Source organism: Lactuca virosa, chromosome 5 (assembly GCF_052849685.1).
Source record: "Lactuca virosa cultivar CGN04683 chromosome 5, Lactuca_virosa_CGN04683_v6, whole genome shotgun sequence".
NCBI lineage: Eukaryota > Viridiplantae > Streptophyta > Magnoliopsida > Asterales > Asteraceae > Lactuca > Lactuca virosa.
Genome location: NC_136430.1, coordinates 130,897,374 through 130,969,462, shown reverse-complemented (window position 1 = coordinate 130,969,462; position 72,089 = coordinate 130,897,374). Strand labels below are relative to the sequence as shown.

The 72,089-nt window shown below is 35.7% G+C and overlaps 3 protein-coding genes across 3 annotated transcripts; 2 read left to right on the top strand and 1 right to left on the bottom strand.

The window, feature by feature from the left end:
- The first annotated feature begins 15,427 nt into the window (after positions 1-15,427).
- On the top strand, positions 15,428-15,967 carry LOC145111755 (secreted RxLR effector protein 161-like). Its single transcript, XM_079048004.1, has one exon. It carries the CDS (start codon positions 15,428-15,430, stop codon positions 15,965-15,967), a length of 540 nt encoding a protein of 179 aa, XP_078904130.1.
- Positions 15,968-17,827: 1,860 nt separating this feature from the next.
- LOC145115519 (transcription factor MYB90-like) lies at positions 17,828-19,029 on the top strand. The gene is made up of 3 exons (XM_079051813.1): positions 17,828-17,982; positions 18,064-18,193; positions 18,472-19,029. Exons 1-3 carry the CDS (start codon positions 17,853-17,855, stop codon positions 18,977-18,979), a joined length of 768 nt encoding a protein of 255 aa, XP_078907939.1. The 5' UTR covers positions 17,828-17,852; the 3' UTR covers positions 18,980-19,029.
- A 30,431-nt stretch (positions 19,030-49,460) lies between these two features.
- Positions 49,461-50,257, bottom strand: LOC145111754 (protein FAR1-RELATED SEQUENCE 5-like). Its single transcript, XM_079048003.1, has 2 exons — positions 50,065-50,257; positions 49,461-49,870 (listed from the first exon to the last, which is right to left on the bottom strand). Exons 1-2 carry the CDS (start codon positions 50,255-50,257, stop codon positions 49,461-49,463), a joined length of 603 nt encoding a protein of 200 aa, XP_078904129.1.
- Positions 50,258-72,089: the final 21,832 nt, after the last annotated feature.

The following is a 72,089-nucleotide window of genomic DNA, read 5'->3' as shown; positions in this document are numbered from 1 at the left end:
TTTATATTATATAAATCAGTTTCAAACATAAATAAAATTTCAAAGTATAACAAAAACACAATCACAATTTACAAATGTGAATAAATTGATCAAATAACATAAAAAATATTTAATTTCAATGGGATTTTGGAGAGTGACTAGTATTTTTCGGGATGAGAAAAAAGATGGGAATTAAAATTACATTTTTTAAAAACACTAATAATAATACAACATTTTAATTTATAAATTAATATTTCGATTATTACATGATAATATTCAAATAAATATTAAATTAAGCATATATTAAAGTTAAATGGGTTGGTGGGTTGAAAATGGGTTGACAATTTTTACCCAACCCAACTATTTAATTAAATAGGTTAGACGGGTTGCCCCATTTAAGTTAAATGGGTTGAAAATCTCAACCCAACCCGCTAATTTTGGGTTGGGTTTGGGTTGGGTTGGCGGGTTGGGTCGATTTTTGCCAGCTCTATTGTAGGGAGAGCGTGACACTTGTGTATAGATCTATACGGGGATTGACAACCCCGCACCTAAATTGTTAACTACAATTAGACCGACAGGTCTGGGGTGACAAATGTCGTAACAGTTCCAACATCCGAAGCAACGTCGTTCAAGCAACTAGTCGCATTAGCATGGTTATAATAACTCACATAGGGTATCGACAACACATTTGATTTACAGGGTTAACATACACTTAAGTAGTTTTATATATAGATAAAACTTCATAACACTATTTCTCAGTACAATGTTACTTACATTTGAGTCTTGTGATTTAAGACTTACAGTTCATTTATAAAGAAAATATCGGATTTTCTGGAAGTATACCTAACATTTTACACGAAAAAGTTACAAATCTTTCTCATACAAAAACGCTTATAAACTCACCAACTTAATTGTTAAACTTTTCAAAACCACTTGTATTCTCAGGAAACCAGTAAACAGGTAACCACAAGAGTTTTTGGTGGATGGGACGTCGTCGCAACACGTTATTCATTTTTGTCACATGTATTTGATATCATCTAAACAATGTTTTGAGAATAATGTAAACTTATTAAATATTCAATACAATGGTTGTAATGCTTTGATTCTCTATTATTCAACTTTCATGATAATGTACATGAAGTCATATGCCCCCAGATGTTTCCGTCGTTCTGGATTTGGGGGTGTGACAAAAATTAGTAGGGAAATGGCATTATTTAAAAGGGAAAAAAGGATATCAATTGAAATGTCCCTGCACTTTTGATAGGAACCATTTCAGATATATAAGATGATATAACTGACTTATTTGCTATAGTGATAACCACAATCCATAGACTTTGGTAGTTTTAATCAAGCATATTTTTCACCCCTACTATATAATTAAAGAATACTATCAGTTATATATAATATATAAGATAAGATACAAAAGAGTTTAGTCCTACAAATGCAACCAAAAGACTAAAGTGACCAAATACCAATAAGAGAGTGACCAATCTAGTTAATTTACAACAGAAAGAGTCAAGTTAAACTTTTCTGTCAAGAGGGAACAATGCAACAAAAAGATAACCAAATCAAATAATTAAAATGTCTTTGATGTGAAGAGTTCGTTCTTTAAGCAATTCTATCGAACACCATATATGCATTCCAACATACAAAAGTCTTCGAATAATAGACTTACATCAACATGGACCAATGATTTACTCAACTGATTTATGAAATATGCTCAACAGATTTACAAATATTGCATGTATAACACACAATAACAATCAATAAAATCTATACTAATTCATGAAATCAATTTGCTAACCTTGTGTAGATGGTGGTGCAGTCGATTATGTTTTTGTAGAGTACGTTGGTTTTAAAGAACAACAAAATAATTTCGGCTACAAAGAATAACATTACAATAATTAGGAAATCATATATATACATCATTTTGAATGAAATTTTGGAAAGGATAACACTATAGAAGTAGCATTATTGATATCCCGGTATATTGAATTCCTGTCATTCAAAATTGTATAAATTTGGAATTGTTATAGAAGATTAGATGTTATATCAGGTAGTTTAAAAGGAATGAAATAGATGTTTGTATATCATTTAATGTGAGATTTTAATACAATCATATAAATGCCAAATACATACTTGATATCAGGGAGTAATATATGAATGATATACCAATTACCTATCCATAACGTATTTGATTCAAATATGTTTCCTATATTATATCAATATATAGTCAACTGTTGAGTTTAATTTTTTTTTAAAAAGGGATAAAACTAGAAAATGCCAAGTGGAAAATGAAAACTATATATAATTTTCGAAAATTACATGTGACAAATGCTTGAAGAAGATGACATGTGGCACAAAACAATTTCATTTATTATGGTATATATATATATATATATATATATATATATATATATATATATATATATATATATACCATGTATATATTAGGTGTAAGACCCATGTGTTACACATGTTGATTAAAAAAATATTAAATATCAAAATATAAACAATAAGTATTTTTTTAAAAAAATTTGAAGTTAGGAATGACGAAACTTATTAACTGCATTTTACTATCATATTTAATATTTTACATATATAATTATAAATGTTATGTAGCGTTTTAATTTTAAAAATTTTAAAAATTAGAAATTGACATGTGGATATTTTTTATTTCAAAAATGTCTCAATAAGACAAGTGTCAAAACTCATGAGAGATTCACATGTGCCAAAATGGATCTTCATTTATTATAGTGTGTGTGTGTGTGTGTATATATATATATATATATATATATATATATATATATATATAAGAGTTCATTTGAGACGAACATAATTTTATGAGACCGTGAGACTAAATTTTTTTAGTGAAATATTTTGATATTTTATTGTTCGTAAAAATAGAATATGCAATATATATTCTAACATTATATATTTTAGAATATTTCAATGTAAATATGTTAAAATTATTGTTCTAGTATATTAGAATATTACACACACTACTACAAAATGGCACATAAGACCCGCCATATAGGACCCGGTTCTTGAAATAAACGGGTTATATTATGTAAGAACCATGTTTTATAATATGAAGTGTTATATGAACCGCCTCAAGTCAAAAAAACCAAGACATATGTTATGATTAAATAACCCGGTTTCTCTATAAACAACCAGGGCTTTTGGGTATACAACAATATGTCCCAGGTTTTATATTACAACTGAGTTCTATGAGCTTGTGGCGCAAATTATAAAACGGTTATATGACCCGTTTTTCAATAACCATGTTTTCAAAGCTACCTCTACGACCAGGCAAATTTTGATATCCCGCCATCACTTTTAGGTATCCCTCCTATCAAAATTTTATATCCCGCCATCAATTTTGGTGTTCATCCCTATCAAATTTTGATATCCTGCCATTTGGCCTAGTATACGATTTGTAAGTCCCCAATATGCTTGTGTATCAATCAGATCCGTTTGATGGTGCGGAATCCCAATCAAATGGATGATGTCAGATCAATATAGAATAGAAGGAGAAGAAGAATAATAAGAATCTTGATTGTATTGATGATATGAATGAAATTCCTTACAACAGATTCTCTCACACACACTTCTTCTCTCTTGTTTCTCTCTCTATAATATGCTCCACTCCTTTCTCTCTCTTCTATCCGTACACTCCTCTACCCATTACATCTATTTATATGGACCTCCAGCCGTACACGTGTGTACAGCCGCACACCCTGTGTACGGCCGTACACAGGGTGTGCGGCCGTACACACGTGTACGGCCGTACACAGCCACAAAATTATGGAAAAGTACATTTTCTTAGAAAAGCAAAGTATAAACCATATTTTGACCCAACAATCTCCCCCCTTGGTTTATAGCTTTCTTTTCTAACTGACCCAACAAACTCCCCCTAAAAAGTAGCTGGCTTTTCTTGTTAATCTTCATCGGGAGCAGTTGGCCTTGTCTTCAAAATTTGACTCTGAACGCACATTGGGTGAGGAGGCTTCTTGTAGAGATTCTTGAAAGATAGCGCTTTCAGCTTGAGAATCTTCAGAGAGAACTAATCTTCTGGATCACTTCAGCAGGTTCAAGATAGCAGCGGACTGATTGAGGAGGCTTCAATGCAATCTGTCACCTAATCTTCAAGTGCAGCTTCACCTTGCTTCTGGGGTTGAAAGATTGAATGTCGAAAGAATAATCTTCATTTCTTGCTCCTTCGAATGAGAATTCTTCGATGATCACGGATGAAGCCTTGGCTCGGAAATCTTCGACACAAACTCCATGAGTTTCATCTTCACCTGAATTCACTTTTCAAGACAAAACAAAACTAAAAGAAAATTCAGCACACAATATTTTTGGATTTTTCATATTTTCTAGAAAAAAGAAATAAAACAGAAATAACACTATTTTTGGATTTTTAATTTTTGATTTTTGTTTGGTTTTCAAAATTTTTAATTCTCCCCTAATATTTAAATTAGAAGAAAACTATGAACAAATTTAACAAAAATAAAAATGATATCTAACTTTAAGAGTGATTTGGGATCAAAGTTTTTAGAAAACCTTTATCCGTTTATCAGTACCTCTCTCTTTATGAATAGATCTGGTCAATCGCCGGTATTGTGGTCCACTTAAACACGAAAGATTGTCACAAAATTAGGACATACTATAAGTGACAAGACAATGTGATCCTAAGTTCCAAGATAATATTCCTTAAGGACCATTCAGCTGACGACGACCAAAGATATTGTTGTCCACCTAAATTGAGCACCGAGATCTACAGACAACCTAGTGATTGTTCAATTTTAAATGTACTAGAACATGTTTCCCGCTTCCTGACATACCCCAATAATCATGAACTTCCAAAGTACTCCTTACTTTAGGTGAGCAGACAATTATTATGAGAGAAGTCAGATTTAGAATGCATATGTTATACACCCAGGTCGGATCTCTTCCAATCTCGCAGAGGGTGAAACATATGAATAACCAGATTTAGAGGGATTGAGAAGTAGAATGGTGCATATGCTGTGTACCAGTTCGGATGTATTTCAATCACGCAAAGGAGACAGCATATGACTAACAGACAGGAAGAATTGCATAGATAGAAGATGCAGAGAAATAGAATTGCATATGTTGCAGTCCAGGTCGGATGTATTTCAATCACGCAGAAGAGGCAACATATGACTAACAGAAAGAAAGCAAGAAAATAATTTCCTACAGACCTACTTTATCGGAATTCCCCAGTCGCCCCATCAATACCGAAATTAAGGACAAAGTCCGTACATCGAGGAAGAGTTAAACCACAGTTCTAGATACAGATTATTTTAGTGTGACTGGTGGATTATCATGTATATCTCCCTGCTCAACCTATCTGAGCGTCGTATTGTCAGGCTAAATGGATTTAACTAGGTCAAGATTTGTCAAGTCTTTGAATTCCTAAAGTTCAACTCTGCCTAGTCAAGTCCATTTTAATCTCTCGTGCCTACCAGCGCATCGAACACAGAGCCTAGACAATTCAGATTCAGTCCCTTACACAGATTCAGATTGCCTGTTATCACATGATTATATCACTTCCCAAAACATCTCCCTCAAGCACATTTCATTAACAACATATTTTTGTTTTTCTGATTTTTTTTTAATGTTTTTGGATTTTTTAAAATTTTCTAATTTTTGTTTTGTTTTTATTTCTCCCCTAAATTTGTGCATAGGAGAGAAATGAAAGTAAATGCACAAATTTAAACTATCCTAAAACAAAAATTAGTCTTTAAAGCGAATCAGCTTAAGAAAAACTCAGGAGTATAGAGAAGAAAACTCAAACCGTAAATCACCGATTGAATTTGCATCCAGAAGGTCTGAGAACAGCACGCGTAATCTCAGAACAGATCCGAAAATTCTTCATCTCAATAAGCACTAACCCCATGTGATCCCTTCCTTTCTTCCCTTCCCGCAAAAGGACACATACTCTCAAACAAAGTTATGAATGTTGTACAGTTGAGAGATGTCCCCTATCATGTGCCTGGAACAGCCACTACCAACAAACCGAAGTCTGATGATATGCCTCCATAGCTGCTCCGACACAGAGCGGGATTAGTTGGTCTTTGGAACCCAGTCCATTTTGAAATTGGGTCGACCTTTGTCATTAACGCACGGTACTCCCTCCCAAGACATATCCTGCTTATCGCAAACAGAAGATGTAGAAATATTAAAATCATTAGAATATTTAGGAGATTGAGCTTTCGGAACCCATTTGTAGTTGGGTTTGACCGATTTCTTTTTCGATCTGATGGGTGGCTCAGTACTTGCTTTTGATCTTGATGTCGGCCGTTGAGATGACTTTGATTTTGGCTTCACGGGAGCATCTCTTGGATTTGGCTTCTTGGCCGGCATTCCCTTCTTGTTCTTGGGATTCGGATTCTTGGCCTTGTGGGTTTGATTCTTGGCCTTCTGCGCATTCCAGTCACCATGGTCTGAACGTGACCTTGAGGGGTTTCTTTTGGAGTATCTCCCTCTTGGCGCGTTCCGCCAGCCTTGTGCATAATATAGAACGTATGCGCGATTAGGACAATTTCTGGCAATGTGTCCAGGTGTTCCACAGTGAAAACATGTCTTTTTCTTCACTGTGAAGTTGTTTCTTCCTGCCCCTGGTGGCGTATCCTTGCCTTGTCGCTGGTTGTTTCCACATGCACACTTGCAACAGGCACTCTGTTTAACTTGTGTTGGTGGTCTGTATTTTTCAACAGCAGACTGATTAGAAGCAACTGAGTTCGAAGTAGCAGATTTAGAGTTCAAGGGGTCGTTTGTTTGTTCAGTAGTTTTCTCCTTGTTCTCATCCTCTACTGCTTTACCTGCGCAGGAAGTAGAATCATTAGTATCTTTTATCTCAACACCCTCAGTTGCCTGTTCAACAGCTGGTCTACCGTATACCATAAATGGTTCTCGGTCAATCTCTTCCTGAGTCAAGGGATTAACATAATACGAATGGTTAAATGGAGGAGGGACACTCTCATATCCTAAACCCTTGTTTTGATTATCTTTGAATTTTAATTGGTTTTCAAATAAGGACTCGACTGTCTTACTTGACGCAGTATAATTTTTGAAACTAACATCTGTTTTTCCACACTTAATTTTCAAAGCGTCAAGTTCTTCAGTTACAGCAACAAGTTTTTTCTTAATGTGATCGTAATTTTCACACTTGTTGCTGTAATCTTCTTGTACTTTCCTAAAGTCCTTAGTCTTGGCCTCTAATTGAGCTTTCAGAGGTTTCTGACCTTTCCTAAGAGTATAGCCTTCGTATTTGAGGTCCTCATTTTCTCTTTTTAATAAATCGATTTGATCTCGGAGAAATTTAATAGTAGTTTCACAAGATGGAGTACATGAAACTTCATTTACCGAAATGGATGAGGAACTCATTTTTATAAAATATGCCCTTTGACTAAAAACTCAAAAGTCAACCTTAAAAGTCAAATTTAAAAAAGTCAAACTCAAAAGTCAAACTTGAAAAGTCAAACTTAAAAGTCAAACCGAAAATCTAAATTTGAAAATTTAAAAGTCAAACGAGAAAATCAAAGTTTAAAGTCAAAGGTTAAATTTTAAAAGTCAAAATCAAAATTTTAAGTAAAAAGTCAAAAATAAAAGTCAAAATTTAAAAGCTAAAATTTTTGGTAGAAAATGGAATTTAAAAATAAAAGATTTTGAATTTTTGACTGAAAGTGTCAATTTGCGAAAATTGGAACCGAGAGGGACACTTTATGAATTAATTTCGGAAGGAGTGTCACAAAAGACTTGCTAGTCCAACTGGTAAGGCGGAGGGATTATAAACCAGGGGACCCGGGTTCGATCCCTGGCAACTCAAAAGCGTTTCCTATTTTTTGTGAAGCACGTGCGAGGAAGCTGCTTGCGAAGACAGCTGCGAAGCGAGGACGAGATGCGAGACCGAAGCGAAGAAGCTGGACCGTACACGAGACCAAGCCGCACACCGAGGACCGCACACCCGAGCCGCACACTCCCTGGCAGCACACCTTCAACAGAATCGCGAAAAAACGACGTTTTTCACCCTTTTTTGCTCCAAAACTAGATCAAAAACTCGTTTTTTATGAAAAATGCAAAGAAGAAACCCCCCTTATTTTGCCCCGATCTATCCAAAAACGCAAAAATCCTTTCAAAATAAGATCAAATAAGCTCCAGATCTGACAAAATTGATTTATACAATCCAAGCTCTGATACCACTTGTAAGTCCCCAAAATTCTTGTGTATCAATCAGATCCGTTTGATGGTGCGGAATCCCAATCAAATGGATGATGTCAGATCAATATAGCAGAGAAGGAGAAGAAGAATAATAAGAATCTTGATTGTATTGATGATATGAATGAAATTCCTTACAATAGATTCTCTCACACACACTTCTTCTCTCTTGTTTCTCTCTCTATAATATGCTCCACTCCTTTCTCTCTCTTCTGTCCGTACACTCCTCTACCCATTACATCTATTTATATGGACCTCCAGCCGCACACCCTGTGTACGGCCGTACACAGGGTGTGCGGCCGTACACACGTGTACGGCCGTACACAACCACCCATGTTATCGCCTCATTGAGGATGCTACTTTTGGGGTTGTTAACATTTTTTCCCCCGGGTTTGGTGTATGGATTCTTATGAGTTTGCTTTGCATTGTTGGCGTGTTGCTGCGTTGGGGCTTTGAATATTTTGCACCTGACTGCCCTACTTATTTATTGATATGGTTCGTTCCTTCGTTTACCTGTATGAGCCTTGTTTGCTTATGTTGTATTGTTGATTTTTTTTGTTATTTTGTATTTTTCATGCTTTCGTGGTGGGTTGTTGTCAAGGTTTAAGGCTTAGTTTTTCCTGTTGTTGGCTTTGTTATTTTTTGGGGTTTGATTGGAGTCCATGTATTGGTTATTGAAGCTTCTCAAATTAGTTGAGAGAGGAGTTGCTCAAGAGTTTGCTGGAAATTAATATTGAGAATGCAGCTGTCCAGGTAATGTTCACCACCATTTCATCCAGTTACTTGTTTATTATTACATTGTAGTTTCATTTCCTTTTAACATAAAATTCAAGTTTTTGTGAACAAACAATGGTCGGGTCTACTTTATTAGCAATTAACCTGTTATGCATGTTTGGAGCTTCTATAATTTTTTCAATCTAAAGGTACACCCATAAATCTCTTCAATAAATGTGATAAGAAAATATTGTTAGTATGAATTATGAAATAATTATGTCTATTTACTAGAGAGCCTAACATTTATGTTTGAAATGCCTTATCTTAATGAGGAATCACTGCAAGAATATGATGAACTAGAGCTTTGTTATATGGAAACAGGTGTTGTATATAGATGTTATATATTTTATGACTTTTTGCCACATGTAGAACTTTTTTCTCTTGTACCCAATACATTCAACAATGCAGGAAAACAAAAGGAGTCTAGAATAATAGACCATGGAGATGATCAAGCTGCAATCCTAAACCGTAACAACAAACTATCGCAAATTCTTGATGAAGATTCCTCATGGAGTTTGAATTTCGACAATACCTTTTTTCATGTCAAGCTAAGGTTATTTAGATAGTCTTTGTTGTCTTACATTCTTAGTAACTTAATATGGACTTATTGAATTTTTATTTTCATTTTACATCTATTATGCAAGCAAAAACGTCTATTTAAGGTTGCATCAAAGGGAGTTTCGTTTGTAGTTAGCTTTTTAAAAAGCATTGACCCTACTTGAGGTAGGCATTCAATTAATTTCTTAAAGTTTTAGCTAATTTGTTATTTCTTATTAATTGCTTATGGTTATTCTCCAGAGTGTTTTGCTCTTCTGTAAGAGGGAAGTTCATCCGTGGAATCAATTGGCAATGAGATTGAGAAGGCAACAACAAGCATTTCTGATCTTTGGCAAATTAATGGAGGTTCGGCTAGTTCGTTGGTTTTCTAGTGATAATAAATGTGTTGCAAATTTTGTTTAGTAAGATAAGGTTGTATATAAATAAGGTAGGAGAAATTATTTTTGATAGGTAAAAGTATTATATATTTTTTTGGAATATATAAATTCATTGGATTTGAATTATTGTAGATTTATTTTCAAATTCATATTATTATAGATGTACTGGATTTTTTTTTATTTTGTTCAGAAAAAATTGAATTTTTTGAAATTATTTGTTGTTTTTTTTTAATAAAAAATCCATTATACAAGTTTTTTAAAAGAATAAATTCAAATTATGGATGGATTTGCAGTAGACATTCCGTCGGTAAAAGGAATTGAGTTATTAGATTTAGAAAAAAAAAAGTGTAAAAAAAGTTAATAGACCTGGTTGCATATATTACAAACACCTATGTAAACAAACAAGATTATGGATATTAGAACCCGGTTGTGTAGAGGAGAACCGGGCTATATAGTCTAACGTGAGTGTTCTAGATTGGAAGAAAAACCTATGAAAGGACCCGATTTTTTATCACAGGAACCGGGACAAATTATATTAATAAGTCCTGATTGTTAAACCGGGTTTTGTCTATTTTTTTACATAGGACTCGCCCCACAAAAAACTCGGTTGAAAACCGGGTTCTTTTATCTATTTTGTAGTAGTAACATATTTACTTTTTATGAACACTAAAATATTAGAATATTTCACTACAAAAAATGGTCCCACGGTCTCACAAAATTAGGTCGTCTCATATGAACTTAACCATATATATATATATATATATATATATATATATATATATATATATATATATATATATATATATATATATATATATATATATATATATATATATATATATATGTTTCAAATGGTAATCATAAAATTTTACGGAACCATGAAAACCAATCATATTTTTTTCTGGAAAGAAGGGTTTCCCCTTATGAGGGTGTCCGGGCTGGCTTACGCGCACCATTACTATTCCTTCATACGAATATGATGTTACGCATCACGGAGTGGAGTTACTGTAAACGAACCTCTATAGCCACATGAACAAATGACAACACCGATATTACAACTCACGTAGATGGGATGTCGTCCACATCTTCCAAACTGTTCCTCAGTTGGCCACTACAAATGGATGATCATTGTTTTTTTTCATTCTTATATTTCGTTACACTTGTGTATGTGAGTATAAACCCAACGTGGCAGACAAGCTGCATTTGTTGAAAAATGAATGCCTCTGTTGTTGATAATAAGAACTAGAAATGACAGCTTCTCTATCTCACATGATGAACACAATAAATTGTCACAGTAGTTATAGTGGCTAGTTTTAGTATAAATAGATGATGTGACCTCAGTTGTAATGTACCACTAAACAGAGAGTGATCGAGAAATACTTAGAGTGAGTATTTGTAATAGAGGGTTATTTTCTTTTATTTTAATATTGAGCTAGTAAGCTCCTCTTTTTGTTCTAGTTCAGAATAAAAGTGTGTTTCAACTCCAACAAGTGGTATGGAAGCTTGGTTTAGCTCCAGATGCTCATTCTTTGTTATTTGGTCAAGTTTTTTTGTCTCAAAAACAATTTCGGAGTACAACGTTGGAAAGGTCTCGTTCTGAGGATTCCGAAAAAATATATATATATTTTTTTTGAATTTTCGACCAGTGGAATTGTTCCAAATCACCAGTCAAAGTTGGTTAAACTTGCCGAAAAACACGCCGGAAAAACCAGTTCACACGAGGTTCCGTCGGAGAAGAAGGGTGACGTCATCAGTGACGTCATTAGTGACGTCACAAGTGACGTCAGCAACTGACAAAAGTCTAGAAAAATTATAGTTTAGTCCTTGTTCTTAGAGAAAGCGCAAATTTGACCCTGTTTCCCAGAAAAATTGTATTTTTGGTCCTGTTTTTTCAGAAAACTTCAGTTTAGTTCCTGTTTTGCTGGTAAATTGCACCTTGTTCCCTCTACTTCCGGAGAGTGCAGTTTCGCCCATGTTTTTCAGAAAAATTGCAATTTTGTCCTGTTTTTCAGAAAAACTTTAGTTTAGCCCCTTTTATTTCCGTAAAAGTTCTATTTTCCCCTGAACTTCTGAAAAGTTCATATTGGTCCTCGTACTCTAAAAAACAAATTACAAGGTCGTGTATTCCCAATTATATGCCAAGAATGAGTACACCAACCTCGTTGTCTTCTCAACCGGAAGTTGAAAGTATTCAAAGGACCGGGAAAGAGGGTAGTGTTACGTTACACTATCCAATGCTCACGAAGATGAACTACACGGTATGGGCCATAAAAATGTGAGTGAATGTACAAGCACAAGGAGTGTGGGATGTAATTAAAAATGCAGAAATGAACGAACATAAAGATCGGATGGCTCTTGCGGCTATTTATCAACTAATTCCAGAGGACGTACTTCTGATGTTAGCTGAGAAGGACAAAACTAAAGAAGCTGGGAAACGCTTAAGACGATGCACATGGGAGCCGATCGGTTCAAGGAGGCAAAAGCTCAAACTTTGAGAAGTGACGTCGAGGTGATCCGGATGAAAGATAGTGAATTAGTAGATGATTTTTCCATGAGATTGAATACAATCGTAACTGCTATTCGATCTCTAGGTGAAATGATTGAAGAAATTATAGTTGTGAAGACGTTTTTGCAAGCCGTACCGATACGATTTTTACAAACTGTAACATCTATCGAGCAATTCGGAGATTTGAAGAATATGATGGTGGAAAAAGTTGTGGGTCGTCTTAAGACCCATGAAGAGAGACTTCGAAGCTATGGAGAAAAAGAAGGAGGACCTTCTCTATTGCTTACACATGTCGAGTGGGCATCTCGTTCGAAGCAAAATGGCGAGAGAAACTCGTCAAACACTTCAAGGGGACGAGGAGGACATGGTAACCGAGGCCGGGGACGAGGCCGAAGTGGTGGACGTGGCCAAGGAGGTGGTCGCAAGTCTAATGCAAATCAGAATAACCATAATCCTTCCTGAAAGGATAAAAGTAAAATCAAATGTTTTCTTGTGAAAAATTTGGTCATTATGCTTCGGAGTGCCCAAACAAGAATCGAGGTAAGGAGGCAAACCTCACTCAAGCCAACGAAGAAGAGCCTATTTTGATGATGGCAGCCTCACAAGAATATGCATAAAAAACGGTGTCTCTAAGAGAGAAGATTTGTGTTAATCTTCTTGCATCGGGAGAAAGTCGAGTCTAGTCTGAAGTATGGTATCTCAACAACAGTGCTAGAAATCATATGACCGGAGACCGTTCAAAGTTTCTCGAACTAGATGAGCACGTTGCGGGTCATGAGAAATCTGGGGATGGTTCGACCGTCGCTATTTTGGAAAAAGGGTCGATTTTATTCGATAGCAAAAATGAAGACCAAAGACTCCTAAATGAGGTATATTTCATTCTAAGTTTAAAAAACAATACTATTAGTCTTGGAAAAATGACGGAGGAAGGGAGTCGGGTCATAATGGATAGGTCGGATCTGACATTGTTTCATAGAAACAAAACTCTACTTTTGAGAGTTAAACGATGCCCAAACTGGTTATATAAAACTCTTTTAAGGACCAGTAGACCGACATATCTTTTAGCAACAAAAGACGAACCAACTTGGATATGACATTCTAGACTCGGTCATGTTAATTTTCTCGCCTTAAAGAAGTTGTCCGAAAAGAATATGGCAACCGGAGTCCCAAAGATTGAGCACCCAAACCAAGTATGTGAAGGGTTCGTTCTTTCCAAAAAAACCCGAATTCCTTTCCGCGGATCATGCAGTTTTTCGGGCTCAAAAACCTATACAACTTCTTCATGCGGACTTATGTGGTCCGATCACACCTACGTCTGTTGGATGGAGTAAATATTTTCTCCTTTGGTAGACGATTTTAGCCGGTGAATGTGGGTTTAGATGCTATCGGAGAAGTCTCAAGCTTTGAGCGCTTTCAAACGGTTCAAGTTGATGGTTGAAAATAATTCGGGTTATCAAATGAAGACACTTCGAACGGATCGAGGGGGAGAGTTCACTTCAAAAGAATTCTCATTATTTTGTGATGAAAATGGTATTCAAAGGTATCTTACGACACCATATTCGCCTCAACAGAATGGAGTTGTAGAAAGGCGAAATCGGACCGTTATGGACATGGCAAGAAGTTTTCTCAAAGGAAGAAATGTCCCAGGAGAGTTTGGGGAAGAAGCAGTTACAGATGTGGTTTATCTTTTCAACCACCTACCAACAAAATCACTTCCCGACATGACGCCTTATGAAGCATGGTTTGGCAAAAAGCCCAACCTTGAACATCTAAAAGTTTTTGGTTGTGTTGCTTTTGCTAAACTTATTGGTGGTCACTTGAAGAAGCTTGATGATCGAAGTAAAAATATGGTGTATTTAGGTGTTGAAGATGGAACTAAATGCAACTGTTTGTTTGATCCACAAGACCGAAAGTTGCGAGTTAGTCACGATGTTGTTTTTGACGAAAAAAAGAATGGAATTGGTACAAAAACAAAGAAGAAGAGATGGCGACTCCTAATACTTTTACCATAATTGAACCACAACCCCAAATACACCTCAAAATGGCCATGAAACCAACTCGAAACAACTCTAAAGTATGGCAGGAGGCTATGCAAACGGATTTGGATGCAATCGAGAAGAACAAGACATGGCACCTTACCGATTTGCCACCCGGTCACAAAGCAATCGGTTTGAAATGGGTGTTTAAAGTGAAGAAAAACAACTTAGGAAAAGTGGTGAAGCATAAAGCTTGACTTGTAGCAAAAGGATTTGTACAAAAGGAAGGAGTCGACTTTGATGAAGATTTTGCACCGGTAGCACGACTTGACACCGTAAGGCTCATCCTTGCCTTAGCAGCTCAACATGGGTGGGTTGTCCACCATCTCAATGTCAAGTCGGTTTTTTTCAATGAAGATCTCAAGGACGATGTCTATGTCACCTAACCAGAAGGATATGTTGATAAAGCAAACAGTCACATGTTATTCAAGCTCTACAAAGCTCTTTATGGTCTACGACAAGCTCCTCGAGCTTGGAACATTTGTTCAGATAAAAACTTAAAAAGACTTGGTTTTAAGAAAAGTTCACAAGACCCTGCTGTTTACATAAGGAACTCGAAAGACAAAATTCTTATTGTTGGTGTATATGTTGATGACTTGATCATTACCGGTTCGAACACCAACGACATTGTTGAATTCAAGGAACAAATGAAGAAAGAATTTGAAATGAGTGATTTGGGATTACTTTCTTACTACCTTGGAATCGAAGTTTTTTAAAAGAACTGGGGAATATCTTTGCGACCAACGGCTTATGCAAAGAAGATTTTAAAGCAATTTGGGTTGCTAGATTGCAATCCGACAACATCACCAATGGAACCTAAGTTGAAGGTTAAGAAGGATGAAGATGGTGAAAAAGTTGATCCAACTGAATATAGGCGAGTGGTAGGTTGTTTAAGGTACTTGACTCACACTCGACCGGACTTGTAATTTTCATTTGGAATTGCAAGTCGTTTCATGGAGGAACCGACCACTTTGCATTTCAAAGTTGTGAAATACATCTTACGATATATGAAAGGAAACGTTGATTATGGGCTCAACTATGGAAGCGGTCGTGAAATTGAAGATTTGGTTGGTTTTACCGATAGTAATCTTGGAGGTGACCGTGTTGATAGCAAGAGCACAAGTGGGATGATTTTCCATCTAAAAAGGAATGCGGTCACTTGGCAATCTCAAAAGCAAAAGACTGTTGCTTTGTCCACATGTGAAGTTGAGTTTATGGCAGCTACAACAGCGGCTTGTCAAGCCATTTGGCTTGCAAATCTCGTGGAGGAGCTCACGAGACATCATATCATGCCTATCACCCTTTATATCGATAATAAGTCAGCAATCGCATTGATGAAAAATCTTGTGTTTCATGGTCGAAGCGAACAAATTGACATTCGTTGTCATTTCATACGAGAATGTGTTGAACGTGGGCAAATTATCGTGGGTCAACTCAAAGGATCAATGGGCGAACATCTTTACAAAGGATTTAGCATACATGAAACATGGTGAAATGCGGAGCATGATCGGCGTCATGAATCTTAAGCCAAGTTGGGTTTAAGGGGGAGAATGTGAGTATAAACCTAACGTGGCAGACAAGCTGCTTTTGTTGACAAATGAATGCCTCTGTTGTTGACAATAACAACTAGAAATGGCAGCTTCTCTATTTCACATGATGAACACAATAAATTGTCACATTAGTTATAGTGACTAGTTTTAGTATAAATAGATGCTGTGACCTCAGTTGTTATGTACCACTAAACAGAGATTGATAGAGAAATACTTAGAATGAGTATTTCTAATAGAGGGTTGTTTTCTTTTCTTATAATATTGAGCTAGTAAGCTCCTCCTTTTATTCTAGTCCTGAATAAAAGTGTGTTTCAACACCAACAATTTATTATCTTAAAACATATTAAGTAGGCCTGGCAGTAGAGCGGGTTTTGACCCTGATCTGATCCAAACCCTTAAGAATTATATGGGTTTGGAGCATAGTTTTTGATTCGTTTACCCGTTAACGACCCGTACCCGCTAACCCTTTTATTAAAAGGGTCGGGTATGGATCATCACCGATCTGATCCATTTATAACCCGCCCCGTATAAATTTTAGAATTATACGTTTATATTTTATCATGTATAAAGTTTAATTTTAATTCTAATCGAAAGTCCAAAGGGGAAAAAGCCAAAGACTAAACTATTTTTACATAGGACTCGAGGAGTCAACTTCTGGATGGTCTATTAAAAAAAATCATGGTATCATTTCATTAATATTTCATCAAGGAACCATTAATTTCATTTATAAATCAATAAAGTCATTATCAACCGGAAGAAAGTTTGCAATTGCTACTCTCTATCACAACATTCGACATTTAAAAATCAATCGGAAGTTACTACAATAGTGAATTTAATTCCAATCGAAAGTCATTGAGTATGTAATGCATTTTCTAAATAAACACTTTTGTTTGATTATTCAAAAAACCTACGGGTTATGGGGCGGGTTTGGATATCTGTTGATTCGGTGGATAAGGGTATGAGTTTGATTATTCAAAACCCTGCGGGTTACGGAGTGGGTTTGGATTGGATTTTGAAATTTGTTAAACGGGTTTGGATCAAGATCGATTCGCTCCAAACCCGCCCCATTGCCAGGTCTAATATCAAGCTTATATATATATATATATATATATATATATATATATATATATATATATATATATATATATATATTTAATTTCCAACAATTTTATAGTATTCACGAACTTATAGTTTAATGAAAAAATTTGCTTGTTAAACTGCGAATACTGCAATACTGCAGCATACATATTGTTTTTTAAAATTTATCAATAATATTTATCTTGAATGGTAAAAAATACATTACCAATTTTTCTATGTTTGAATATTTCTATGTTTAAAAATTAAAAAATCAAAGTAATTAAATTGTCAACGAAGTTATCAAATTGTGAATATTTCAAGTATATTTCGGTTTGTCTAAGGATTTTGCTATTTTTGTTTTGTATATATCTGTTGCGTTTATAGTGTTATTTCATTTGGTTAACAAACGTATACGATATTATAGAAGTTGGAATAATTTCGGAATCTTAACCGGGCCCCTAGATTGTGCAACATTACTATGGAGAGCCCGTAAAATATAACTCTTTGTTTATCTTTTTTGTTTTTAATTTTTTTAATTTTTTTTTAAAATTTTTTAGTTTTTATTATTCTTTTTTTTTTTTTGTGGAAATATGAGGGTGCACGTAGGTGATGTGTGTGGGGAACGGGGGTTGTTAACTCGATTCGAGTCATTAAAAAGGGCATCTGTAATACGTTTTATGCATGGAAGAATTTAGCACGTTCATATAGAAAAAGATTCACCAGAACTGAACTTCACGTTAGCACAAAAGAAATGACATCGCACAGTAGTAGTGGTTTAGGGTTGAAGAAAGGTGCATGGAGTGCACACGAAGATATGCTTCTCAAGAATTGTATTGAGCAATACGGCGAAGGGAAATGGCACCTTATTCCTCTCAGAACAGGTAACGAACAACTTATTTGAATATGAGCCTTTTTTTGTTATTTTAGTTTCCATGTTAATGTTTTACATGTGATATTTACAGGGTTAAATAGATGTAGAAAGAGTTGTAGGCTACGATGGTTGAATTATCTGAGGCCAAATATAAAACGTGGTGATTTTGCCGAAGATGAAGTTGATCTCATGCTTAGGCTTCATAAGCTTCTAGGAAACAGGCAAGCACAATTTAATATAAACAGACAAAAAAATATCAAGTAAATTAACCTATACATCTTCTCTTAGTAGTTGTTTCCATAAACTTACGCTAAAACATCTATCACCAATGGTTTAGTGGTGATCATTTGGTATGAAACAAGGTATCCCAACTTTGAATCCTGTGGTGGTGTGTCGTTCAAAAATGAAAATAAATAAATAAACGAAATCATGGCCACATGGATATTGCCATTAAATCTTGTAGTGTGTGGAGGTTAATGTCGATGTTAATTAATCTTAGGTGGTCGTTAATTGCGGGAAGAATACCTGGAAGAACTGCTAATGACGTGAAGAATTATTGGAACACTCATATTCAGCCTCGTTCCAAACAACAAAAGAAAGAACCTGATGCAGATGAATTGTTACAAGACGCTACAGTCACAATTATCAAGCCACAACCGTATACCATCTCCAAAACCCTAAATTTGTACATGAGTGACAACCCGCAACTTATTTCTAATGGTGGTGGTAGCCTTATAAGATCATCAAATGAAGGTGGCAACAACAACTTTAACGTCTCCTCTGTGTCACCAAATGTACTACTTGATGACGAGATTAATAAATATCTTGACGAATTATTTGATGATCGTGAAATGGAAATTGAAGGAGACATTGAATGGTCATTTGCTGAATCATCAGCGCAGGCAGAGGCCTTAAATGCTGTCGATCAAGAAGAAGACAACAATGGTTTCTTTGATTTCTCGCTTGATGAGATCATGTGGAACCCTATGGATTCACAGCAACTATGATTAACGTCGCATCACTCATCGCCATGCATGTAATAAACCGAAGAAATTAAAAAAGTAAGTACCGAGTATATCAAATATTATATTAATGAATGTTTTCATGTAATATATATATTATGTTTGGAATATATATATTTTGGTGAAGTTTGAAAAGTGTGGTAAGATAGACGTGAGACGTTATTTTAACCTCAGTGGAATAAAAAACCAAGCAATAAAGATTCATAAAGTTTTGAAATAAAATCAAAGAATTTCTAGCTTTTTGTTTATATTTACGCTTTACCTCATATACTTATTGTATAACTTTTGTTTTGAACGGCTATTTATAGTATAAATTAATACAGTATACATTTAGTTTGATTATAATTAAGTCGAAAACTTAAATTAGTCGACTCGTTTTCTTATTTTTTAAACCGGTACCGGTCCGGAATTTTCATTATTGCACATTTCCGCTTCCAGTTTTTTTACTTGTCCGGTTCATTGGTTCCAGGTATTGGCAGGAATTTAAATAGACACGATATTTATCAAAATTTATGTTATATCCAATTATGTGAGATTGCTTCCTACAACACCCCTAACACCCTTCAAGGCCAACGACTGAGTTTTTTGTAAAAATAGGTTGGTTTTCAAAAGCTATTGTAGAAATACGTTACTTTTAGAATGTATTGTAGAAATAGGTTGGTTTGAATAAAGGCCCACCGTTCCAATGGATTCTTTCTGGAAAAATAAATGTATATTTTCATTTTTAACCCTTCCACTTTAATCTTTTTTTTATTTACATTTTTTACAATTGAACAATCTATTTTTTACCCTTGTTAAATATTATACATAGATTACTTTATTCTATAATATATGATTATATCTTATGTATTATTATTTACCAATTATACCTTTAAATAGAGTTTATAAAGACCTTCAAATAGATACCAATATTGAATATATTACAACAGTATAAAATTACAAGAACAATTAAAAACGATATTACAATACAAATTAAGCGTAAAATTACAATACAAGTTAAACAATAACTTAAACATTAATTGAAAATGTTACAAAGTTCACGTCGCATTGAATCTTGGCTGGGAATTTGGACAATTTCTTCTATTATGACCAGTTTGGTGACATAGTCTACATTTGCGAGGTTCGTCGGGATGACGAATGTCCATCTCGTTATGAAATCGATTTGCATGCCTCTGGCCTCTATGCACAGAAAGTTTCGAGTTATCTGCTTTAATCTTCCAATCCGACTCTAACCAATAATCAACATGAGAAAGTGGGACAAAAGCTGACGTATATTGTTGTTTATACGTCATAGTAGTGTACACAGTATTAACAATAGAAATAGGGTTATCCCCTCTATAACCGCAAACTGCAATAGCATGTGAACATGGAAATCTTTCCATTTGCCACTTACCACATGTGCATGTTTGTTGAAAATAATGGACAGTGTATGTATTTCCTCCTTTGCCATTTATTTGTAATTTTGTGACAATTCTATAGACACCTTCACTGTAGTCAAACTCGGTTAATGTATGGCTTTGTGCACAAGTTTCTTGCTTTTGAAAGAGACGCCACATACATGATGGTAGATGTGTATTGCAATTCATTGCAATATCACTGTACTTTCTAAAAAGTTGTACAGTTCTATTGAATGTAAGGTCAATACGCGCCCTGATCGGTAACTGTCTTGCTCCGCGAAGTGTATTGTTAAGACTCTCAGAGATATTTGTTGTCAAGAAACCCCATCGACGATTGTCATCATATAAAAAACATCATTGGCTTCTTTTAATTTCCTTTAAATACTGCCAAGCTTCAAGATTGATATTTTTTATTTCATTCATATACATAACAAACTTTCTTCTTTGTGTGGTGCTACCAATAGACCAACAAAGATTTTTAAGGCGCACATTCTTGTACCTTTGCATGAAATTACTTCTAATGTGTCGAAGACAAAAGCGATGGTATGCTAATGGCTCTTGCCATTCTGGTAGATTTTCCATTGCATGAGTTATTCCTTTGTGCCTGTCTGAAACAACACATAATTGTCTATTTTGAACAACAAAATGTCTGAGTTCGTTAAAAAACCAACCCCAACTATGTGAACTCTCTTCATCAACGATAGCATACGCAACAGGCAATATACTATTGTTTGCATCTTTTGTGACAGCAAAAAGCATTTTTCCTCTATATGAACCCTTCAAATGGCAGCCATCTACTGAAATAACAGGTCGACATAGACGAAACGCATCAATGGCGGGTCCAAAAGCCCAAAAAACATATTTGAATGTCGCTACATGTGATGATGAGCTATTTAGACAATGAAACCACTTCATAACTGTATCAGGATTTGAAGCCTGCAATGCTGCAATGTACTTGGGCAACTCATCAAAGTTACTCTCCCAAGTTCCATAAATACTCTCTATGGCTTTTCGCCTACCATGTCATGCCTTATCATAAGAAACATCAACATTCAGACTATTTTTAATATCTGATTGTATATGTTTCACTGGATAAGCAACATCCTTTTCAATTGAATGGAGGATATACAAGGCAATAGTTGCAGAGTTTAGATTTTTGTTATTATTGCCGGTACATGATCCAAAACAATTGTGTGCATCCACCCAACGTGTAATATTCCACATGTTTTGATTTTTCTTCTTAACTGCACGAACATACCATGCACAACGTGGCGTACAGTGCAAACTACTAGAACTTTCTTCTTCATTTCCTAGAGTCCTACACTTTGCTACCCACAATTTAGGCTTACTATCATACACTTTGAACTCTCTATTTTGGTTGATAGACCAAAGTGTCACTGCCTTTTTTACTTGCAACTTACTTTCAAATTGCATTCCTAACCTTATTTTATTTTCTGACTCCTTCCAAACATCTATTTGAATGTGGTCTTCCAAACCGGCTATGTCACCGTCTCCTATATCGCCAACATCACTCATAAAGTTCATAACTTGAGTTTCACACACACCATCATCATCAGAATCTTCCCCAACACATAATGACTCGCTACTAGTATCTTCACTATATAATGAGTTGGCTTCATCACAATCTCCCTCAAATGTACCACAATCAGGCAAAGGAAATGGTACATTTGATGGATTGGGCTCCAACACCTCAAAATGTTGAAGGAGATCTACAAAACTAGTACTTGTAGGCGACATTATTTTTTCAATTTCAATTAAAACTTGATCCCAATAATTTGCAACATTCTCAGCCAAATAATACATTACGTCTAGACTTGAATCACTTATGACCCGTGAAATAGTGGATTGCCCTCCAAATTGATAGCATAATGAGATATTCAACTTATGTGATGCTTTTTCAACTCCAACATATGCATAACATAAATCTTTAAATTCTTCATACCCCATTTTGTGCCTAACAATATTTGAAGTAGAAAAAGTTGAATGGTCTCCCTTTATGATACCATTCTCATATTTAATATTACCACCCCAATATAAATTAATCATAAACGGACGATCTAGAGTCATAATGATATATACCAAAATCTAACTGCAAAATAAATCAAAATTTAAAAAAGAGATTAATGAGTATGCTACATATGATAATTATTATTATTAAATATATGACGTAAAGCCAATAATATGTACCTTGTTATGGATGAACGAATGTTGAAGAAAAAGAAGAAGGAAAGATTTAAGTTCAAGAATTGTAAGAGAAATTCATTAGCTAGGTTGGAAGAGATGAAAAACTATTGATTATAAGAAAGAGAATTTATAATACAAAAAAAGTGAGCTGATTTGACGATTCACTCAATTACTTCTACTGAGTTTTCATCAACAGTTACATTTGAGTGTGCAGAAGAGTTTTGCTTTTGTAGTTGAGTAAAGACAAATAACATAATTATAGAGTTTTCACAAATAGTGACAACTCATGCTATACATTTTAGGCATTGTGGATTAAGATTTTCTCATATTTACAAATAAACGATAACAAAAATATCATTACGAATATTATGATTTAGTGTTTAATTTAAATTCTAACTTAATGTATATTTTGAATATAATATCGTTTATAGTTGATCTTTTAATTTTCCGACGTAATATATTTAATATTAATATCTATTTGAAGATATTTGTATTATTCATTTAATGGTATAACTACTTAAGAATAATACATAAATTATAATTATATATTTTATAATAATTATTTATGTATAATATATAATGAATGTAAAATTTTGAATTAATCAATGAAAGATATAAATAATAGAAAAGCAATGAAAGTTAAGGGGTTACTTGAAAATATATATATATATATATATATATATATATATATATATATATATATATATATATATATATATATATATATATATATCATTGTCCGAATGAACGACAAATATAGTGGGCCCAACTAAAAAAAAGCCTATTTCTACAATACATTCTAAAACTAACCTATTTCTACAATGTTTTTTGAAAACTAACATATTTTTACAAAAAACTCTGTGGAGGTTGAATCGACTAAAAAATTGAAATTTAAGTGATTACTCATCTTTACATCAAAATTTTTACCTGTTAATCAAGAAACTGAAGAATCAAAACTAATTTCATAAAGCAGGATGTTTGTTATGAAGAAATTAGTTACTGTAAAGTAGGTTGCTATATATTCTTACTTGAAAATTATTGAATTTTATTGATTGTTGTAATTAGGTTACTATTGTTAGTTTGTATTATGTTGAGTTTTCTTGATTGTTATAAACTAGATTACTATTGTTAGTTGAATTTTGTTGAATGTTATAAAATAGGTTGCTATGGTTAGTTGAAATTTGTTGAATGTTTTTATTTGTTTTTAGGGCAGTGAAGATGAATTTGTTGATGTTACATCAGATGTGTCAAAGTCTATAACACCACAAAAAAACGTTGGCAAAATAAAAGCCCTTTATTCGAAGTTGTTTGATGAAGTTAAGATACTAGAGGATAATGGTTTCAAAAGAAGGTATTCAAAATAAAAGTGATGTGAAATGTTTTTAAAAGCCGATAAAAACGAAACCGGACTTCTATTTTAACATTCAAAGCCTAGCAGTTTGTGATGTCCAATGTTCAGCTGAAAGAAACATAAATGGTGCCTAAATGGACCTATTATGGAATCCTTCTAGTCGATAGCTTAGTAGACGAAGGTGACAATGAAAAAACATTATGGAAAACTCACACTCATTTTTTATCCGGACAAGAACAAGTTTATAGGTGCCAAAGCTGCTTTTGAAGTCATTGGTGAAGAAAATATGATACTCTCTGATAAATGAAAACGATATTTACATGAATTTAGGTGTATCGGTTTTGGAAACCCCACGACACCAGAACTGCAAAATCATTATAGAAATGAAAAGGAGGATCGAAAGCCACACTCATATATGAATCTAGGGTTCAATACAATTAGAATATATTGCAAAAAGTCACAAGTTTCTTGTGGTGAAGAAGCAAGTGATGAAAAACAAAAAGATTGAAGAGAAGAATAATTCTGAATCGAATTTAGATTCGAAAGAAGACTTGGAACCGGTATACATCGACATTAAAGACCCAAAATTCACTAAATTTGATAAGGATAAGGAGAAAGACTGTTTTGAAGTTGATTAAATATGGGTCATGATTCAGTTGATGGGATGCCAAGATTCTATGCCTAAATCTGGGAAGTTTATAAATCTAGATTTGGATTATGGATCACTTGGTTAAACCGGGATATCTTACGATAAATGGAGAACTCATTTTACTTACATGATTTATCCGGGAATATTTGAAATTTGGTCTCTTTTTAAGGATTGGTATATTAATTGGAGCTCCAACCTGAAGGCATATATGATATATAAATTTGAGATTTTCGAGGGTTTTTCAATTTCAGAAATTATTATGGTTTTCTTGTTGCTTACATGGTAAAAGTTAAAAAGTTTTTTGTTTTTTGGGCAGAAGATTCTTCCCATCGAGCTTAATTTACAGATTCTCTCATCGTGTCCTGATAGTAAAACTGACGGGGAAGAACAAGTAAACATTCTTGTTGGATCTTTTGAGCTCGATACTACTTCTCTGCGGAAGGACATTGATGAGTACTGTTTTTCCAACAATTTCACAACCTCTGAATTTTCATCAAGTTAGGCTGACAATAAAGTCAAAATTAAAGTTATTCATTATTTCAATCTGCATAGGAAGAATTGGAAGTTTCCGAAGGTTCATACGTGGGCCCTTGGAAGAAGCGGCAACAAAAAATTTCGATGTTATGTAAAATTAAAAATATCGAGTTCCCCATCTTCCATGTATACCTACTTGAATTATGAATGACAACTAACAACACAATTGATCCAAAAACTTTCAGCTTATATAAAACTTGTAAATGTGGAAGACAAATAGTTTCGCATGATTCCTTTATGTATCTTGTAAAAGCGAAAGTAATTTGAAAGAATAGATACAACATATATCCAAATGAAGAAGAGATCGTGGTTTTACGAAATAAGCAAGATTCCAAATGTTTATATATGGATGGTGCTGAAATTGAGATTGTTAAAGTTGAAAAAAATGGAGTTATGATAAAGGTTTTATATAAATCGGTTTTTAGAGCTCATAAGATACAAAATTCGAAGTCTAGGGTTTTGGAGATACCATGTGGTGACTGGTGAGTTTACCAAATTCGTATTATTCCTTTATGTATCTTGTAAAAGAGAAAGTAATTTGAAAGAATAGATACAACATATATACAAATGAAGAAGAGATCGTGGTTTTACGAAATAAGCAAGATTCCAAATGTTTGTATATGGATTGTGGTGAAATTGAGATTGTTAAAGTTGAAAAAAATGGAGTTATGATAGAGGTTTTATATAAATCGGTTTTTAGAGATCATAAGATACAAAATTCGAAGTCTAGGGTTTTGGAGATACCATGTGGTGACTTTACCAGATTCCGTTATTGGGTCATGACGTTTCTTTTAACAAATGAGGAAAATGGTCACTTGAGATGGTCTTTGGAGCTTTTTCTTGCATGTATTTAAGGTGATTTACAGTCCATAGTTTTGTAATTTTAATATACATACATACATACGCACGAACACTATTAAATGCAAGAAATAACAATATTGTTTCATTGATTTGTTTACTATAAAATCCTACTTTTATTTCTTCTTAGTATGGTACTGTATGTGAAAGAATTATCTACATATAGCAATATCATCAAAATAAAAAAATAATTTTGATTTTCATAATTTTGTAACTTTTTTAAAGTATAATATCGTAATAAGAAAAAATAATTGAAAATACAATGCTACAACAGGGTAGATCTTTTAACATAAAAGGTGTTGATAAGAAAAAAAATGAAAGTAATGTCATAATGGAAAAAATCCAAAGTAGGATGTTAAATAAAAAAGTAAATGGAAGTACGTTGTTGTTGTTCGCATTTAGCCCTACATATATCGATATTATGATGTTAAAATCACCTTGGTGCATGTTGATGACTAAGCTTAAGTTACACATTGCACTTTCATATAGAAATGGAGTTCAAATCCTTTTTCTTACTTAGATTAAAGAATATAAGAACTTGCGACTCCTTTTGTTGTTAAAATATTAGTATCACATCACAAGCCCGTTTTAGATAGAAATTTCTTTATTTCTATATTTATAAGTAGAATGTTGCAAAAGACATAGATGTAGATATTTTAATAATGAGTTATTGTCATAACAACATAACAACACACTACAAGAATAATAGGCAATATCGGCGACACCTTTAGCAGCGACGGACACTTTTAGCGGCGACATCAAACAAACGCGTTTTTTGTCGCCGCTAAAAGTGTCCGTTGCCGCTAAAGGCGTCGCCGCTAAAGGCTTATGTTGGCGATCCGTGTCATTTCAACCCTAACCGTCGATTTAGGCGATGATCCAGCGACTAGGAGGACGTAGAAAACCCCGCGTTATTTTCCCTCCGGTGTGTCGCCGCTATTGCCTGTTCTGGCGATCCGCGTCATTTCAACCCCATCCATCGATTTAAGCGATGATCCAACGATGTAGAAAACCCCAGATTGTTTTCCTTCCGATGTGTCGCCGCTAAAGGCTGCCCATCGCCGCTAAAGGCGTCGCCGCTAAAGAGCGTCGACAATAAAATCTGCTTCGTCTTCACTTTCTTCCCTGATCTACTTCTGTGGTTTCCCTTCTTCTCTCTTCTCTGTGCTAACCACCTTCGACCTCATCGGAATTTCACCAAAATCTTCGCTATTTCACCCCTTTTCCTCTCCATTTTCCCCATTTTTCTTTTTCTTTTCTCTTCTCCCTACTAAATTTGTGCTGGTTGTCGGAATTTTGAGACCCACCACCATTCTCGCCGGAGTATACCGCCACCACCACTGTTCATGACGAAATTTTTATAATTTTGATATTTTAGATGTGTATTTGTATTTGTATTTTGTGTTTGTAGATGCGGATATGTATTTGTATTTGCATTTGTATGTATATGTATATCTTGAGTGTATTTTATGTATGTATATGTGTTTTTGTATGATCATTTATATGTATATGTATGTAAATTCTGTATGTGTATGTGTTTTTGTATGTATATGTGTATTATGTATGTATGTGTATTTGTATGTATACAAATACATACAAATAGCGGCGACACCTTTAGTGGCGACAGATAGCATTAGCAGCGACGCTCCTTTAACGGCGACAGAAGGCAATGGCGGCGACCAGTGGAGCATTAGCGACGAACCAACAACAGCGACCCTTTAGCGGCGACGTGTCGCCGCTAATACCTTTAGTGGCGACGGTTTTGACCTTTAGCGGCGACGCCCGTCGCCGGTAATACTCTAATTTCTTGTAGTGACAAGAAGGTTTTTTGTTTGGTTTTAAAAAGTCATTCAATTTTTTTTTGTGTTTTTTAAGTCCTTGAACTAATATATAACCTGTTAAAAGAGGCAATAAGCTTTTTTTTCCTATTTAGTCTCGGTTACATATAATCCAGGTGGCTTTGTTTTTGTTTTATAAAAATTAGAAAGTAAAGTATAATCCATGTATGCATCATACTCTTTTCATCATCCCAACTGTGGAGCTCTATTCAAATCGCAAAACTCATTTTCTTGATTCACTCCTAAATGAAGTTATCTCCATCTGTTTCGATGACCGGCCCCAAGATACCCAAATGGAAACCCATAGTAGCTTAATGGTTACCCATTAACTACCTTCACTTCGCCATGTTCAAGTTGTTAGCTGCAGAAAAAACATGGTGATTCAACCATGTTTGGAGGTGAAGCTCATAACCTACTCGTAAATCGACAATGGTAGAAATTGGCACTCAACATTGACCAATTAATCTGTTGCCTTTAAACCCGGATGGGTAAGAAATCGAGACCAAATCGGAACAAGATCCCTCCACACCCATTGACGGAGAATAGTGATTTTAACCAAATTAAACATGGAGAACGACTTTTGAACAAAATAAAAACTAGAACAACAATGAAAAACAACGATTGAGCCAAAACTGATTTGCCGAAAAGAAACGCATGTGTAGAATGACCTATTGGACATTATTAAAAAAAATAATAATAATAATATTAATAAAAATAAAAACATACTCCCACTCATGGTATGTAATCCTCTCCCCACCATCGAATGGATCCTCTTTGAGAGAAGATAGTGGAAAGACTATTAAACATAACAAAATCAAACCTGCAGACTACACACCTCTCTACCCTCTGTTCGTCTCTGTCTGTCTCTCTATATATGTAAAATGGTGGAAAGAAAGAACTCATTTAATTGTATCAAACTTCGAAAATAAGTTAGCATTGTAATCCCCGATTGATCACTTGAATAAGATCTATTCATCTACTTGCAACTAAAATACACAACTACCTACAAATAAAACAAACTCACATCCCACCTGCAACTAGAACACACACACAAACATCAATATGTTTGAAGGTGAATAAACAAGATGAAGCTTCGATCCCATTTCCGGTGAAGGAGAAAGCATGGTGGTCTTCAAAGAACAATGGGGGTAGCCAGGTTTCTTAGGGAGGGTTATTCTTTGATTTGGTGAGAGAGCGAAAAAGATTTATTATTCATCTCTTGTCTATTAGAACCAAGTCACCAGCGATGAAGATGACAAGAGGTTTTTATTAGGTTCAGCCGTTCAAGTGAGGTTTTGGGGGAGGGGTGTACAAGTGGGATCCATGTGGCGTAACATATGCCAAGTCATTGAAGGTTTGGTTGAATATATATATATATATATATATATATATATATATATATATATATATATATATATATATATATATATATATATATATATAGAGGGTGAGGTTCAATAGAGAACCATAATTAACCAAGGAACCAATCTTTTTTTCAACTTTTAGAACTTATTTTTTATCAAAAAAAAAAAAAAAAAAAACTAAAAATACAGAAATTGATAACTTTTTATCCTTTTTCCAATGATATAAAATTTTCGAATTTTTTTTTTTTTACGTCAAATTCACAATGTGAATTTTTGAAAATTCACAACGTGAATCCGGATTCACACGGTGAATCCGAAAAATATTTTTCACATTCACAATGTTAATATATGAATTTAGATATTTTTAGATTTTTTTTTCGATAAAAAATAAGCTTTAGAAATTGAAAAAAAGATTTGGTTCCTTGAAGAACCAATAATTATGGTTCTCTATTAAACTTTTCCCTATATATATATATATATATATATATATATATATATATATATATATATATATATATATATATATATATATATATATATACAGAGAGAAAGAGAGAGAGAGAGAGAGAGAGAGAGAGAGAGAGAGAGATGAGATCGGTTGAGAACTCATTGTTTCCTGAGAACTAAAAGTGGAGCGTTGGATCAAAAGTAATTTATTAAGGACATGATCGTCATCTTATCAATCTCATTTAATGTTTAATATTTTTGTGTTATTTAATATATTAATATAAATGTCTAAAAATTTACATCATAAATCAAAATTTTCATATTTTTTAAAAAATAGTATTTTTTTTCGTTTTTTTAAGAAAAAATGCAGATTTTTTAATTTTTTATAGAAAGCATGAATTTTTGAAAAAAAATTGAAAAAAATATTTTTTTAAAAAACTGCAATTTTTTTTTAAAAAAAAAACTGCATTTTTTCTTCAAAAAAACTGGAATTTTTTTTAAAGAAAATTGCATTTTTTTAAAGAAAAAAAACAACAACTTTTTCAAAAGCCTGCAAGTTTTTTAAAGAAAGTTACATTTTTTTTCAAAAAAAAATGTATTTAAAAAAATTGCATTCTTTTTAAAACAGTAAATTTTTAGGTGCATATATACATATTTTTTCAAATGCATATATGTATATTTCTTATACTATAATATTCGTAATTAAATCACAACAAATCTCATTTTTTATTAATTAATCTATAAACATAATAGTACAAGTATTTTTTTCGATACAAAATAAAATATAAAAAATAAAAAATGCTACAAATTTCAAAGCGTTTTCATGTCTTCGTGTCAATATTTCATTATTTTCTTCAATTTATCATTTTTCATCTCTTCCATATTCACCACAATTTCTTCAAAATCTACAAGAAAATTAAAAAAAATAATTAATGCGATAACACTCACAAAAATATATATGTGATTCATGTGATTAACATATGAATCACACGCGATTCACATATGAATCACATTTACATATGACATCATATGTAAATCACATGCGATTCACATATGAATCATATGTGATTCACATGTGATTTACATGTGAATCACATGTGATTTACATGTGAATCACATGTGAATTACATGTGAATCAAATATGATTCACATGTGAATCAAATGTGATTCACATGTGATTTATATGTGAATCACATATAATTCACATGTAAATATATAATCTATCTCGTACCTTGTAAAGTAAATAAATAAAGTATGAGGCTAGTGTCATTGAAGATAATAAAGTTCATTAAAACTCAAATAATTTTAACTCAAATTATTCAACTGGAATATCAATAAGGAATTATATCACATTTAACAGAAAAAATCATGCACTGAAACAAGAAATTTATAAAAGTTTAGTAAGATAGCCTTTTCTGAGATTGTAGAGGACAACGTAGAAGGAGGTGCAAAACCAAGCAAGACTGAAATGGCAACAGCTACTTCTGGAAGGGATAATGATTTGTCCTGCAGAAGCAACATATGGAAATAAGATTTATGAATATGAGATTTCAAATTTACATTATGCAAATAAGATTTCTTTCTTTTTGAACATATTGTCTTTTAGTTCAAACAGATACATTAAAACATGTTCAAATTGACAGAAAATTGATTAAACTTATGAAACCTAACATAATGTTAGTAACTCCAATGGAAGCATAAGAAATTTGCTATCTAGAATATTAAAGTTCAAAAACGAAGGTTATTGTTTCAAAATCGGACCTGTACAGCCATTCGAAATACTAAAAAATGTAGACATGAAATTTAAAAAACCTAATCTAATCAAATAAGAACTAGTAGAGTGAACCTAAAAGAAGATTACAATTCAAAATCAGACATTTACAAAGGCATAAATCAAACGTTACATTCAAAAATTAGACCGAGGCATTAGAATCGAACCTGTGAGTGGAATTGTCGGATGTGGAATCGAACCTGTGAGTGGAGTCGCCTGGAGTAGATTCGCTGGCTGGAGTAGCAGCGGGATTCGCCGCCGAAGTTGACAGATTCGACTTTTGAAGCTCTATTCACCATCAGCCAAGGAAATCGGCCTTCTAAGGTCGATTAAAGTCGCCAGTTTCGTTTCAGATCGGCGAGAATACAAGTGGAATCAACGTTCAACAAATTATTAACCATTGAGGTAGATTTTTGCCATAGAAAACAAGAAATTCAAAGATCACCAAATCAAATATTCATACATACAAAAAAAACATAATCTGATAAATCAGTCATCAAAACTGATGTATTAGCAACGCACCTCTTTCCACGCTTAACTCAGACATGAACAATTGCTTGTGTTCCATTTCTCCGATTTCAAATTAGGATCACAAATCTTTTCACTCCAAATGATAAACAGAGAATGAAACATCAGTTGCAAAATCCGTTGTGGCCGATCGTCAATCTCCACCATGTGAGTTATGGATTTGAGCATATTGTGGGATCGATCGAGATTGAGATCGAGAGATCGGTAGATCAATCGATTCTTTTACAATCGTGCACCAAATCTGGACACGGTACAATCCAGCAGATCTGGTGAGGATGCTATTGTCGCCAACAGAGGGAAAGCCAACGGATCAGACGCCATTGCTGGAGAAATGAGGGAGAGGATGAGGACGACGTACGCAAGAGAGAGGATAAAAAGAAGGGTTATTAGTTTTAGGGGTGTGATAATCTCATTCCCACTTTACCCTTACGATTTTAGTTAGAAACCCATATAAGCCATTCAGTTTTTTATTAATTACAGGATTGCCATATAAAATCTCAGCCTTTAAAAAATTTGATCTAGTGGTCCACGTTTAGTTCTCGGGAATATATGATTTCTCAAAAGATCCTTCACCTAGTGGTCCACGTTTAGTTCTCGGGAATATATATATATATATATATATATATATATATATATATGTATATATATATATATATATATATATATATATATATATATATATATATATATATATATATATATATATATATATATATATATATATATATATATATATATATATATTGTTGTAAATAATTGGTGGTGTTATAAATAATTGGTGGATGACATAATAATTGGTGCATGGTAAACTTGTCAACATTTCTAACTAGTTACAATTATATGTTAGTAAAATTTGTAGTATAAATACCCCTCCATTGTAAAGAATGAGATACATCAAAAAGTTATAAGAGATACAACTTTCATATTCTCTCTAAATATTTTTTCTTCTCAATTAAAGTTCTTATCAAAGTTTACTAGTTTGGTTTGATTTATAGTTACATTAATTACGCTTAATTCATAACACGTTATCAGCACGAAAGCTCTAATCAAGGTTATTAAACAAGTGGAAATTCACATCTATCTTAATCAATGTATGTATTACTTAGTAAAAACACTATTAATTATAAAAACCTCAATCATATTAAAATAATAATAATACTAATGAATTAATGAAACTTATACATTATGGACATTATGGACTACTAACAATTTTTATTTCTTATACTAACATTTCTTTATGTATTCTAATTTTTATCCTAACATTTACATTATGCAACTAATTTTTATTGATGCAAACTAACATTTACATTATGCAACTAACTTTTATTTATGCATACTGACATTTATAGTATGCTACTAACTTTTATTTGTGCATACTAACATTTAAATTATATTTATTTATACATATCAATGTTTATTTATATTTTACATACTCTTCATAATTTTATTTAAACATTTACTAATATTTATTTATGTTTCTACTTAGTAAAGTTATGTATTAGTTATAAGTCTTATTACATGATTTATAAAATACATATACATATATACACAACGGTTGTATATATGCAACAGTTATAAACAGCAAAAACAACGGCTATATATTTTTACCATAAATAAACATCTTTACCCTGCTTATTTTACCCACAACAAATATTTCTCTCTTCTATCAAATAAATCAATTTCAAGAAATCAAGCTTCAAGATGATTCATCCTTTTGTGATAATCATGAATATAATAGTCATGTTACTTTTCATCCCAATCCTTAACATCGAAGATAATATGAAATTTCATCTACTTTTAGGCTTGTATGCAATGTTAGATTTACTGCTTCTTTTTTGTGTAATATTTATTGAAATAAATGTATTTTAATTTTAATTTTTATTTTGTTTAAAATTTATAGTTACATTATGTCCAACATTGCAAAGCTCGAGTTTGCAGCACTTGAAGTTAGTGGGAAAAACTATGTGCCATGGATGATAGATGTAAAAATGCATCTTGAATCCATGGGAATCTTAAATACTATATATGAATTTAATAATTGCTTGGCACAAGACAAAGCAAAAGCACAAGTTTTCCTTCGTAAGCATATTGATGAAATGTTGAGATTTGAATATCTTGATGTTACTGATCCAAGTATTCTCTGGAATCTTTTGAAAGAAAGATTTGATCATCAAAAGGAAGTTATACTTCAAAATGCTAGAGATGAATGGAGAACACTAAGGTTTCAAGACTTCAAGAAAGTAAATGAATACAACTCATCTTTGTTCAGAATATGTTCACAACTCAAGTATTGTGGACAAGAGGTTACTGATGAAGATATGTTGGAGAAAACTTACTCAACATTTCATGCAACAAACATTACCTTGATGCAATAATATCGGATGTAAAAGTTCACAAGATATTCTGAACTGAATGCATGTCTTCTTGTTGCAGAGCAAAACAATGAACTCTTGATGAAAACCATGAATCTCGTCCAACGGGATCAGTAGCACTTCCTGAAGCAAATGCTACAAATATTGATGGTCATCGAAACAATACACGTGGACGAGGGCGAGGTCGTGGTCGAGGACAAGGCCGTGACTATTTTAATCGAAACCAAAGCCATAATCAGAACCATAATTCTGGTCGTGGACAAGGTAATAATCGTGGTCATGGCCAGAAAAGGAATAATTACCAATATTCACAAAGAAACAATGTCCACACACAAGATAAGGCCAAAGTGGCAAGGCATGACACTGGGACATCACAAAAATCTGATGGTTCATGTTATAGATGTGGTAGCACAGGCCATTGGTCAAGGACCTGTCGCACACCTGCACATCTTTTTCAACTTTATTAAGAGTCCATTAAAGGAAAAGGAAAAGAAGCAAACCTCATTGATAATGTTGAATACACTCCGCTAAATGTTGTTGATTTCTGCAATGACATGGAAGACATAAACCAAAAAAAAAATATTGTTCTAGTAAAACTGTTTTTCCTTCGTTTGGTTTTCATGTAATGTCTTTCCTACAATAAATAAACTTTCTTTTTAATAATAATTATGATTATATTTATTCACTTATTATTCATTTTATATGTGAAGTTTAATATGAGTCCAACTGGAGCACAACACCAAGAAAAGATTGGAGATATTTGTATAGCAGATAGTGGTAGTACACATACTATTCTGAAATCAAAGAAATATTTTTCAGAATTACTACCAACAAAAACAGTCATACATACAATATCAGGTCCTGCAGACTTGATAGAGGGAACCGGGAAAGCCCATTTTATATTACCAAATGGTACAAGCTTTTGTATAGAAAAATGCCTTATTTTCTCCAAAGTCTAATAGAAACTTATTAAGTTTCAATGACATATATTTCAAAGGATATGACACAAAAACTGTGACCATTGAAAATAAGAAATATATGTATATTATAGACAAAAACCATGTGCTTGAAAAAATACCAACACTTGATTCTGGTCTGCATTATACATATATACATATGATTGAATCAAATATGGTAGTCGAAGGAAAACATTGTGATCCTGGGACATTCAGTTTATGGCATGATAGGTTGGGCCACCCAGGATTAACAATGATGCGAAGGATAATTCAGAATACACATGGGCATCCATTGAAGGACCAAAAGTTCCCTCAATCCAATAGCATAAAACCATGTACATCTTGTTCCCTTGGAAAGTTAATTATAAAACACTCTCCAATGAAAGTTAAAAGGGAGTCACCTAGATTTCTAGAAAGAACTCAAGGTGATATATGTGGACCGATTCACCCACCATCTGGACCATTTAGATACTTTATGGTGTTAATAAATGCGTCCAGCAAATGGTCTCATGTTTGCCTATTATCAACTCGTAATATGGCATTTGCAAAGTTTCTTGCCCAAATTATTAAATTAAGGACACATTTCCTTGATTATACTATCAAAAGAATGAGACTTGATAATGCTGGTGAATTTACTTCACAAGCATTTAATGACTATTGTATGTCTATAGGAATTGTTGTTGAGCATCCAGTTGCTCATGTACACACACAAAATGGTTTAGCTGAATCACTGATTAAACGTCTCCAGCTAATAGCTAGACCGTTGATAATGAGGACCAAACTTCCTGTTTCTGTTTGAGGCCATGAAATCTTACATGCTGAATCATTGATATCAAGAGCCAAATATATCCCATTTGAGAATTTTTGGGTGTGCAGTATATGTCCCTGTTGCACCACCTCAACGGACAAAAATGGGTCCTCAAAGAAGGTTGGGAATATATGTTGGTTATGAGTCAGTCTCTATTATAAGATATCTTGAACCAATAACAGATGATGTTTTCACAGCACGCCTAGTAGATTGTCAATTTGATGAGGCAAATTTCCCATCATTAGGTAGATAAAAGAAGATTCTGGAGTAGGATGTGTCATGGCATGAGCCTTCTTTATCATATCTTGACCCTCGCACAAAGTAATGTGACATGGAAGTTCAAAAGATAATGCATTTCCAAGAAATGGCAAATCAATTACCTGATGCATTTACTGACACAAAAAGGGTGACTAAATCATATATACCAGCTGTCAATGTTCCAGCTCGAATTGACATTCCACATGGACAATCAGATGATAAAGTCACTCAACAGTCTAAAACATGCCTGGAGCGTGGAAGGCCATTTGGTTCTAAGGATAAGAACCCACGAAAAAGAAGAGGAGCAGAAAATGCACTAGATCACGAGGAAAGTGTTCCTGGAGAAACACAAATTATTCAAATTCCCCCAGGAAAGGAGGATGATGCACTAAATTTTGGTCACACAAATAGAATATGTGACCAAAATGAAACTGACAATATAGGTGCAATATTTTCTTATTCAGTTGCATGTGATATTATGAATGATGATCCCGAACCACAATCTGTCATTGAATGTCAAAGAAGAAATGATTGGGCTAAATGGAAGGAAGCTATGCAAGTTGAATTAAATTCTCTTAACAAGAGAAAGGTTTTTGGGAACATTTGTTGGATATAGTGTCTAAGTCCATAACTATATTTGGTATGTACTTGACCCGACCCGGCATGGTCCATTTGGGTTGCACTTCACCCGAACAATTTATGGATAATCGTTTGAGAATAGTATAAGTTATGATTTATTAATATATTATAAGTCCTAATATATTAATATAAAATCATTTTATTTAATTAGTATTGATCTATAATTAATCTAGAATTAATTTAGAGATCAAAAGTATGACTAATTAAATATGGGCTCTTGTATTTATATAGTGTGGGCTAATGCTTATTTGGAATGGGCTAGGCTTGCATGGAAAGTCCATGGAGCTTTAACCCATGGATCTCATGGAAATGAAAAGACATGAGTATTAGGGTTTACATGAATGTAACCCTAATCCACCACACTATATAAAGGAGGCTTTGGTTCTTGAAATCACATGAGTTGTGGTGAGTAAAGTAAGAGGGCCAATTTCAAGAAGGTGATTACTATTCTCTCAAAGTTCCAAGTTTGTGGTGATTTGTGATTTCCATTTGAGGCATCCACACTATTGGTGCTAGGCTCTAAAACTCCAAGTAATCAACTACAACTACAAGGTAAGTAATTCTACTAGCTTTATTTGATTCAAGTTCCCCATGCCATGCTAGATAGGATAAGAACCTTGGAAAAATAATTATTTGCATGTATCTTAGTCAAACATAGATCCAAGGTTTCTAGGGTTGCATGTACACCATAGGAGTTTTAGAATGCTCAAAACCCATCAGTGGTATCAGAGCCAGGTTTGTTTATTTGATACTTGATTCAAAAAAAAAAAAAAACTTGAAAATCGAAGTTTTGTTCAAAAGCTCATATCAAAATTTCAAGTTTTGTATATGTACTTACGATTCTTGAAAATTTTGATATGAACATTCATAAACATATGAGTTTAGAAGATCATAGAAATTATGTGCTAATAATTGATTAGATTAATTCTTGATCTTTATGTGTTTTAATGGAGTCCATAACTAGTTCTTCAGTTATGGATAACCAAAAGTCACATTTATAAATAACCATTAAAAGAACACATAGGTTACAAAAAATGAAGAGTCTTCATTTTTAATAACCATTAACTCATAAGTTATGAGAAATGAAAAGTTTTAAAAGTTTACAAAACTTGCCCTCAAGTTTTGGAACATGTAAAGTCATATTAAAAACTTTAGTTCCAACCCCTAGAATTTTAAAAGTTAAAATTCAACCCTTATACTTTATAATATTATAAGTTTAATAATATTTATATATGTATAAGATCAAGTCGTCTTACCGCTAGTACGCCTCATTCACGAAGCCGGTCTATAAGGGGGGTATAAGGTTGTTGCCTATAAAATGGCAACTTAATGGGTGTCCACTCTCACCCACCGCTTCCTTGATCGGTGAAAGGTCGTTAGCCGAACGGGTAGGACAAGGACTTATAAATTCTCATTAAAAGTATAATGATAATACTAAAGTAACTAAACTTTATTGAATTCCCAATCTTAGTTATTTTAGGAAAATGTGAATATGGTGCTAATCCATGAAATTACACTTTACACTTTGTTTAAGTCGTTAGTGGAGCGTGTGTGGTTAACCGGCACACTAACTTGAACTTAACAAGGTAGGTAAAGGGTGACTTAATGTTTATCATAGTATCGATGGAGCGTGTGTGGTTAACCGGCACATCGATTGAGGGGTAATACATTAAGGGTACCAAGTAATTTGCATGGTTACTTCACACCTTGTTTTGTGATCCTCGGCATCCCAGTCACAAAACTTGAAGGGCACACTCGAGATTGAAACAGGCCATTGAAGAAAGTTCAATGAATCTCAAAGAATCTAAGAGTTTCTAAACCAATTAAAACCTAATTAAATATTTCGTTTTTCATGGTGGAAATTGGTGAATCGTCATTCACCTACCTTCAAATATCTTATAGCTTAGATTACGGCATCCCTCTTCTAAGTTATAAAATATTGTGTTGGGTCCTAGCCTTAATATTACATTTGGGTGTTTTGTTAAGGACTATCTCTATATCTAATCTAATCTATTCCCTCTTCTTTTCAGATGTCTTCCAATAACAATGCTTCTGGCTCAAACCCTACTAGCTCCTTCTCTCTCATGAATCTTTGTGGGAGAGTCATCTTTGATGGGTCCAACTTTACAGATTGGATCAGAAACATCAGGATGGTCACTCGGTATGAGAACAAAGAATATGTTCTCGACAAGGAGCTGAAGGTACCCGAGCCAACTGCTACTCCTGAAGAGCTTGCTGAATATGAGGTACATGAAAGAGATGCTACAAAAGTGGCATGCATCATGATGGCCACCATGACAGCCGAGCTCCAAAAGTCCTATGAGGACTATTATCCTTTTGAGATGCACCAGGACTTGATGGACCGCTACCATCAAAGTGCTCGTCAAGAGCGATATGAAATAATCTCCTCCATGATAACAACCCGAATGAAGGATGGTGAACCCATCACGGGCCACATGCAGAAAATGCAAAGGTATGTGGACCGTTTACTGAAGCTGAATGTGAACTTCCCTGAGGAGTTAGCAATAGACATCATTTTGCACTCCTTGCCATCGTGTTATGATCAATTCCGCATGACATATCACATGAACAAGGAAGAAGTCACCCTCAGCAAACTTCAAGGACTCTTGAAGACCGCCGAAAGTGGTCTAAAGGGTAAGTCGGTTGTTACTAATCCTACTCCTACTTCAACTGCGGTCAATGTCTTGGCAATCGGACATGGCAAAGGGAAGAAGAGAAAGAACCCTTCTAAGGGTACCAAGGGTAAGACCCTTGAAGGCTCCTCTTCAAGCAAAACCAAGAAAGGTTTTGTCACTCCTTCTGCTAACCCTAATGAGGCTGAATGCTTCTATTGCCATGAAAAGTCACACTGGAAGCGAAACTGCCCAAAGTACCAGCAAGATTTGAAGGATGGGAAAGTAAAACCCAACCATGCAGGTATATACACTATATTGTCTAATAACTCACCTCATTCTAAGTCTTGGGTCCTTGATACAGGTTGTGGTATTCACATATGTTGTGATTTGCAAGGACTAAAAAGAAGTGAGAATGTGGAGCAGGGAAAGATAAACCTGATCATGGGAAACAGGAAAGCTTCACCTGTCACCAAGATAGGAGTTTATTCCTTAGTGCTAAATAGTGGGTTTACATTAGATTTGAATAAATGTTATTATTCGCCAGAAATGGCAAGAAATGTTATTTCCATTCATGCATTGTATAAACAAGGTTTTACCTTTTATTTTGATAATAATAATGGTAGTATTGATACTTTCTTTAATAATGTTCTTTATTTTAAAGCATTACCTTGTGATGGCGTGTATGAAACAGTATCTGTTGTAGATAATCTAGGAAATAATGTATTGTGTATTAACTCTTCCACTAGCTTAGATAAAGCATCCTTATGGCATTGTCGTCTTGGACTTGTGAGCAAGAAACGCATAGGCCAACTCCAAAAGGATGGAGTCTTGGAGTCATTTGACCTAAAGTCAGATGATAGTTGTGAATCTTGTTTGCTTGGTAAAATGACAAAGTCACCTTTTACTGGCACTTGTGCTAGGGGTGAAGGTTTGTTGGACCTCATACACACGGATGTGTGTGGACCCTTCAGAACCGCCACAAGAGATGCTAATCGGTTCTTTGTGACTTTTACTGATGATTTTAGTAGATATGGATATGTCTACCTAATCAAGCATAAGTCAGAAACCTTTGAGAAATTCAAAGAGTTTAAGCAAGAAGTGGAGAATCAGTTGGGCAGGAACATTAAGATGCTTCGATCCGATCATGGTGGTGAGTATCTTAGTACTGAGTTCCTTGACTATCTTAAGGAATGTGGGATTGTCTCACAATTGACACCTCCTAGGACACCACAGTTGAATGGTGTAGCTGAGAGGCGCAATCGGACCTTGTTGGACATGGTTTGTTCCATGATGAGTTGAGCTTCGCTACCAATCTCATTTTAGGGGTATGCCTTAGAGACTGCCGCCCATATCCTTAATCTAGTCCCTACAAAGAAGGTTGCCAAAACACCTCACGAGGTGTGGACTGGAAAAGTTCCCAATCTAGACCACATCAAGATTTGGGGTTGCGAGGCTTTTGTGAGACGCGAGACTCACGATAAGCTCGAACCCCAAAGCGAAAGGTGTATTTTCATCGGCTACTCACAGAAATCTTTTGGTTACTTCTTCTACAGACCCAGTGATAATGTGGTCTTTGTAGCAAGAAGAGGATTCTTTCGAGAGAGAGAATTCATGAGCCAAGGAGATAGTGGGAGGCAAATTGACCTTGAGTAAATTCAAGAGTCAAGTGGTGAAGGAACCTCAAACCCTAGCCCTCAACCTGAGGATGAAACTCCTGTTGAGCCGACTGAAGAATCTATACCTCTGAGGCGTTCCACCAGAGTTAGGAATGCACCTGAGCATTATTATGGTTTTCATATTACTGCAGAAGGTGAGACACTTATCAGTGATAACACACTGGTAAATCTGGATGAGCCTAACAGCTACACGGAAGCCATGGCAGGCCCTGAGGCTGCTAAATGGAAAGAGGCTATGGATAGCGAGATACAGTCCATGTATGACAATCAAGTTTGGAACTTGGTTGACAATGTACCTGATCGTAAGATAGTTGGGTGCAAATGGATCTTCAAGAAGAAGACCGACATGGATGGTAATGTACACACTTATAAGGCACGACTGGTTGCAAAGGGTTATTCTCAAACTCCGGGAGTTGATTATGATGAGACCTTTTCACCAGTGGCCAAGATTAAGTCTATTAGGGTTCTGTTAGCCATTGCTGCATTTCATGATTATGAAATATGGCAAATAGATGTCAAAACCGCTTTCCTTAATGGAAAGTTGGCTGAAGATGTTTACATGGTTCAGCTAGAGGGTTTTGTCAGTACAGAGTACCCCAGTAGAGTGTGTAAGCTCGAGAAATCCATTTATGGATTAAAACAGGCACCTCACAGATGGAATCTTTGCTTTGATGAGAAAATCAAAGAATTTGGCTTTTCAAGGAGTGAAGATGAATCTTGTGTCTATATCAAGGCTAGTGGGAGTATAGTTAGCTTTTTGGTACTGTATTTGGATGACATACTACTCATAGGAAATGACATCCCAACCCTGCAGGAAGTAAAGTCCTGGCTTGGGAAGTGTTTCTCTATGAAGGACCTTGGAGAAGCTGCCTATATCCTAGGGATAAGGATATTGAGAAACAGGAGTAAAAGACTAATTGGACTTAGTCAAAGCACCTATGTGGACAAAGTGTTGAAAATGGTTCAACATGCATAACTCCAAGAAAGGAGAGTTACCCATCCAGAGTAACGCCAGATTGAGTAAGACACAAAGCCCTAGTACTGAGGCTGAGATAGCAGAAATGAGTCGAATACCTTATGCTTCAGCTGTAGGATCGATCATGTATGCTATGACGTGTACTCGACCTGATGTAGCCTTTGCTTTGAGCATGGTTAGCAGGTATCAGGGGAACCCTGGCAAGGCACACTGGACTGCGGTAAAGAATATCCTCAAGTACCTACGGAGGACTAAGGACTGGGTCCTTACCCTCGGTGGCAGTGAGGACTTGAGAGTTGTAGGGTACAGTAATGCTAGCTTTCAGACTGATAGGGATAATTTTCGCTCTCAGTCGGGCTGGGTCTTTACTCTAAACGGAGGGGCAATTACTTGGAAAAGTTCCAAGCAGGAGACAGTGGCTGATTCCACTTGTGAATCAGAGTATATAGCAGCAAGCGAGGCAGCAAAGGAGGCTATATGGCTAAAGAACTTCATCGGAGACCTTGGAGTTGTACCAGCTATAAAGGAGCCAATGGAGATTTTCTGTGACAGCAATAGTGCGGTTGCCTTAGCCAAGGAACCAAGAGATCATGGGAGATCCAGACACATTGACAGAAAATATCACTTCATTAGACATCGAATAGAAGAAGGAATCCTCGTGGCAAAGAGGGTATCATCGGATGAGAACCCAACAGATCCCCTCACGAAGGGACTGACTCGGGCTAAGCATCTCCAGCATGCTCGGAGCATAGGGCTGAAGGATGATATTAGTTTTAGTAGTTAGATAATCTTGAAATTTGTAAAATGTAATTGACATTTGATGATAAATAAAAGCTGTTATTTATGAGTAAAGTGTTGCTATCTCTTGTCAATCATTTACTATTATTTCTTTTTGCATGTTTTGACTTCCATAATAATTATGTTATGGTTTATATCATATTATTCAAACTCTCCACAGTCGGTCATATGTTGGAAGTAGATATGAATCAAGACTGTCATGGGTTGGCTTGTAGAGGTCTAAGATGTTAGACAAAGCGGGGCTACACCACTCATGAGTGCTCATAAGTTCTGAGTATTGGATTCAACCCACGCTCACTTGTATCACTTCATGGAATTTATCTCGAGTGATCGTGAGACGGTAATATCATATAAGTCTTCAAACCTAGAGATATGATTTGTTGCCTATGAGTTGGTTATGCATTGATTGCACGAAAACGCATTGGTAACTCGATGTTATAAACCGTGCTTTTGTGTGTAATTCAACAAGTAGTAGAGCAAACATATGAGTCGACGTTTATCTATTCCTTCTAGGATTAGAAGCGATATCTGGGCCCCTCGATGATTTTGTTTTGACCTATGTACCGGGCCCGGTCAGAACTAAATTGATGTGTTCAGTTAAGTTCTATGTTAAACAAATCGGAAATCGGGAAACAAATGCTGGACAATAAGCAAGACCATGTTCCATGTATTTGTCCAGCTGATATCTAGAACAGAGGATTATATGATCACTTATCTAAAATGGTGCTTCATAGTTCAACAGAGTTTAAAGAGCTACGATTGCTGATCGGTTCCTGAAGTCATACTTGCAACTACAGTTATTAGACTTATCCAAGTGGGAGACTGTTGGATATAGTGTCTAAGTCCATAACTATATTTGGTATGTACTTGACGCGACCCGGCATGGTCCATTTGGGTTGCACTTCACCCGAACAATTTATGGATAATCGTTTGAGAATAGTATAAGTTATGATTTATTAATATATTATAAGTCCTAATATATTAATATAAAATCATATTATTTAATTAGTATTGATCTATAATTAATCTAGAATTAATTTAGAGATCAAAAGTATGACTAATTAAATATGGGCTCTTGTATTTATATAGTGTGGGCTAATGCTTATTTGGAATGGGCTAGGCTTGCATAGAAAGTCCATGGATACTCCATGGAGCTTTAACCCATGGATCTCATGGAAATGAAAAGACATGGGTATTAGGGTTTACATGAATGTAACCCTAATCCACCACACTATATAAAGGAGGCTTTGGTTCTTGAAATCACATGAGTTGTGGTAAGTAAAGTAAGAGGGCCGATTTCAAGAAGGTGATTACTATTCTCTCAAAGTTCCAAGTTTGTGGTGATTTGTGATTTCCATTTGAGGCATCCACACTATTGGTGCTAGGCTCTAAAACTCTAAGCAACCAACTACAACTACAAGGTAAGTAATTCTACTAGCTTTATTTGATTCAAGTTCCCCATGCAATGCTAGATAGGATAAGAACCTTGGAAAAATAATTATTTGCATGTATCTTAGTCAAACATAGATCCAAGTTTTCTAGGGTTGCATGTACACCATAGGAGTGTTAGAATGCTCAAAACCCATCAACATTATCCTCACACCTGAAGTTGTGAAACCATTAGGATATAGATGGATCTTTGTACGAAAAGAGAAATGAGAAAGACGAAATTGTAAGATACAAGGCCAGGCTTGTTGCTCAAGGTTTCTCTCAAAGAGCTGGAATTGATTATGAAGAAACTAATTCACTAGTAATGGATGCAACCACTTTCAGATATTTAATCAGCTTGACAGTATCTAAAAATTTAGATATGCATCTTATGGATGTTGTTACAGCTTACTTGTATGGATCACTTGATAGTGATATATATATATATATGAAAATTCCTGAAGGATTTAAAATGCCTGAAGCGTTAAGTGCAAAACCCAAAAAAATGTATTCTATAAAATTACGAAGATCTTTGTATGGCTTAAAGCAATCTGGGCGCATGTGGTACAATCGTTTAAGCGATTATTTGACAAGTAAATGTTATAAAAATAACACTATTTGTCTATGTGTATTTATTAAGAAAACAACATCTGGATATGTGATCATAACAGTCTATGTTGATGATCTGAACATCATTGGAACGAATAAAGAAATCCTTGAAGTGATTGAACTTTTAAAGAAAGAATTTGAAATGAAAGATCTTAGAAAAACCAAATATTGTCTTGGTTTACAGATTAAGCATATGCCTAACGGAATACTTGTGCATCAATCTAATTACACAGAAAGAGTCTTGAAACGTTTCAGTATGGAAAATGCAAATCCTTTAAGCACTCCAATGGTTGTTAGATCATTAAATACCGACAAGGATCCATTTCGTCCATGTGAAGAAAATGAAGAAGTCCTTGGTTCAGAAGTACCATATCTAAATGCAATTGGAGCTCTTATGTATCTTACCAATTGTACTAGACCTGACATTTCTTTCGCTATAAACTTGCTAGCAAGATTTAGTTCAGCCCCAACAAAAAGACATTGGAATGGAATCAAACATATTTTTCGATACCTTCGAGGAACTAGTGATTTAGGGTTATTTTACCCTAACAATTCAAAACAAGGCTTGATTGGTTATGCAGATGCAGGTTATTTTTCTGATCCTCATAAAGCTAGATCTCAAACTGGATACATATTCATGAATGGAGGTACTGCAATTTCCTGGCGTTCCCAAAAGCAAACACTTGTTGCCACATCCTCAAATCATGCTTAAGTAATTGCACTAAATGAAGCTAGTAGAGAATGTACATGGTTAAGATCGATGACGCAACTAGTTTTAACTTCATGTGGACTTGAAAAGGATATATGTCCAACTTTAATTTATGAAGATAACTCAGCATGTGTCACTCAAATGAAAGAGGGATATATCAAGAGCGACAGGACAAAACATATACCTCCAAAGTTTTTTGAGTACACTCAAGAGCTTATAAAGAACCATCAAGTTGAAATCAAATATGTTCAATCCAGTAACAATGTAGCAGACCTTTTTACGAAGGCACTTCCTACTACAATCTTCAGGAAACATGTCCATGGCATCGGAATGCGACATGTTCATAGAATATAATGTGACGGATGTCTAAATAAGGGGGAGTCAACTATACACTGCACTCTTTATTCCTTCGCTAAAGTTTTTTTCCCACTGGGTTTTCTTTAGCAAGGTTTTTAATGAGGCAGTACGTCAAAGTTGAACGCTAAAATGATGTCATCCAAGGGGGAGTGTTGTAAATAATTGGTGGTGTTGTAAATAATTGGTGGATGACATAATAATTGGTGCATGGTAAATTTGTCAACATTTCTAACTAGTTACAATTATATGTTAGTAAAATTTGTAGTATAAATACCCCTCCATTGTAAAGAATGAGATACACCAAAAAGTTATAAGAGATATAACTTTCATATTCTCTCTAAATATTCTTTCTTCTCAATTAAAGTTCTTATCAAAGTTTACTAGTTTGATTTGATTTATAGTTACATTAATTACGCTTAATTCATAACATATATATATATATATATATATATATATATATATATATATATGGGGTTAGGGAATATGTGGTTGTTTGGTATTTAAGTTTAGGTGTGGAACATGTATAACTACGTCGTTTTGGAGGAAAATAAGTTATCTTCATTGTACAAATTAGTTATTCATTCCATCAGGATTTGGCTTCTAGATTTTTTGGTTTCTTCCTCCCCTGTCTTCGATGTTTGCTTTCTTCCTTCTCAATCGATGTGTGTTTTTCCTTCAGCTATGCTATGTCTCTTATTTCGGTCAATAAATTGTTGCTATATGTTCAATTTCGTTCCTCTTCGTTTCGATTCACTCCAAGATCACCGTCTGGTTCCCACCTTTTACCCTAAGTTCGTTCTTGCGTTAGTTGAGGTCGAGTGGTGCTGCAGTTAAAATTTCATAATGGTCCCATTAATGAATACCCATCTCTACATATGAAGTACTTGAGCTCAGATCGATTAATTTGGAACGGTTTTGTTTCTTTCTCCAGTTGGTTGTTGGATGTATTTGGGTCTGTATCAATCATTGTTCATAATTGACCCAAGAGAGCTTTATCTCAAACGTTCTACAAGTCACTACATTGTGTAACTTTTTAGAATCATGTTATTATATGTACTACTCTCTTAGTGCTCGTAGATTTGTTGAAGATTAAGCACTCTGAGGTTGAAGCTTGAAAATAAGGGTTTCCCGTTTGAATTTCGAAGGTTCTGGAGGATAAATGGTGTTTTGTAACTTGGAGTTAGCTTGTCCAGTTCAAATAAAGGTCTCAACTTTCTAGCTCCCTCATGGAAGTTTTAGGCGTCCCATTTACAGATAATTGCATAATTTTGAAAATTCAAGTTTACAGATCTAATTAGGTTTGCTTCTTCTATGCTTCAGAGCCCAATTCAAGAATTTGAAGAATTTAAAGTTTATTCCAACCCTTTTGGTGATTCAGATGCGAATGCATAATAACCCATTTCAAAACATTGATCCATCCTACTGTGTAATTTCTTTAGATTTCATTTAGTGCTCTTTTGTTATTATCTTTTAGCATTTGGGGTTGTTTTGCCTCTTGGAAATGTATAGAATCGAATGTAAATAATACTAAATGGCATTTTTGTTTTAGTTTTGAGGTCAATTTGTTCCAGTTTCAATAAATAAGAAAAAGAATTGAAATAATGATGAAAAATTCAACTTTTTTGACAGCAAAATTCAATTTAATATCATTGATTGTATGGTAAAAGTATTACTGCATAAAACGATGGGTGATTCTATTGCAAAATGAAACATAATATTGGTTTTTAATGCTTTAATGAATGGTCAGGTCTGTTAAAAATGTATCAGGTATGGTAAAAACAGAAATTGGGTTAAATTGCAATGTAATAATTGTTATAGTTTCAAGTTCAGTGGTAATTTGATCAGGTGCTGTCTGTAACAATTCATTCCACATTTCCACTAAAAAATTAATAAGAAACAAAACTGGAAGTTCAATACCATATTAGAAAGACATTAAAAATAGGCTGCTATAATATGTAAAAAAAACAAAAAGAACAATCCATTAATACAAAAATAACTTGAGGGGTTAAAATATTTCAGAACTGCAACAAAGAAAGAAGAACCCGTGCAAGCTATTTGACTGTAGAGATTTCAAGAACGGTATGTTTGATATAGTTTAAAATTTCAAAATTAAAGATTATGTAGCTACTAAACTGAATGAATGAAAATTTGTAGATGTCCATCAACAACACTTCTTCACCCTTCACTGCCAAGGAGTTGTGATAGAACCATTCAAGAGTAACATCATTGTTTGTCTTGTAAAGCCTCCTCCGCCTAAGACGAGAAAATGTGAGCATTGGACAAGGAAAATCATGAAATCTTAAAAAATAAAAATTACAAATCACCTTTTTCGTTGGACACCCGGTGACATAATGACCCAATTCCTTGCACTGAGAACAAGTTCTCTTTTTCTTCACAATCTCTAAAGAAGACTTGATTCTGGTTGCATTTTTAGGACGTCCTTTCGTATTAGTCAGGATAGTAGGATCCCGAATAGACAACTGAGGCATCATGTCTACTTGAGTAAATCCCGCACAAGAACTTTGAGATGGACTTTCAGGTGCATTTGGCTTATTCTGAATAAGTTCATCTTCTAAAAACTTTACTAATAAATTGTTGAGTTTTCTTATCTTTGAAGGGGAAGTTTTTGCATGTTCGATTGCTTTGTTACTGTTTCCACGCACATACCATAAGGTTAAGGCACTGACTTGCTTTTCATTATTCATTTCGTCCAATCCAATGCTACAAGTGCTCACCTTGCACCTAGAATCAAGTGTCCACCTAGGTAAAATATAATTATTAGGAAGGGTTTGAACATGACTCTTCTTCATCACATATAGACAATGCTTGCATAATATGTCCAATGTTTCAAATTTAGCACATGAACATCTGACATTCACTTGATCTTTGAGACGAAAGATAAAAAGTCTCCAATGTGCTCTATCAACATTCACTTTCCCAACCCGGTATTTGATTTCTTCTGTACATTTGCTTAATGTCTCATGAGTTAGATTGCTAGTAGCTTCTATCCATTCTTTTTTAAAAACCTCAAAAATCTTTCTAGTATAACATTCTCCAGCTTTTGCTTCTATTGGATGAACTGACGAAAGAACTGCCTTCGAGTTCATAGTCTTAAAGTCCTCATCTTCTTCAACGTCTCTTCGAGATGCAACTGCTTTATCATACTGAACTACAAACTCATTCAACATAGTCTTGGAATTAAAAAATTCATCAAAAAAGGAATGAATGCTCTCGCTTCGTCCGCTTGTTGTCATGTCTGCGAAGAAAACATCCTTCAAGTAGGCTTTAACCCAATGATTTCGTTATTTATACATCTCGGTGATCCAATGATTATTTTCGAGGTTATATTTAACGCACATAACTTCCCACTCTGCTTCAAAATCTTCTATTGAATCACTCTTTACCCATTGTTTATAAGATTCTTTGAAATGACTATAACGGGTTACAAGCGGTCGAAGATGTTCTATATGATGTTTCTTAATATGCCATGCACAGTAGCGATGTCGAGTGTTTGGAAACACTTTTTTTATTGCATTACGCATAGCCTTGTCTTGATCCGTTATAATTGCAGATGGGTACTTGTTGAACATGCACTTTAAGAAATGCTTAAATAACCATTGGAAAGTTTCTTCATTTTCATTTTCTAGCAATGCACCACCAAATAATATTGATTGACCATGATGGTTCACCCCAACAAAAGGAGAAATGACATCTTAAATTTGTTTGTCATGTATGTAACATTAAAGACAACATCTCCAAATTTAAGATAGGCATCCCTTGACCTTCCATCGGCCCAAAAAATATTTCTAGGCGACCCATCCTCAAATAAATCCACAACAAAATATTGGTTAAGATCAACTAATGCTTTATCTTGAAAATGTTTTATAACTCCATAAAACTCCTTACCTTTATATTGCTTTCGTTCCTCAGATAAGACATCAACACATTGTTTTGAAGTAACATTAGCTTCACATTGAGTTTTCATTGCATTTACAACCTTTTTAATTTGAGAAGGCTTCAACCCTGATTGACCAAGCTCCACCATAAGAGATTTACATGACATTGAGTGGTGGAACTTCCAATGAGAACGATGTTTCATTACTTTGGTCGGTGTAAGACTTAAATCATGATTATGTGTTGTAAGTCCCCAATCTGCTTGTGTATCAATCAGATCCGTTTGATGGTGCGAAATCCCAATCAAACGGATGATGCCAGATCTAATGAAGAAGAAGGAGAAGAGGAAGATGATGAATCTTGTATGATTTGATTAGAATGAAGATCCAAATACAAGATTCACACACAACTTACACACACATAAGCTCCTCTCTTTTCTCTAACTTTCTCTCTCTACAATATACTCTCACTTTCTCTAGCCTCTCCCTCATCACATGCACTCCTCACCCTATATATATGAGACATGGGCCATAAACAGGTTCACGGCCGTAAACCTGTTCACGACCGTAAACAAAACCGTAAACACATATTACTTAACAGAAAAATACAATTGCCTAGAAAAGCAAAGTATAAACTTGTTCAAGGCCGTCGGCGGAAACACCGGGCGGTGTAACGCCATTTCATGTATCATAGTTATCAACTTCCTGAATACACATGCAATTTAAAATAAGTCAACATAAAGTTGGTGAGTTCACAGGTTTTGACTCCATAAAATAATACATTTTCCAAGTTCAAAAGTATAGTTTTGAAAGTATCATTTTGACTCTCCAACGTTTAGTATATATATCCTAGGTATAAAATTTTACTTACCAAATAAGTAGTTTACCTATAAGTCTCATATAGTATGAATATAAGTGTTTGTAATTCCATACAAACGAAAGTTGCTACGTATAAATCTTATTTCAATTCTATACGAGTATGTGTGTTAGGTATAATTATCTACTTAATATACAAGTAGTACCTAGGGTATAAGTAGGGGGAAACTTATACTTAACATTAATACTTGTATACGACAAAGTATAATGTTTCTAACAAGTTGCTACCATGAGTCTGTAACCGCTGCTTGACAACAAAACCTCTGACAAAACACACTCATGATTTACCATGAGAAACAATACACTCATGATTTACCATGAGAAACAATACTGCGCGCTTCATCGACGCCGGAACAATAACAAATAAAAGGAACGGATCGTCACTCGCTTGTCTTGGGTTGTAATTAACAACCACGAGTGGGGTCGTCAACCCGTATCTTATTCATACACGACTTCCTCGCTCACACGGGATTAACGGTTACAGGTCAGAGGACTTCCACTAAGATCCCCAATCTTAGTTGATGAATGAGGTAGCTCATGTAGACTTTGACGGCGTTCTATAGTCCTAACAACAAAAGCATTTTCATGTCTAAAACCCTAAGTTACTAGACTGTGCTTTTAAACAGTACTCCTAACTTAATAACATTTAGGCAGTATAACAGCTATAACTTGAAGTAAAACCAGGTTTTATCTTGGCATAAAACCAATAACAACAACAACATATAACATACCAAGTTTTATCGTGTCATAAAACTAACAATAACAACATACTTTATAAATTAACATATAGAACTTCCGAATATAACTTCGGAACTATATCGCACACAACATATATATAGAATCCTAAGTATAACTCAAGATCTACATTAGTATACTACTATAACAATAACGTGCTAACAACTTACGATAGTTGTATACTTGCAGATACGAAATAACTATATCCCTGTTATTATAACTATCTACGTTGATACTAATATACTATCATATAGACATAATAATAACGTATATATAATATTTAGCATGCGTTTTCCCCTGAAATATTAGAAAGTGGGGCCGTGAAACTCACCCTAGTAGCGTGATCTATAGAATCTAAGCGGTCAGAGGCTCGTCGTAGTTAGGCTCGGGAAGGGAAACGACCTTCGGAAACGAGAGAGAGTGAAAGGAAAAGGTGTAAGGAATGAATGAGCTTTGATCGCTATTTATAGGCTGATTTTGGCCCATTCACGTTGTGAACATGATAGGTTCACGTCGTGAGTTATGGCAAGAGTCATCCCGTAGCTTTAACGCGTGTTTTCTAGCCCCGATTCGTGTCCTGCAGCGTCCTCACGTCGTGAGAAAACCTTGCTCACGTCGTGAGCTTTTGGTTTATCGTTCTGTAGACTTCTAGCTTCAAAATGTGGGGGTTTGACTCCTCACGTCGTGCGTTCAGTCAAATTAGGGTTTCTGACAGCGACATCTTCGGAAGGCCATAACTTTTGCATACGAACTCCGTTTTTGACGTTCTTTATATCCACGCGTAGGTATTTACGAGCACTACAACTCTCTTTTAGACTCCAATAGCTAATTCTAAGTCTATTTTAAATTCATCTTATTATAGAGATTTATAGTGTTCGGTTTATCATAACTTCTTCATGCGAAGTCAGATTTAGACGTTCTCTATATTTTTGGAATCGTATGGACATATACTTTGAGTTGTATCATAAAAGTTCATACTTGTATTATAATTTATCACGAATTACATAGTAAGTTTGTCACTTTACTAGTTTAACAAAATCACATTACATGATTTGCATAATCACATGTGATTGTTGTTGACCTAATTTTGGCGGGTGTTACAACAGACAACGTTAGGGAAAAACCAAGATACAATATATTGTAGAAAAAACCTCATGCATCTTTATTTGAAGAATAGGAATTATAGTCGTTTTAATTTACTCATGACATTATCCATGAAGTAATCTTTAAGCGTGGTTACTCCAATACTTAAAATCTCAATTTTCAAGTACTCATCTGTATTGGTCGCATACATTTGTTATGTTCATCTCAATGAATACTCTACCAATACTACATGACAACCTTAATTCACTACTATCTCCCAAGAGTAGGACTGATTGTGGAAGTTTGAATAATATATCATTCTGGAAGTGGTTCTAAACATGAAAAAGTAGGAACACATATAATATTAATGAACAAAAATAGCAACTTATTATTAATAATCACCAAATCAAAACATACTCTGAACATGCTCCACAAAATCAAACTACCAATCATGTAATTTAAACCAATTGACTAGCAAATATAATGCCAATAGATCTAGTATGAGCATCATGCTTGATTTATGACAATGGTTTGGTAAGCGGATTGGCTAGATTATCTTCTGACATAACTCAGCTCATAATTGTAACACCCAAAATCTAGAAGACCAAGAAAGGAAAGAAAAACCTCAAGACAAGAAGAAACTTGTCGAGTCGGTGGAATGAATCGATGAGTAGGAGTGGGTTTTGGGGTCACGGGTTAAGTGACCTACTCGACGAGTCGGAGGAATGACTCTGCGAGTTGGTCAGAGCTTGGGAAACCCTAAATTCAGGCTTTTTTCCCCTATTTAAGAATCTTAGTCTCCTCCCATCAGCCCCATTTCTAGTCTACCTTGCCCAAACCCTAACCCACGAAACCCTAGTGCCTCCCATGAGCTTGCGAGCCATTTATGAGTGTTCTTGAGTGCTTTGAATCTTGGAGAAGAAGGAGAAGCTTTGAGGATACAAGAAGAAACTAGTAGATCCAGAAACCTCTTGTACTCCTCATCATTTTCTGGTAAGCAAGTTCCAACCTTGATCATTATGTACTTAGATCTCTTCTTTGTCACTTTATGAGGGTTTTTGGTCCAAGTATCCTAGCATGTGAAGAATGGACATCCCAAAGGCTTATAATTTCAGATCTAGAACCATTAAGGGCTGTTATGGCATAAAGGTGGAAACTTTATGCCATAAGAGTCCCCATGCAAACAATAAAGTGTTCTTTTGGCCTCTTTAGCTCAAAAGGCCATGTATGGATGGAAAAAGGCGGGAGCTTTGCATGGTTATGAGATGTTTGGGTCCAGATCTATGTTTGGATGCATTAGTTTGGTGTATGGTTGGCTTGTGGACCAAGATCTAGGCCCTTAAGAGTTAGGGTTTGAGTTATATCCTTTAAGTGAGGGTTTTAACGGGTAAACTTGGAAACTTTACCCCCCCCCCTAAGGTCATTTCCAGAGTGTATTTGAAGATTGGAGCTTAGATATGACGAATAGTGGCTTAATCCATTAAGAAAGGCTTAACAGACTGAAGAACTCACCGTGTCCAGGGAAGGACTCGACGAGTTAAGATGGTAATGTCCCAATTATGTACAGAAGGAACTCGACGAGTCCGTGAAGGGACTCGACGAGTTGGTTCCTGGTTTCGCGACTATGAGTAGCATGGGAACTTAGCGAGTCAGGGGGAGTGACTCGACGAGTTGAGTCAACTCGGAGCGTTGACTTTGATTTTGACCAAGGTTGACCTAGTTTGACTTATGAAGGCATTTGGACAAGAGTATTTGAGGGGTGGAATGGTCTTCTACCCCAGTGAGGACTTATGATTAAGTTATAAGAATCCCGGACTGATTTAAGTTGTATGATGATCGGTAGATCGAGGAGCCGAGAGATCAGCAGTTCAGGGATCCGCCAGCTAGCAACGAGGTGTTTATTCGCGGGATTCGGCAGTCAGCTTGTGAGGTGAGTCTCCTCACTGTTTGTAAGGGTCTATGGCCACAATGCCCGCCCATTTAGTTTATGTATGGTAGGAAGACCCGGGGATTAGACCTAGGCACCATGTATGAAAGACCAGGGGGTGGCTCCTGGCACACATTATGCTATTATGTATGATAGGAAGACCTAGGGGTTAGCCCTAGGCAATATGTATGAAAGACCAGGAGGTGGCTCCTGGCATACTGTATGCTCATTAGCTAACTAGAGTAGTATGTATGATAGTTCTCTTTGTGATACTTGCATGGAAGACCAGGAGGCGACTCTTGTCACTTGTCTGTAAGACCCAGGGGGTGGCCCCCGGATTGGCAAGAAAGACCACGTGGCGGCCCGTGGCACAATAGCAAGACTATGTGTGGCACATAAAACCTTATTTGTTATATGATTGAGATGTATGGCTCACAGTATGTATGGAATTTTTGGCCTAGTTGATATGTATGGTATGTGGTAATTGGGGAACTCACTAAGCTTTGTGCTTACGGTTTACAGTTTTGGTTTTAGGTGTTGGGTTTTGAGCATTCTAACACTCCTATGGTGTACATGCAACCCTATAAACCTTGGATCTATGTTTTCTCTATTATACATGCAAATATTAACTATACCAAGGTTTCATCCCAACTAGCATATTATGAAGCACCTATACTACAAAGTTCTAGTTAGATGACATACCTTTTGATGTAGCTTGATGTCTTCAAGCTTTAAGAGCTTAGCCCCAATAGTGTGGAAGCCTCAAATGGAATCACAAATCACCAAAACACCTTGGAAGAACTTGAGAGAATATGTATGCACACTAAAATCGGCCCACTCTTATTTTCACACACTTGTGCCAATTTTGTGAGCCATGGACCCCTTTATATATTATGGAGGATTAGGGTTACATCCATGTAAACCCTAATACCCATGACCTTTCATTTACATAGGATCCATGGGTTAAAATCTCCATGGACCATCCATGAAAGCTTAGCCCAACCTAAATGAACTTGGCCCATTCCATATATATAAGAGTCCATATTTAATTAGTTCTTTTTGATCACTTAATTAATTCTAACTTAATTCTTGATCAATACTAATTAAATAATATGATTCCATATTAATATATTAGAACTTATAATATATTAATATAAATCATAAATATACTATTCTCAAAAGACTATCCATATAAATTGTGCCGGTGAAGTGCAACCCAAATGGACCATGCCGGGTCGGGTCAAGTACATACCAAATATAGTTATGGACTTAGACATTAATCCAACAGTCTCCCACTTGGATAATTCTAAAACTATTATTGAGTATGACTTCAAAACCTAACTAGAAATCGTAGCTCTTAAAGCCGCTGTCGAACTCTGACCTTGTCAATGACTTGTCCATTAGATAAGGGATCATATATTCCTCCATTCTAGATATCATATGGACTGAGACATGGATTATAATCATTCTCTCTGTCCATTTGTTGTTTCCCGATTTTTGATTTATGATGACTGACTGATTGAACAAATCAAATCAGTCCTGGCTTGGCCAAGCACTCACATGTGTCATCACTAAATCATCGAGGGGCCCACATATATCGCTTTTATCCCGAAGGTAAAAGGAATGGATAAACTTCGACTCATATGGATTGTTCTACTACTTGTTGAATCATACACAAAGGCACGTTTTATAACATCGAGTTACCAAATGCGTTTTCGTGCAATCAATGTATAACCAACTCATAGTAACAACTCATATCTCTAGGTTTGAAGAATATAAGATATTATCGTCTCATGATCACTCGTGATAAAATCCATGAAGTGATTCAAATGAGTGCGGGTTGAATCCAATACTCAGAACTTATGAGAACTCATGAGTGTTGTAGCACCACTTTGTCCACCAACTTGGACCTCTACAAACCAACCCATGACAGTCTTGATTCATATCTACTTCCAACATATGACCGACTGTGGATGGGTTGAATAACTTAATCATTCAGGAAGAGCGACTTAGTTATTCTGGAAGTCAAAAAATGCAAAGTGAAACACAAGAATAAATGAATCAAATATGGTATCAAACCCTATGAATATAAATAAACACTTTTATTTATCACCATACTGATTACTCATTATTCATTGTTTCAGTTTTATCAACTTTATACTTGAATTAAAAACACTAGTTGTCCCATGCTCCAAGCATGTACACTATGTTTTTCTTAAACAATAGCTTTGCCATACACCAAGTATGCACTTTATGTTTGTCTATGATCCTTACTTTGTGAAATAAACCAATTGAACATAATTTCAATGATTCTAATTTCACACTCCCAAATCCTTATCGAAAAATGTGAGAATTTCAAATTCCTATCATTTATCGAAATCTGTTTAGATTTTAAACATATATGCACTGACCCTCCTGTAATGAATATGTACAAAGTCACAAAGACTTGTCAACAGTCATTATAAGGTATTCCAATGGAGATCAACTCCATGGAAACTAAGTCTCATATTCAAAGTACATTGCTTTGGACATGCTTCTTGCATTAAGTTTTCTAATCTTACACAGATAACTTCCACCTATGGAGACAACTCCATATTCTCATTTTGACTATCACTTTTGAATAAGAGATGCCTCTTTTCAGAATATGTCAATATGGTCCTTCCAAAATTAGCACTATACTTCCAACTGTCCCTGAGCAACCAATCTTTGGTAAACCTCAGATTGTCCTCGACAATTGCTTAATCATTTTAGTCATATCCAATTCTAGACCTTTTCCCTTCTTAATGTCTCTGGGCATTTGGAAAAATTTAGAAATGACAAATATTATAGCACATGCAATCGATCCTGTACCCAAAGCAAATGGTACATGATTCATGATGTCTCACATAAAGACATGATTCTACACCAGTCTTTTGCTACAATATTTTTATTTGCCATGTTTTCAAAATTTGACTATGAAGAGGGATGCCGTAATCATAATCGAATTTTGAGAACTCAATATGTAGAATTTCCTTAAGTTGAACCAATCCAACATGAAATTCATATATATATTCTTGACTAAAGATGATTAAGGTCTCAATCTAAGCCTTTAGAACTGAAATGAAGTATATCCTCTCCCTTAATTATAGCAAAACAACTTTTTCAATCCCTGCAGCCTCAAGAATTGAAAGTTTTGTTTTCTATAATTAACATTGCTAACTTGCAACACTAACAATAATTATCATGCTCCCACTAACATGATGATTATTAGCATAACACTTATGCTCCCACTAGCTTTGACATGTACTCAGAAATCAGTTGGACTTCTAGAAATCAATACTTTATTGACTTTCTTACCAAAGTTCAGATTTCTGATACGAGATGCTTTGATAAAACGTTATCAAAATCATACACCTTTCCTTAGATAGCATGCATGTGTGTCTAAACAATTTCAGAACTATGAAAAGGGATGCCGTAATCATAGTCTCAATTGCTTAGACCTTTTGCCATCTGCTTCAAATCTACTTGGTGGAAGTGTTTCCTCACCATCATTTTCATGAATCGGAGAGAAACCTTATGACCCTTAGATTTTATGGTGTATGTGTTCTTATCCATGTGAATCGTCAAAACTATAGTCACAAGACAAGGATAATGACAAATCCAAACTCATATGGACTGAACTTATGCAATCTTAACTTCTTGCCACCTGGCAGTACAGGGCCTGCCATTGCTTCCAAGTTGTTATGCAACCAATTGAGAACTTTCAGAACTCCTATGCAAAGCCAACTTTAACTGGAATGGGCACAGAATATGTCAACACGATAGGTTATAAACCTCAAGTCGTGTGCTTGTGAAGAACCTCAGGTTTTATTCTTGATTAGTTCTTGAAATTCTTTTTAGGATCTTTAAGACTCCCACTATCCTCTTGACATATAAGACTATCTTGCCAAATATTCAAGAGATAGTGCGGATTCTTTATCAAGACAAACACTTCACACAATTGGCCTTAGTTGGTCTTTGTTTTATCCAAAACATCACAACTTACCAATTTCAAATGTACAAGAGTAGGACACTTTTACTCTTACATTTGACAAGTGTTTTAAACCTTTCTTTAAGATATGTCACTCAAGTTACAATCTTGGAGTATGACTCTAAGAATTGTTTTGGAACGAAGTATGACTCATCTTCCTGATCTAACCATTTCAACAATTCATGACTCCTCTTATTAGTCATAAGAATGCACTAAGATGCCCTTTAGAGGAATAATTGTGATATGATTTCTAAATCATTAAGATGATCACAAACATGATACTAAAGTACTCTCCCATCTTTTCAGATTTGAGAAACTTTTATCTTTCTGCCTAATTTGATTCTTCCCATTCGTTCTGCCATACATTGAGACTTTTCCAATGTTTCAGAATTATACTTAAACTTGTAAGTATAACCATATTTACTAAACTTTAGTAAATCAAATAGTCTTAACGAGCTTTGTGGTGGACATAACCAGTGCACAAGAATGTGTACTCGATCCCTTTAGTCCTTCACTTGACTCACACATCCATGTGAACAAGTAATTAGTCTTGATTTTCCATTGCTTGAAAGTTCTCATTCATCATACTATTCAACTTGCATGATTCCAAGTTTCGGTCCAATTGAAACTTGGGTGATGAGGAACTTTCCTGATTTGGTAAATTTAGACACTACCACAAATGAAAGAATCAAATCCATTTTCCAATATTGCTATCAGTGGAATCATATAAGCAACAATTTTCCACAAATGCCATTGTAAGGATACTTCAAATAAACAAAATTAAACAATTTCCTTTTATTTTAAAACTTTGCGGAAAAACTTATCCTTACAATCCACATGGAAAATTGTTGTTATCTATTCCTTAGCAATATATCATAACTTCTTAAGCAATTTCTCAAAATTTTGATGCGATCGAAATCTACCTTCGCGATCAGAATCAACATATACTTCCTTTAAGATTTCTCTCTATTCTTTGATTCTTAAAACATCAACATGTGACCCAGTCACATCATGTAATGAGGATCTCATAATAGAACTTAACAGAGTTAGATAATGGGCTCTACCTGATGCAGAGTCAAACTTATTGACTTTAACATCCTTAGGTAAATTTGGCAGCTTTGCAATCAACGCCCCTTCCTTTGGCAAAATAAACATATGGACCCTTTGGTAATGGGACTATCTCAGACTTAGCCTTTCTCTTTACTATTTGGTCAACCGGGTTGACTATGGCCAATCCCTTTCCATTGGGAAGAGAATGCTTTTTCTGGATTTCCAGTGTCACCATTGTCACTGTCCATAAAGTTTTTGGGAAGTTGATCTTCTAATCAAATTTGCTTCACTATCGTTCCAAATCATTGTTGATTCAGCAGCACCAAGCAAATAGATATGATCATTAAGGTTAATGTCATAGTCTGTATCATAGTAGTCCCAAAGGAACTCACTATGTGACTTAGAAAGTGATTGAACATCCAACTTTCTCAAGACTTTGAAACCCAACTCTCCCAGCTTGTCAATATGTGACTTCATCCCTAAGATGTGATCACACATAGACCTTGCTTGCCATTAGGGCTTGAGTGACCTTGAACTTGTGGGTTAGGGAGAATAATTGGAGGAGGTGGAGGAAGTAAAGTTCCAAGAGATTTGGGAAGATCATAGATGTCTGAACTCGACATCTTTTGAGAGATATTCAAGATAGTTGATCTAAAGTCTTTAATATAACACCCAATATGAAATATTAAGGCTAGGATCCAACAACCTATTTATAACTGGAAGAGGGATGCCGTAATCCGAGTTATAAAATAGTTGAAGGTAGGTAAATGACGATTTACCAATTTCCACCATGAAAAACGAAATAATTTAATTAGGTTTTTTTACTTGGATTTGAAACTCCTAGATCTTTTGAGATTCATTGAACTTTTCAATGACATGTTTCAATCTCGAGTGTGCCCTTCAGGTTTTGTGACTGGGATGCCGAGGATCACAAAACAAGGTGTGAAGTAACCATGCAAATATACTTGGTACCCTTAATATTTACCCCTCAATCGATGTGCCGGTTAACCACACGAGCTCCATCGATACTATGATAAATATTAAGTTACCCTTTGCCTACTTTGTTAAATCCAGGTTAGTGTGCCGGTTAACCACATACGCTCCACTAACGGTTTAAACAAAGTGCAAAGTGTAATTTCATGGATTAGCACCTTATTCACATTTTCCTAAGTAACTAAGATTGAGAATTAATAAAAGGTTTAGTTACTTAGTATTTATCATTAATACTTTTAATAAAGGGAGAATTATAGTCCTTGTCCTACCTGTTCGGCTAACGACCCTCCACCAGTCAAGGAAGCGGTGAGTGAGAGTGGACACCCATTAAACTGCCATTTTATAGGCAGTAACCTTATACCCCCCTTATAGACCGGCTTCGTGAATGAGGCCTAGTAATGGTAAGGAGACTTGCTCTTATACATATAATATATTAAACTTTTAATATTATAATAGTATAAGGGTGTATTTTAGACATTTAAAATACTTGGTGGTTTAATCTATTAATTAAACTAGACTTTTAATTTAATTAAACTCAAACCATATATTTATGGATTTAATAATACTCTTTTAATTAAACGCTTTAATTAACTATTAATAAAGTCCATAAGAGTTAATTTGAACTATTCAACAAAACATCATAACTCTAATTATTAAACTCAAAATTAAAACCATTTAATTAATTGTTTAAGTTATGAACCCAAGAGTTTTAGAATTCAATTCCTATTTTTCATAAAAACGTTTCTCAAATTCCAAAACTTGAGGGCAAGTTTTGTAATTCTTGAAAACCTTTGGATTCTATAACTTATGGAATTAATGGTGTTTTATGATGAAACTTTCCATGTTCCATAACTTAAGAACAAGTTATGGAATTCTTTAAAACATTAACACCAAATTTTGAAACTCCATAAAAACTTTGAATCAATTTTTTTTTAAAAAAAAACTTTCATATCCATAACTTATGGAAGTTTCAAAAACCCTTAAGATCACAACTTTAAAAAAAACTTTTGAGCTCCAAAATTTTATGACAAAATATGTAACTCCTTAAAACATTTAGATCAAACTTTTAAAACTAATAAAATAATCATATCATTTTATCTTTTACTAAATTTGACCTAATTCAACTTATATAGCAAATGATTCAAATTTTACAAATAATTCGTTTTTCACAAAACAAGTAATTATCTTAAAATTTGACAAACGTCATGTTTTTTTTCTTTTTTTTTTCAACTTGAAAATAAAACATTTGCATCAATATAACAGAAAACAACCCATGGCTCTGATACCACTGTTGGGTTTTGAGCATTCTAACACTCCTATGGTGTACATGCAACCCTATAAACCTTGGATCTATGTTTTCTCTATTATACATGCAAATATTAACTATTCCAAGGTTTCATCCTAACTAGCATATTATGAAGCACCTATACTATAAAGTTCTAGTTAGATGACATACCTTTTGATGTAGCTTGATGTCTTCAAGCTTTAAGAGCTTAGCCCCAATAGTGTGGAAGCCTCAAATGGAATCACAAATCACCAAAACACCTTGGAAGAACTTGAGAGAATATGTATGCACACTAAAATTGGCCCACTCTTATTTTCACACACTTGTGCCAATTTTGTGAGCTAAGGACCCCTTTATATATTATGGAGGATTAGGGTTACATCCATGTAAACCGTAATACCCATGACCTTTCATTTACATAGGATCCATGGGTTAAAAGCTCCATGGACCATCCATGAAAGCTTAGCCCAACCTAAATGAACTTGGCCCATTCCATATATATAAGAGTCCATATTAAATTAGTTCTTTTTGATCACTTCATTAATTCTAAATTAATTCTTGATCAATGCTAATTAAATAATATGATTCCATATTAATATATTAGAACTTATAATATATTAATATAAATCATAAATATACTATTCTCAAAAGACTATCCATATAAATTGTGCCGGTGAAGTGCAACCCAAATGGACCATGCCGGGTCGGGTCAAGTACATACCAAATATAGTTATTGACTTAGACATTAATCCAACATTAGGTACCTTCAGTTTTCATTTAAGGAGCTCGGGATGATCGCATCACATTTACCCATATTATTCCGCATTACGTGATCTTTGGGACTAGACTCTGATATTTATTTTAAATGAAATGTTTCAATGTTCGGAAAAAAGTTGTTAAGTGTTTTAATATTATATAAAAATGAAATTTTTGTTCTTGAATTTTGGGATGTTACAAGTTGGTATCAGAGTCTTGGTTTGAGGGATTCAGACATACTTTCAGGTGTGTCTGAACTCAAACTGAGGACTTCGTATGAAAGTTTTCAAAAGAGAATCATATTTTCATAAAAAGGGTTTTAAAAGGAGAAAAAGGGGTGATGCGTGCAATCGACCGAGCTTAATAAGTGGTTCCCAAAATACCAATACATGTTTGTTATGTGATATGATATGATTATGTGATCTGCGTGCTAGATTAGAGATAAGGATCTAGAAAAGATGCTTTTGTATGTTTATATGAGCTTGTAGAATTGCTTGTTAGAACTGATCAGCAAGTGGTAGGATAGCTTGTTTAGGTTATGCCTGATTGTATGAGCCTTGAACTATATGCTAGTACAAATTCCTGATTAGAGGATAGAATGGTTTGACTGGAGTATGATGGTTAGCTTTACCATTGTCTGAATGTTGTTTGCTTTGTGCTTTGTGGGACTCTTAGTGATGTGTGTTAGCTACTAAGTAAATATGCTAAGTCACATGCGACACATGCCGGATAATCTCAGAGTGATGAACTTGACCTTGTTGCACAACTCTTGTTTGAGTCCAACCGTTGTAGGGATGACTCTTTTACTCGAAGGATTATCCGATCAATGTTGCATGTGGCAATATTCATGAGGTAGCTAGTTGACATTACTGGGAATCTTTCAGCAGCTGAGGACTGGGTGGGTTCGGGAACCTAGGGAAAGCCTAGGATATGCTTCAGTGAGCCTAGTGGAGAGGTGTAGTGAGATTTGGTGCTTTTATTGAGAAACTGACTTAGAGGATTCGGGATAATTGCTAAGGAAAGTATGGATAGGTGTGGAAGGTAGTATTGGGCCCGTACTACTGAAAGCACAGGATCCATACTCGAATCGGTGAAAGTCTTGGAGAATCTAAGAAGCTTATGGGGGAAAGGACCCTTGGTTATGTTTTAACTTTTGGAATGTCGTAATTCAGTTGGAGATGAGCTCTCAGGAAGATGGTCCAGGTTCGGGTTCTGGCTCAGGTGCAGACGCTGAGCCGATTAGCGAGCAGTTGCGAGAGTTCATTTCATCAGAGATTTCTCGCTGTGTTTCGGAGATAGTGGATGAGCACTTGGGCGCATTTCGTACGGAGGTTATGGCTATCATTAGAGCTCACACACTGACTTTTCGGGAGTTCCGTGCTTGTGGAGCTCCTGCGTTTCATGGGGAGAGGGATCCCATTATCAATAGGAGGTGGTTAGCAGATATGGATAACGCATTCAGGACGAGTTTCTGCCCCGAGGAGGCGAATGTCAGATATGCTTCCTACCTGTTGAAGGATCGGGCATGTAATTGGTGGGAAGAGGTCGGTAGTGAGTTAGGTGATGATGCGGTCGATGCTATGTCGTGGGATGACTTCTCAACCAGGTTCCGAGCTGAGTTTGCACCAGCGATCGAGGTACAACATTTGGCGCGAGAGTTTATGGATCTCCACCAAACTACAGAGACTGTGGCAGAGATCGCTGCCAAGTTTCGGGAGAGGGCACTATTGGTACTGCAGTATGTAGCGGATGAGGAGATGAAGAAAGTGAGGTATCATGACATGCTGCGGGATGACATCTGGAAGTTTGTGAGTATTTTAGGGTGCGAGACCCTCAATGATAAGATATCTAGAGCCCGAGAGCGAGAGATTGATTTGGAGCGCATTAAGAAGAGGAAGACAGATCAGGTGCACATTTGGAGGGCCCCGGGAAAAGACCCTAGACTTCTCACCAGCATGGGATAGGTCATCAGGACCGGAATCAGTGTAGCACGTGCGGGAAACTGCACAAGGGAGTTTGTCGTTCCAGGGGTGTAGGCTACTACAAGTGTGGCAGTGTTGGTCACGTTAGCAGGGATTGCCCTCAGGGGGCGAACCCATTGTGTGTTCATTGTGATCAGGTGGGCCACAAGAAGGCCGATTCGCCAAAGATGAGGGGAGGAGCAGGGAGTGCGTATGTTCCAATTGCTTTGAGGATTACTGATGGGCGAGAGGATAGGACCTTGCAGTGACAGGCGAAGGGGATCAGGATTCTAGCAGACCATGTGGCGGGTATGTATATTTTACTCGGTTCGGTTCTATCTGTACTTAGAGAATTTATTTTCACGCATTGGTTGGGAGTAGTGTAGCTGTGGGTTATCACTCTGCTTGTATTTGGATTATATTTTCAAGAACATCATATGCCAATTGCATACCTGGAATTATTAGTAGTTAGAGTAAGGTCATTCTTCCTTTTGCTGGTTCAGAGGTGTTTAGTACTATTTTAGTGACGGTTGAGGTCAGTTCCGGAGCATTACGTGATAATCTGTGGTCATGGTTCAGCAGGACGATTATTCACCAAAGTCAGGATTCGGTGATGTTCAGTCCTTGTGATAGGGTTAGCTTTTGGAAGCATCAAGAGAATCAGTCTATCACTGAAGAAGTTTCTCCGAGCATCGGCTAATTGGACTTTAAGGTTGAGTGGGACATCAGGTTAAGCTTTTGGGGCCATCAGTATTAGGATTTCAAGTTAGTAAGAAAGGTGGCCCAAACAGCTGTGTGGCGTGAGGATAGTGTAAGTTGGGAGTTAGGAAAACTTGCCAACATTGAGGTCGTGTTCTCGTGATGCTTGATAGCAGGTCTTAAGAAATCAGGATGGGGATTTCAGTCAGGACATCAGTTCAGCTTGGGATATTAGATCGTGCTTGTATGCTCGCTTATTGGTGTGTTCGGATTAGTAGTCAGCGAAAGACCATGGTCAGAGGTCGAGTAGTAGGAAAGTGATATAAGACTACGGGATAGCCGTAGCATTCACTAGTAGCCAGTCAGCGTGGAAAGTATTGTAAGACTGCGGGATAGCCGTAGCATTCACTAGTAGCCAGTCAGCGTGGAAAGTGTTGTAAGACTGTGGGATTGCCGTAACATTCACTAGTAGCCAGTCAGCATGGAAAGTGTTGTAAGACTGCGGGATAGCCGTAGCATTCACTAGTAGCCAGTCAGCGTGGAAAGTGTTGTAAGACTGTGGGATAGCCGTAGCATTCATTGGTAACCAGTCAACATGGAAAGTATTGTAAGACTGCGAGATAGCCGGAGCATTCACTAGTAGCCAGTCAGTGTGGAAGGTGTTGTAAGACTGCGGGATAGTCGTAGCATTCACTAGTAGCCAGTCGACGGGGGAAGTGTTGTAAGACTTCGGGATAACCGTAGCATTCACCAGTGGCCAGATAGCATGAGAAGTGTGGCAAGACTGTGAGGTGGCCCGTAACATTAGTTAGAAGATAGTGTATAAGTGTTGTAAGACTATGGGGTGGCCCGTAGCGTTCACTAGTTGGCAGATAGAGTAGGAACGTTCTAAGACTGCGGGATGGCCCGTAGCATTCGTATGTTGGTATAGTAAGACTACAGGGTGGCCCGTAGCACTCCTCAGTTAGCATTTGTATAGTGGTATAGTAAGACTACAGGGTGGCTTGTAGTATTCATTAGTGGTCAGTTAATATGGGAGCGTTAGACTGCGGGCTGGCCCGTAGCATTCGCCGGTCCCTATTCGGTAGTAAGAATGTATTAGATGAATGATCCACTTGTGGATTTCCTTAGATGGTTTAGAACAGGGCTAGACAGCCCGCACGGATGTGAGTAGGTCACCGTATGATTGGATTCGGGAAGCGGTATGTCGTTGAAGACCAGGAGTGATGTAAGGCTAAAGCGGTTCTTGTAGCATTCACCTTTGTAGTAGGTTCGGTGACAACGGGTAGTTGGACGGTGTGATCGGGAGGATCAACAGGAATAATGGAGCCATGAGTGGCAAAGTGGATAGAGTAGTTTTTGATAGCCGAAGTTTCTTCGGAAGTCGTTGGGAGCGACTGAGAAAGTGTTCCTTAGTTCAGTAACCGGTGAGAGTCCGGTATTCCAGATAATAACAGATCGGTGGGGACCAAGGTGGTCTCGGTTCATCCGGAAAGCGGATAAGAGACAGCAGGATCATCGGACAGGTAGTGATAAGAGAACTCTGGAGTAGAGAAGCTAGTTGATTCGGGAGATGCAAAGTCGTTCACAGCAGGATTAAATAATCTCAGAGGGAATGATTGTACTCTTTTGTGTAGCTCTAGTATGAGTCTAACCGTTACAGGGATGAATCTTTTACTCGAAGGATTATCTGATCCATTCGCTGGGAGGGGTGTTCGGCACCAGGATATAGTAGGAGGAAGCATTCAGTAGGTAACAGTGAAGTGACCGACACTGAGAGTGACTGGAGTCTTAGTTACAGCGAAGAATCTGTCCTTAACAGAGATAGGAAAGGTTGTTGTTTATGTTCAGTTACCTTGCGAGGGCCGTAGACTGCGCAAAGAAAAGGGGTGAACCCCTTGGATGTCAAGTGTAAGTACTCGGGGAGTACCAGAAGAATTGTCAGATGAGTAAGAGCGATGTACTCAGGATCGTTAATAATTAGGGAGCTCACCAGGTTTTCCCTACAGGGATTTGCTTTTGCGGAAAGACCGGACGGAAGGCCTATAGAAGCGGTTTACCGAGGATTGGACTGAGCAAGCAAAGTATGCATCGTATAGGAATGCCGTGAGAGGTTGCAGGGTAGTTGGCCATAGCGGACTTCGAGGACGAAGTCTAGTTTTAAGTGGGGGAGAGTTGTAACACCCAAAATCTAGAAGACCAAGAAAGGAAAGAAAAACCTCAAGACAAGAAGGCAACTTGTCGATTCGGTGGAATGACTTGACGAGTAGGAGTGGTTTTGGGGTCGCGGGTTAAGTGACCTACTTGACGAGTCGGAGGACCGACTCGGCGAGTTGGTTTGAGCTTGGGAAACCCTAAATTCGGGCTTTTGTCCCCTATTTAAGCATTTTTTTCTCCTCCCATCAGCCCCAATTCCTGTCGACCTTGCCCAAACCCTAACCCACTAAACCCTATTGCCTTCCATGAGCTTGTGAGCCATTTATGAGTGTTCTTGAGTGCTTTGAAGCTTAAAGAAGAAGGAGAAGTTGTAGCCCCTGCAGATTCGGGCTAGTCAGTTTAGAGACGATAAGCGTCGAAAATGACTTTTTAATAGATTATTATTTAGAATAAATAATCTTAACTAAGTTGTAGTATATGTCACAAGGTTTCCGTACATATAAAGAACACTGAAATCCGACTTACAACGAAGAAGTTATGACCTGTCGAAATTTCGCGACAAAACTAGCACGAAATCGGGAATCGTAAAAAGTGAGTTTACAATAAATTACTTTTTAGCCTTAGGGGTCTAAATGAAAGATGTATAGTACGTCTCGACCTATGCGTGAATATAAAGAACGTAAAAAACGGAGCTTGTATGAAAAAGTTATTGCCTTCTGAAGATACAACTGTGTGAGAGCATGACACGTGTCAGACACCCTAATCTGACTGGACTCACGTCGTGAGCATGATTTATCACGACGTGAGAAGTCAAACGGACACTAATCGAGCCTAGAAAACACCTGGGAAGTCTACGGGATGACTCTTGAAAGCTCACGATGTGAGCTTATCATTGTCACGACGTGAGAAGTCGTCCAATCACGTTTCGGAGCTATAAACGCAAATGGCAAGTCTACGGGGTGAGCAGGAATGGCTCACAACGTGAGAAATGAATTCTCACGACATGAGTGGCCAAAAATCTGCCTATAAATAGCCATTTCAACCTTAAGCTTCCTTGGACCCAATTCTTTTTTCTTTCTCTCTCTCTCTCTCTCTCTCTCTCTCTCTCTCTCTCGTTTGCTGAAGCCGTTACCCGTCCTGAGCCCGACGATCACGAACCGCTGACCGATTCTAGTTAGATTCTATCAAGCATGCTATTAATGTGTGTGCATAGTTACTTTATCTTACACATAGATATGGATTATTTAATATAAATTACGTGTTATGTGTGCATATTATCTGTGTTCTTGATATCTATGCTGGATGAACAAAAATATACATGTTTTATTTGTCTTAAACTGTATAAGTATTTTATACCTATAATTATGATGGGTAAAAGATGGGTAGATTAAAGATGAGATAAATGATGAGCGATGAAAGATGAGATGAATGATGAGCGATGATATATGAGTGGTAAAATATGGTGAGAAGCGATGTGCCAAGCGATGAGCCAAGCGATGGCCCCGTCATCTAGCTGAGTATAGATGACAACCACATACTATTCTAGACAGTCCATTGGAACACTAGTAGGCTCGCAACCTGTAGGTGTTATGAACGATATGTTCACCCGGTGTACTCTAAAAACCCTGACAGCTATGGACTTAGTGCCTGTTAAATAAACCCTGGCAGTGATGGGCTTCGTGCCTATTCCTTAGGACAATCCTTAGGAATTAATGAGTGAATGATAGATGATTCTTAGGATAAATCCTTAAGAATAAAGAAGATAATGGGAATGGTTAAATGGGTTGATTGTTTGATGATTAAACATAATAATTATATTATTGTGCATTGAAAACCCTATGTGCTCACCAGGTTTCCCAACCTGACCCACTTAGTTTATATGTATCACAGGTGTCGATATGAAGCTACATTACACTGAGAGATTAAAGGATATGTAAATCACTAGTGTAAATAAATGTAAGGTCTGTTTATGCTTATGTTTCTGTATTGACGATGACATCCCAAAGTTTTAATATAAAAATATTACATTTCTTCGGATATGCTTTGATAACATATTTATCATGTTTTTCTGGGAACAAATTCCACAACATATTTATTTAAGAGATACTCTGATTTTCAAGACAAAGCATAAACAAATCGGTCTTTTCTGGTTGTGAAAATGGGGATGTCACAGTTGGTATCAGATCATTAGTTTAAGCTAACTAGGAATTTTTAGGATTTCTAGACTTAAACTTAGAATGCTAAGCGATGATCGTGAGATGAGTGTCTACCATATTTTAGACACAAGCACTAGTTTATTTTAGGAAAGATGCCTAAAATGCGTTTATGTGCTAAATGATTTATATTATAGCTATAAAAAGGCCTTATATGCTATTATTTGATCGGATCCATGGTCTGTTGCCGACCGGATCTGGAAACCTTATGTGTTCAAGATTCTAAACGTTTAATTACGATATTAGAACTGGCATGTAATTTTTCGAAGTAATAAGGAGGAATACGTGTCTAAACCTTCCTCTATCTATATTCTTGTCTCGATACACCAAACAAATGCTTTGGTGTGCAGACCATCATGGTGAAGACTCGTAGTGAATTGAGTAAATGGATGAAATGAGAAGGCTTACGATACTGAATGGTACCTATCGGAAGATATCGTTAGAGTGATATATTGCCTTTAGAATGCGTCTAATAAATAATACGTTTGGTACGGGAGAAGTACACTTTCGATTGGCAGAAAGAAAGAATTATTGGTATAATCCATAAAGTTATCCCATGGTCTGGAATTTCCATCACCAACCGAGTTGAAGTAGAGTTGATGATTGAAGATACGCATGGAAGAAGTCCAAGTAGAGTCTAGGGAAAATTATATGATTGTTTGGACACATTTGTATGTGTTAAAATTGTTTTTATGATAATGACTTGGAGAATTGCGAGACAATACTTGGAACGAGTATGAGTAGGTGTGAAAGGTAGTAGAGGCCTATACTACTGGAAGCACATGATTCACACTTAGATCAGGGAAAGTCACAAGGTTACCAAGAAGCTAGTAATTGATTCTGTTTTGTTCAAGTATGTCGTTACCATCATTTCGGTAATGACAAAGAATATGATTGTTATTCCGACCCTAGTGGTCATATCAAATCGATTCCGACTAAGACGAGTATGTTACGTGGTTCAGAAAACCAAGATCGATGTAGCATCTGACTTAAGCCAGAAGATTGAAGTGAAAGATAATCGAAGCGATCAATAGAATTATCGCAATCATTGTTAAAGAAAGAAGCCTGTAGCTAGAAGTACTACATGCTAGAATGTGATTATATCACATTAGAACATGAATAAAGGTATATTCCATTCTGGAATTTTACTCTAAAAGACCTGAGTCTAAGCATTGCATCATACGATGAGAGGTCATTAGAACATGACCCATCAGTCTATTATGGTAATCGAAGGAAATAACTTATCTTAAGCCCGTTAAGAAAACGAAGGAGTTTCCAATGAGAATCAAGATTGTATCTTGAAGGTTACAATTGAAAGTCCAACATAGTACGAGGAGTAGATGCAAGATTGAGCATCGCCTGCATTCAAGAAGTCCAAGAGCTAGATACTCATTCGAAGGAACATAGAAGTTACAGTTATTACCTAGGATGAATATATAACGCATGGAGTCATTATACAAGCCCTGTTTTGTTGATGATTTCGAGACGTAATCATCCTAAGGGGGGGATAATTGTAGCGCCCGCAGATTCGGGCTAGTCAATTTAGAGACGATAAGCGTCAAAAATGACTTTTTGGTAGATGACTATTTAGAATAAATAATCTTAACTAAGTTCTAGTATATTTCACAAGGTTTCCGTACATATAAAGAACGCCAAAATCCGAGTTATAACGAAGAAGTTATGATCTATCGAAGTTTCGCGACAAAACTGGCACGACACCGGGAATCGTAAAAAGTAAGTTTACGATAAATTACTTTTTAGCCTTAGGAGACTAAATGAAAGTTGTATAGTACGTCTCCACCTACGCGTGGATATAAAGAACGTCAAGAACGGAGCTGGTATGCAAAAGTTATGGCCTTCTGAAGATGCAGCTGTCTGAGAGCATGACACGTGTCAAAAACCCTAATCTGATTGGACTCACGACGTGAGCATGATTTCTCACGACGTGAGAAGTCAAACGGACACTAATTGAGCCTAGAAAACACCTGGGAAGTATACGGGATGACTCTTTAAAGCTCACGATGTGAGCTTATCATTCTCACAACGTGAGAAGTCGTCCGGACACGTTTCAGAGCTATAAACGCAAATGGCAAGTCTACGGGGTGAGCAGGCATGGCTCACGATGTGAGCAATGAATTCTCACGACGTGAGAGGCCAAAAATCAGCCTATAAATAGCCATTTCTACCCTAAGCTTCCTTGCACCCAATTGTGTTCTCTCTCTCTCTCTCTGTCTCTCTCTCTCTCTCTCTCTCTCTCTGGTTTGTTGAAGCCGTTTCCTGTCCCGAGCCCGACG

Excerpts from the sequence above, each read along its gene's own strand:
- LOC145111755 (XM_079048004.1), top strand. The coding sequence starts at position 15,428 with ATGGAGGAACCGACCACTTTGCATTTCAAAGTTGTGAAATACATCTTA.
- LOC145115519 (XM_079051813.1), top strand. The coding sequence starts at position 17,853 with ATGACATCGCACAGTAGTAGTGGTTTAGGGTTGAAGAAAGGTGCATGG. Across the intron at positions 17,983-18,063 it reads CCTTATTCCTCTCAGAACAG|GGTTAAATAGATGTAGAAAG; the intron begins GTAACGAACAAC and ends TGATATTTACAG. Across the intron at positions 18,194-18,471 it reads CATAAGCTTCTAGGAAACAG|GTGGTCGTTAATTGCGGGAA; the intron begins GCAAGCACAATT and ends AATTAATCTTAG.
- LOC145111754 (XM_079048003.1), bottom strand. The coding sequence starts at position 50,257 with ATGAAACATCGTTCTCATTGGAAGTTCCACCACTCAATGTCATGTAAA. Across the intron at positions 49,871-50,064 it reads GGAACGAAAGCAATATAAAG|ATGTCATTTCTCCTTTTGTT; the intron begins GTAAGGAGTTTT and ends AACAAATTTAAG.